The 71,842-nt window shown below is 45.1% G+C and overlaps 1 protein-coding gene across 1 annotated transcript; it reads left to right on the top strand.

The window, feature by feature from the left end:
- Positions 1-34,956: 34,956 nt before the first annotated feature.
- On the top strand, positions 34,957-38,317 carry LOC123452020 (wall-associated receptor kinase 5-like). The gene is made up of 3 exons (XM_045128591.1): positions 34,957-36,031; positions 36,431-36,577; positions 36,988-38,317. The coding sequence occupies exons 1-3, from the start codon at positions 35,038-35,040 to the stop codon at positions 38,208-38,210; spliced, it is 2,364 nt and encodes a 787-aa protein (XP_044984526.1). The 5' UTR covers positions 34,957-35,037; the 3' UTR covers positions 38,211-38,317.
- The last annotated feature ends 33,525 nt before the right edge of the window (positions 38,318-71,842 follow it).

Genomic DNA, 71,842 nt, shown 5'->3' with positions numbered 1-71,842 from the left:
AAACCGACACTCGCCGGTCATCTTTGAGCAACGGAGTTACTCGTAGCGATGAAACCGGTCTCTCGTAAGCGTACGAGTAATGTCGGTCCGAGCCGCTTCGATCCAACAATACCGCGGAATCAAGAAAAGACTAAGGAGGGCAGCAAAACGCACATCACCGCCCACAAAAAACTTTTGTGTTCTACTTGAGAAGACATCTACGCATGAACCTAGCTCTGATACCACTGTTGGGGAACGTCGCATGGGAAACACAAATTTTCCTACGCGCACGAAGACCTATCATGGTGATGTCCATCTACGAGAGGGGCTTTCCGATCTACGTACCCTTGTAGATCGCACAGCAGAAGCATTAAGAAACACGGTTGATGTAGTGGAACGTCCTCACGTCCCTCGATCCGCCCCGCGAACCGTCCCACGAACCGTCCCGCGATCCGTCCCACAATCCGCTCCGATCTAGTGCCGAACAGACGGCACCTCCGCGTTCAGCACACGTACAGTTCGACGATGATCTCGGCCTTCTTGATCCAGCAAGAGAGATGGAGAGGTAGATGAGTTCTCCGGCAGCGTGACGGCGCTCCGGAGGTTGGTGGTGATCTAATCTCAGCAGGGCTTCGCCCGAGCTCCGCAGAAACGCGATCTAGAGGAAAAACCGTGGAGGTATGTGGTCGGGCTGCCGTGGCAAAAGTTGTCTCAAATCAGCCCTAATACCTCAGTATATATAGGAGGGAGGGAGGGGAGGAGGCAGCCTCAAACCCTCAATGTTTGGCCGAAATTTGAGGTGGAGGAGTCCTACTCCAATCCTACTTGGAGTAGGATTCCACCTTCCCACTTGGAAACTCTTTCCAGCTTGTGTTTTTCCCTTCTCAAACCTTATGGGCCTTAGTGGGAACTTATTCCAGCCCACTAGGGGCTGCTTTATCTCTTCCCATAGCCCATGAGACCCCTTGGGGCATGACACCCCTCTCGATGGTCCCCGTCACCCCTCCCGGCACTCCCGGTACACTACCGATGAGCCCGAAACTTTTCCGGTAATGCCCGGAAACTTTCCGGTAACCAAATGAGGTCATCCTATATATCAATCTTCGTCTCCGGACCATTCCGGAAACCCTCGTGATGTCCGTGATCCCATCCGGGACTCCGAACAACATTCGGTAACCAACCATATAACTCAAATACGCATAAAACATCGTCGAACCTTAAGTGTGCAGACCCTGCGGGTTCGAGAACTATGTAGACATGACCTGAGGGACTCCTCGGTCAATATCCAATAACGGGACCTGGATGCCCATATTGGATCCTACATATTCCGAAGATCTTTATCGATTGAACCTCAGTGCCAAGGATTCATATAATCCCGTATGTCATTCCCTTTGTCCTTCGGTATGTTACTTGCCTGAGATTTGATCGTGCAGTATCCGCATACCTATTTCAATCTCGTTTACCATCAAGTCTCTTTACTCGTTCCGTAATACAAGATCCCGCAACTTAGACTAAGTCACATTGCTTGCAAGGCTTGTGTGTGATGTTGTATTACCGAGTGGGCCCCGAGATACATCTTCGTCATACGGAGTGACAAATCCCAGTCTTGATCCATACTAACTCAATGAACACCTTCGGAGATACCTGTAGAGCATCTTTGTAGTCACCCAGTTACGTTGCGACGTTTGATACACACAAAGCATTCCTCCGGTGTCAGTGAGTTATATGATCTCATGGTCATAGGAACAAATACTTGACACGCAGAAAACAGTAGCAACAAAATGACACGATCAACATGCTACGTCTATTAGTTTGGGTCTAGTCCATCACATGATTCTCCTAATGATGTGATCCCATTATCAAGTAACAACACTTGCATATGGCTAGGAAACCTTGACTATCTTTGATCAACTAGCTAGTCAACTAGAGGCTTACTAGGGACAGTGTTTTGTCTATGTATCCACACAAGTATTGTGTTTCCAATCAATACAATTATAGCATGGATAATAAACGATTATCATGAACAAAGAAATATAATAATAACTAATTATTATTGCCTCTAGGGCATATTTCCAACGGCAGATACATTTCGATTCCTCCAACAACGAGGCAGAGTATGAAGCTCTCCTTTATGGATTGCGCATGGCCATCGCACTCGGCGTCCGTCGCCTGATGGTCTATGGCGATTCAGATTTGGTGGTTAATCAAGTGATGAAGGAGTGGGATGTAAGGAACCCCACCATGACTACCTACTGCAACGCGGTGAGGAAGCTCGAGAAAAAGTTTGAAGGTCTGGAACTCCACCATGTTCCGCGACTGAAAAACCAAGCAGCTGATGAATTGGCGAAACTTGGATCCACTCGGAGACCAGTCCCGAGTGATGTCTGCCTCGAGCACCTACACACCTTCCCTAAGTTAAAGATGATCCCTTCACAGAGGAACCAGTACAACCAAAGAGCTCGACAGATCCGACTGAAGTCGAGGTCCCCGCTGTGGTTGATCTGATCATGGAGATTCTTGCTATCATCCCCGATTGGACTGTGCCGTTCATTGCGTACATCCTAAGGCGAGAATTACCAGAAGATGAGGTCCAAGCCAGACAGATCGTCCGCAGGTCGAAGTCGTTCACCGTCATTGATGGCCAGTTGTACAAAAAAAGTGTTTCACGCGTCCTTCAATGATGCATCTCCCCTGAGGAGGGGCAGTTAATCCTAGAAGAAATTCACTCGGGAACCTGTGGTCATCATGCCTCCTCAAGAGCAATCGTCGCCAAAGCATTCAGAGCTGGTTTCTTCTGGTTGCAGGCGAATGAAATGGCGAAGGAAATGGTCGACCGATGCGAAGGCTGTCAATTCTACTCGAACAAGTCTCACAAGCCAACATCCGTGCTGAAGACAATCCCTCTTGTCTGGCCGTTTGCAGTATGGGGATTGGATACAGTCGGTCCATTCAGGACAGGCCAAGGGGGATTCACACATCTGTTGGTGGCAGTCGACAAGTTCACAAAGTGGATTGAAGCCAAGCCCATCAAGAAGCCCGATGCCCTTACGGCCATCAAATTTGTCAGGGACATCATCTCCAGATTCGGAGTACCCCACAACATAATCACTGACAATGGTACAAACTTTGACTCGGACGGATTCAAAGGTTTCCATGCAGGCCAAGGTATCCGAGTGAATTTTGCATCTGTGGCGCATCCTCAAACAAACGGGCAAGCAGAGCGGGTGAATGGACTTATTCTTCAAGGGTTGAAGCCTCGACTCCTGCGAGAAGTGGGACATGCTGCCGGCGCATGGGTCACCGAGCTGCCTTCGGTGCTGTGGGGTCTCCGCACAACCCCAAATAGATCTACAGGGCGATCATCGTTCTTCCTCGTTTACGGAGCACAGGCAGTCCTTCCGAGTGACTTGCTTCACAACGCTCCACGAGTCGAACTCTTTTCCGAAGCCGAAGCAGAGCAAGCCAGGCAAGACGGAGTGGATCTTCTAGAAGAAGAGCGCGAGATGGCACTGACTCGCTCAACCATTTATCAACAAGATCTGTGGCGTTTTCACGCGCGGCACATCAGGAGTCGTACATTCCAAGCAGGCGACCTGGTGCTCCGAGTGGATCAGCAGAGACCTCACAAGTTGGCTCCCGCCTAGGAAGGACCCTTCATCATTTCCAAGGTGCTGAACAACGGTGCATATCGACTCTACAACCTCGACGGGGAAACGGACGAGCCACGAGCATGGAACGGAGATCTCCTGAAGCGCTTCTACACGTGACCGTCGACTGAAGCAATGTAAAGAACAAGTATTGTTGAAGTAATACAAAGCAGATTGAGTTTTTGCAGATTCAAAATTCTTCCACGTTGGCAGACTCCGGTCTCAACAAAAAAAAACTTTCTTCGAGTGTGCACTGAACGTCGCACTCGGGGACTTAGCTGCGATCCAGAATCGCCTAAGTACAAAATTTCTTCGAGTGTGCACTAAACGTCCCACTCGGGGACTTAGCTGCGATCCAGAATCGCCTAAGTACAAAATTTCTTCGAGTGTGCACTAAACGTCACACTCGGGGACTTAGCTGCGATCCAGAATCGCCTAAGTACAAACTTTCTTCGAGTGTGCACTAAACGTCGCACTCGGGGACTTAGCTGCGATCCAGAATCGCCTAAGTACAAACTTTCTTTGAGTGTGCACTAAATGTCGCACTCGGGGACTTAGCTGCGATCCAGAATCGCCTAAGTACAAACTTTCTTTGAGTGTGCACTAACGTCGCACTCAGGACTTAGCCGCGATCCAGAATCGCCTAAGTACAAACTTTCTCCGAGTGTGCACTAAACGTCGCACTCGGGGACTTAGTTGCGATCCAGAATCGCCTAAGTACAATTTTTCTTCGAGTGTGCACTAAACGTCGCACTCGGGGACTTAGCTGCGATCCAGAATCGCCTAAGTACAAACTTTCTCTGAGTGTGCACTAAACGTCGCACTCGGGGACTTAGCTGCGATACAGAATAGCTTAAGTACAAACTTTCTTCGAGTGTGCACTAAACGTCGCACTCGGGGACTTAGGTGCGATCCAGAATCGCCTAAGTATAAAATTTCTTCGAGTGTGCACTAAACGTCGCACTCGGGGACTTAGCTGCGATCCAGAATCGCCTAAGTACAAACTTTCTTCGAGTGTGCACTAAACGTCGCACTCGGGGACTTAGCTGCGATCCAGAATCGCCTAAGTACAAACTTTCTTCGAGTGTGCACTAAACGTCGCACTTGGGGACTTAGCTGCGATCCAGAATCGCCTAAGTACAAACTTTCTTCGAGTGTGCACTAAACGTCGCACTCGGGGACTTAGCTGCGATCCAGAATCGCCTAAGTACAAACTTTCTCCGAGTGTGCACTAAACGTCGCACTCGGGGACTTAGCTGCGATCCAGAATCGCCTAAGTACAAATTTTCTTCGAGTGTGCACTAAACGTCGCACTCGGGGACTTAGTTGCGATCCAGAATCGCCTAAGTACAAACTTTCTCCGAGTGTGCACTAAACGTCGCACTCGGGGACTTAGCTGCGATACAGAATCGCTTAAGTACAAACTTTCTTCGAGTGTGCACTAAACGTCACATTCGGGGACTTAGCTGCGATCCAGAATCACCTAAGTACAAACTCTCTCCAAGTGTGCACTAAAAGTCGCACTCGGAGACTTAGCTGCGATCCATAATCGCCTAACTATCAACTCGCTCCGAGTGCGCACGAGATGCCGCACTCGGGGACTTAGCTAAGATCCAGAATCGCCTAAGTAAAAAGCTTCCTTCGAGTGTCTCCTCGAGATCCACTCGGAGGCTTAGGAGACCCTAATCGATGCTCATGTCGATGTCAAGACAACTGACAACTACATGAGTATCGACTCGCTCCGAGTGCGCACGAGATGTTGCACTCGGAGACTTAGCTGCGATACAGAATCGCCTAAGTAAAAAGCTTCCTTCGAGTGTATCCTCGAGATCCACTCGGAGGCTTAGCAGACCTTCATCGAGGCTCATGTCGATGTCAAGACAACTGACAACTACATGAGTATCAACTCGCTCCGAGTGCGCACGAGATGCTGCACTCGGAGACTCAGCTGCGATCCAGAATCGCCTAAGTAAAAAACTCCCTTCGAGTGTATCCTAGAGATGCACTCGGAGGCTTAGCAGACCCTCATTGAGGCTCATGCAGATGTCAAGACAACTGACAACTACATGCTCCACATGTTTGCCACTGGCTTCACCAAGAAACGCCAAACAAAAACCACGAGCCAAAATCGTGTCAAGAATAAACTTGGCAAAAGAACAGCAAAATATTCGATTCGAATTCAATGTTGGTTCAACGATAGTCGGTTCGGTGTAGATCAAGCTTATCTACACCGAACCACGAATGTGACGGCCAACAGCAGTGGCCAAAGTTTGATACAAATACCACTCGGCATACCGAGGTTAAGTTTTTCAAGCGTCGTCAGGACTGGCACTGGGACTGGCAGGCTCCACGAAAGTGTCGAGGTCGATCCCGTCTGCGATGCGAGTGGCGCTCTCAAGGAAGGTCTCCATGAAATCTTCGAATCGAAGCTTCTTGGTGTTGGCGACCTGCAACGCCTTCAGCTTCTCTTCGCGAGCTTCCTTGCAGTGCACTCGGACCAGCGACAACGCCATGTCCGCACCACAGCGAGCAGCAGACTTCTTCCATGCTTGCACACGGTTCGGGACGTCCTCCAGCCGAGTCATCAACCCTTCTATCTCGCGCCGGGACTCGTCTTCGGGCCACAGCTCCTTGTCGATTCGGCCGACGACCTCTCTCAGGCGACCGATGGAAGGTCCCACTTTGCCAAGGCGAATGTGCGCCCGGAGCATGTCTCGATTGGCGTCGTCGCCGAGTGGAACGTTCGGAATAACCGACCGCTCAACGTCAGCTGCTTCAGCCTCAGCGTCCATACAAAAATCTGCAAAGACAAGACGAGCAGAAAGTAAGCGCAGAATGAAATACAAAGTCAACAAGCACTCGGAATAAACTTACCACCGAGCAGCGCAATCATCTTCCTAGCCCAGTCACTGACGTACTTCTCCTGCGATATGCATCGACTGTTCATCACCTTCATCTGACCCATCAGCTCAGTTCTTTGCTTCCCCATTTTCTCAATTTCGGCCACCAATGTCTTGTTTGCCTCACGGGACTCCTCCAAGGACTTCTCTCGTTCAGCAAGAGCACCCTTCACACCAGCTAAGTCATGCACAACTGCCTCCAGTTCCGCAGCAAGCTGAATCTTTTCAGCCTTCAGAGCATTGTACGCTGATCCCATCTCGCAAGTCTTCTGCAAATCAGCGCGAAGAGAAGATCATACACATTCAACAAGGAAAACAATAAAAGCTCAAAGTTCTTCAGACCCCTGCCGACGCAAGCAGTCGACAGCGGTCTCGGGGACTACACCCAGTGGGTTCACTGAGAGTGACCCCACTGGCATGAAGCTCGAACAGGTCCGCCCTATCGAGCTACATAACAAAAACAATCCTACGAGGCTACTACTACCCGACCTGAGTAAAATTACTCTCGGGGACTACTTCCAAAAGGTGCACTCGGAGTGCTCCCACCGGTACCATTCGGACAGATTAGTTTGGATCCGATCAAGTTAAAGAAAATGTATATAAAGACAACTGCCGGTGCAAGCACTCGACAGAAGTCTCGGGGACTACACCCACTGGGTTCACTCAGAGTGAACCCACTGCAAAATAATCCTACTGTATCCGAGTATATCGCTTAAATGGGTTACAAGAGGAAAGCAAATACTTACTAGCGCACTTACTCGGATATCGTCCCGGAGTTCCAAGCTTCGCTTGTACAAAGATGCGATGGAGTCGTACGCGCTCTTGGCATCACCCGCCATCAACTCCACCTGCACCATGGCCTCCTTGGCAGCTCCCACTTGATCTTCCGGGAGGCGTTGGGCGTCGTACTGGACGATCGACGGACCTGGCGCGACAAGAGACTCCTTGGGCATCCCAAGTCCTGCTCCAGTCGGTTCAGCCGCGATGAGCGCCGTTTCAGTCGACGACATCGTCTCGGTTGGCGGCGCGTCCATGGCGGGAGCGGTAGCAGATGGAGCAACCTCAAGGACAGGCACCGAAGCTTGCTCGAACCTCTTCTGGTCGTCCTCCTCCAGATGAATCACCTCTGAAGGAAGCCCGACTGAACGACGTGAGACCACAGAAAAAAGGGCAAGATCAAAGACTGAATTCGCGAAACAATAATGTAAGCTCTCGGAGTCGTCGCGACGTACCTTGCTGGGATGTGGCAACGTTGTCCGTATCCATGGGATCGTCTTCCTGGCGTGGCGGAGAAGTGGTGGAGGTAGCAGCTCTGTCGAGTAAAATCCACTCGACCAATAAGCATGAGTTCAATCAAATACTGAAAGAGGATAGGAGAACAAGACACTTACGCTGAGGCAACGGGAACGACGATCCTCATCCGAGGCAAATCCTTCCGAGGCTTGGATCCACTCGGTTTAGCCACCTTGGGAGGTTGGCCCGCGGGCTCAGCAGCAGCGTCCCTGGTCCTCTTTGTGCTCCGAGCACTCGGAACCACGGGAGTAGCTGGCAAGGTGCTCGGAATCACAGAAGGAGCTGGCGGGGCACTCGGGGCCGCTGGAGGAGCGGACGGAGTCACATGTTCGTGACGGCGCTTAGTTCAAGGCTCTGGTGGTGGAGGTGGCAAGCTCTGCTCCCCATCTTCCCCGTCCTCGTCTTCGGACTCCTCCTCCGTCTCCCCACTGTCAGAGACGTACTCGACGCTCTCCACGCTGCCCTCCTTGTTGCCTTCCTCTTCCTCAGCCGGATTCCCGTTCGAGACGGGAGAATACCAGTTGGTCCACGCCTGCACGAGATACAGTCGACAACATCATACGTCAGACGGTGATGCAAGAAAAAGCGGCAAATCTAAGGGAATTGTAAGCACTCGGCAAGATATGCTCACCTCATTCGGAGGAGGGTTGTCTGCGCGGAAGGCCATCACAACCTCCCCGGTCACGCATTCGGGATGAGTCCGAGTGGAGTCCCCAGGCCCCGCGTAGTGCCACATGGCGTGGTGTCGAGCTTGCAGAGGCTGGATGCGCTGACCCAGAAAAGTCTCCAGCAGATCCGTGCCGGTGACTCCCTTGCGGACGACATCTATCAGCGCTTCAACCAGAGGTTGGATCTGGATCTTTTCCATCTTCATGAGCGCAAGCTGCCTGGGCGGAGCCGGTCGGTCTAGACTAAAAGGCGGCAACCCAGTCGCAGCATTCGGACAAGCTACGTCCTGGCAGTAGAACCAGGTCGACTGCCAGTTCCTAACTGACTCGGACAACTGGAGAGGGGGGTAGCTACTCTTCGTTTTCTTTTGGAAGCCTAAGCCCCCGCAGAGCTGGAGGAGATGGGTTTTATCATCCGACTGGCTAAGCTTTTTGACAGTCTGGGATCTAGTAGAGAAGATGTACTTAAAGAGCCCCCAATGGGGAGGACAACCGATAAAGCACTCGCAAAGCACTACGAACGCAGAGAGATGAGCTATTGCGTTGGGGAGAAAATGGTGGAGCTGCGCCCCGAAGTGATTCATGATACCTCTGAAGAAGGGATGAGGAGGCAGAGAGAAGCCTCGGTACACGTGACTGAGCAGCAAGACGCGCTCCCCCCTCCTGGGGCGCCGGCTCCATCTCGCCCTCCGCCGGCAGCCTCCACGACTTGTTTTCGATCAAACCTTGCTCCACCAGCTCCAGCAGGTCATCCTTCGTCACAGTGGAGGGGAGGAAATCCCCCTGGATCCAACCCGCCGGCAGAGCACACTGTCGCCGCTGAGCAGGAGCCGCCTTCTTCTTCTTCTTCTTCTGCGACTCGAGCTTGCTCGTATGCCCCCTCATCATGGCGGAGGCTGCAGATCCGCAGGGGAGGAGAGGAAGGAGGAGGCGTGGAGTGCGCAGGGAGCTATGGGAGAAGTGGGGCGAGTGCGAGTAATCAGGAGAGCACAACGAGAAACCCTCGCTGGGGAGGTTTAAATAAGGTTCCGACTGGGTCACTAGCAGGTGGCTCCAAAATCTTATCCCCCGACCGGTTGCTGCGATATTAGTGGAGGAGATGAAGGCGCGATAATTTAGGCGGCATAAACTACTCGATGACGATGTCGTCACCCCCGCTGAGCGCGCGTCAACCGAAATTGGAGGATCCGAGAAAATCCGCCGCTGTCAGTTGACCGGTCACATCAAAAGATTCCGCGGAAGCACTCGGCCTCTGACGGTTCGTTTCACAAACAAATCCACTCGGATCACTGGTCAAGAGGATAAAATGGATCGAGGCAAGCAACGCCAAAGTCGCATCCATACCAGTCGGATCCGTACTCCAAGCATCACCTCGTCGTTCCAACCCCGATCCATTCGGGGACTAATGATGGGGTTTAGTCCCAGGGTAGGGTCATAGGCCTGCCCTATAGGTCCTACCCAAGGACTACCCTTCATAAGGGACAAGGCCCTTAGTCAGTTCCGACTGAATTAAGGACTTCCCATCATCCAGTCGGTGACGATTCCTCCATCATCCAGTCGGAGATGAGCATTCGAAACGTATCAAACTTACCGACTGGATTCCACTCTGTACATTGTAACCCCCTGGAGGGCAACGGTCATACGCTTTCATGTACCATTATTAGCATTTAAGGCATACGTTACGTGTAACGTAGGCATTTATTCGCCACTACGCCACCCCTGTGCACCGAACTGTTGTGAAGGGTAGCGCACTCTATATAAGCCGCCCTTTCCCACTGGTGCAGGGGTTGGCATTCCACTGTAACCCATATTCCACTCGACATCAAGCTCCCAAGAGCACTGAGACATAGGGCTTTTACCTCCATCGTAGAGGGGCCTGAACTCATACAACCTGGCCGTAGCTAAGGCTCTGCCCATCCTTTCGTACCCTACACATCTACTGTCAGACTTATACCCACGACAGGCCCTGACTCTCCATTATGGAGAATGGAGATCATCTTGTCTCCAATTCTTGGCCTACGCACAATGTTTCTTCCAAGTAGCTCTCTACGATTGACCATACATTTTTTCCAATCTTTGATTGTCATGACTTCATCGGTTTTAGAAATCCATTACGGACAGGAGTGATGCAGATACCTAGGCTGACCTGGCCGTGCTGGTCGTAACATCATAACATCAGATGAGGCACACAATCTTGCGGGATTTTCTGTTCAAAAACATAGTATTAGCTTTGTAGCTAGCAATGTAGTTTAGTTTTACAAAAATTTACGCAAAAGATGCATGGATGTCGTAATAGTAGAAAATCTTACCATGCAATCTCCATGCATGTTACCGTAGTTCACCACGTGAACTAGTGGCACATATTGACCATAATGTTGGGGAATTTGCTGATAGGTATTGTAATTCTCGAGATCATTGATAAATGCGACAAGATGATGTTTCTCCTTACAAGTTAATTCTGCTTCATCATTGTAGTAACAGGTTCTGTCTACCATTTTTCGTACATTTTTTGAAAAATGAAAATAAGCTGTCAATGGAAATAAGTCGTCAACTATTTTTAAATAAACAATATAAATTACTTAATAAATGTGGTTGAGAAACTCACATAATGGTAGAACTGGAGGCGTCTGCACATCGACCCAGATGTCGATATTATCTTCAATTTCATCTTCCGGACGAATATCAAAGGTGATAAGCATATTAGGCTCAAATGCATAAGCCCTGCATAATGCTATCCAGGTTTTGCATTTAAAAAAGTAGTAGGTGTCTGCATTGTACAATTTTACGGCAAAAGTATAACCATGCTCGGTCCTCAAGTGAACTATCTTTACCTCCATATTTATTTCAGTACCGAAACCAATCTTATCCAACACATAATGTCTTGCATGGCAGGGGATACACTAGTAGAATAGTAAAAAATAAAAATTGTAAGTTGAAGCAAAAGAAGTCATGCTTAATTGCGAAAAAAGACTTGTCGTTGTGACTTACTGTATCCACTTCGAAGTCCTCATCCAGGATGATGCTGAAGCGCCTATCATCAACTAGGTAACACTAGTGGAAAACGGGCCTTTGGCCTGGACCCTTTTGTCCCGGCCTCCCTCTGAGCCGGGACTAAAGGCCCGGCCACGTCGCCCCAAATCGCAATGCCGCCCACGAGGCTTTGGTCCCGGCCCGTAAGGAGCCTTTAGTCCCGGTTTGTGTCTCAAACCGGGACTAAAGGGCTACGCGGTGTGCAGCCCGCATGTGCGCCTCCTTTAGTCCGGTTTGTGTCTCAAGCCGGGACTAAAGTCCTCTGCCTATATATAGCACAACCCCCCTCTCCCCTCTTCCTTGCATTTTTCTTGGATGGAAGAGTGTGGGTGTGTGCTAGATCTCCATTTTTTATGCACTAGAGGTGTTTGTTGAAATGTGTGTTAGAGCGATGCCGCTTCAGTTCACCGAACACAACTACGATATGAGATGCCCGAGAAACGCTTAAACCTCTTCCTCTTTATTTCTACTTATTCTAAAAGGTTAGCAACTATATTTCCTCGTTTAGACCGTGCGGTACTAATTTTTAGGATCGTGATTGTATTTGATATACTGTCGTATAACGCAGATGAGCCATCCATGGATGTACGGTGATCAACGCACAACCGCTTACAGAGAAGGCGTGCATTCTTTTCGAGATGCAGCCGATGCGAACAAGCATGGTGGTGGCTATATGTTTTGTCCATGTGTTGAATGTCGGAATGAGAAGGATTACACTTCCTCAAGAGTCATTCAGAGCCACCTGCTTCGGTCCGGTTTTATGTCGGGCTATAATGTTTGGACCAAGCACAGAGAAAGAAGGGTTATGATGGAAGACGACGATGAAGAAGAAGAGAACGATGATGACAACTACCGATCTATGTTCCCTGAGTATGCTGATACCGCAATGGAAGACAATGAAGAAGAAGATCAGGATGAAGAACGGGAACCAGATGAGCCCGCTGATGATCTTGGCCGGGTCATTTCTGATGCACGGCGAGGTTGCGACATAGAAAAGGAGAGGTTGCAGTTCGAGCAGATGTTACAGGACCACAACAAATTGTTGTACCCAACTTGTGAAGATGGCCAGAAGAAGCTGGGTAGCACACTGCAATTGCCGAAGTGGAAGGCAGAGACCGGTGTGACTGACTCGTCATTCGAAAAGTTGCTGGTACTGATGAAGAAGATGCTTCCAAGAAAGAACGAATTGCCCACCAGCACGTACGAAGCAAAGGAGCTTGTCTGCCCTCTAGGATTAGACGTGTAGAAGATACATGCATGCCCTAATGATTGCATCCTCTACCGCGGTGAGAAGTACGAGAATATGGATAAATGCCCGGTATGCACTGCATTGCGGTATAAGATCAGAAAAGATGACCCTGGTGATATTGAGGGCGAGCCACCCAGGAAGAGGGTTCCTGCCAAGGTGATGTGGTATGCTCCTATAATACCACAGTTGAAACGTCTGTTCAGAAATAAAGATCATGCGAAGTTGTTGCGATGGCACATGGAAGATCGTATGAAAGACGATAAGTTGAGGCACATCGCTGATGGTCGGCAGTGGAGAAAAATCGAGAGAGAGTTCCCGAGATTTGCAGCTGACGCAAGGAACTTATGGTTAGGTCTGAGTACAGATGGCATGAATCCTTTTGGGCAGCAGAGTTGCAGTCACAGCACCTGGCCCGTTACTCTATGTATCTACAACCTTCCTCCTTGGTTGTGCATGAAGCGGAAGTTCATTATGATGCCAGTGCTTATCCAAGGTCCAAAGCAACCCGGCAACGATATTGATGTGTACCTAAGGCCATTAGTTGATGAACTTTTACAGCTGTGGGCCGAACGAGGTGTACGTGTGTGGGACGAGCACAAACAAGAGGAATTTGACCTTCGAGCGTTGCTTTTCGTAACCATCAATGATTGGCCTGCTCTTAGTAACATTTCAGGACAGTCAAACAAGGGATACAATGCATGCACGCACTATTTGGATCAGACAGAAAGTATATATATGGACAAATGTAGGAAGAATGTGTACCTGTACAATCGTCGTTTTCTTCCGCCCAAGCATCCCTTAAAGAAAAAAGGCAAGCATTTCAGTGGCAAGGCAGAACCCCGGGGGAAGCCTGTCATCCGTACTGGTGCTAAAGTATTTGATATGGTCAAAGATTTAAAAGTAATCTTTGGAAAGGGTCCTGGCAGCCAACCTGTTCCTAACGGCCCTGATAAGCGCGTACCCATGTGGAAGAAGAAATCTATATTTTGGGAGCTACCCTACTAGGAAGTCCATGAGGTCCGCTCGGCAATCGACGTGATGCACCTGACGAAGAATCTCTGCGTGAATATTCTAGGCTTCCTGTGCTTGTATGGGAAGTCAAAAGATACACCGGAAGCACGGGAGGACCAGGAACGTCATAAAGGAAGAGATGGCATGCATCGAGGACAGTTTCAAGGGCATGCCAGCTACGCTCTTACTAAGGAAGAGAAGGAAATCTTCTTTGAAGTCCTTTTCAGTATCAAGGTCCCGACTAGCTTCTCGTCGAATATAAAGGGAATCGTAGATATGAAAGACAAAAAATTCCAAAACCTAAAGTCTCATGACTGCCATGTGCTTATGACGCAATTGCTTCCGGTTGCATTGAGGGGAATTCTACCGGAAAATGTTCGCCTGGCAATTGTGAAGGTATGTGCATTCCTCAATGCAATTTCTCAGAAGGTAATCGATCGAGAAAGTCTATCAGGGTTACAGATTGATGTGGTCCAATGTCTGGTCAGCTTTGAGTTGTTGTTCCCGCCATCCTTCTTTAATATAATGACACACCTCCTAGTTCACCTAGTCGAAGAGATTAGAATTCTCGGTCCTGTGTTTCTACACAATATGTTCCCCTTCGAGAGGTTCATGGGAGTCTTAAAGAAATATGTTCGTAACCGTGCTAGGCCAGAAGGAAGCATCTCCAAGGGCTATGGAACAGAGGAGGTCATTGAGTTTTGTGTGGACTTTCTTCCTGACCTTAAGCCGATTGGTGTTCCTGAATCTCGGTATGAGGGTAGGCTGACAGGAAAAGGCACACTAGGAAGGAAAGCAAAAGTATGTATGGACGGGCATTCTTTCTCTCAAGCACACTACACAGTTCTACACAATTCCACTGTGGTGGCTCCGTATATCGTGAGACACAAGAATATTCTACGCTCCGAAAACCCGGGGAAGGCTGACTCTTGGATTAAAGGGGAACACGAGAAGACTTTCGGCAGTTGGTTGCAGACACATCTCATGAATGACGACACCGTTGGAGATCAGCTGTACTGTTTGGCCAGGCCACCATCTTCGACTATATGTACTTTCCAAGGGTATGAGATAAATGGGAATACATTTTACACGGTTGCCCAAGATAAAAAGAGCACCAACCAAAATAGTGGTGTCCGCTTTGATGCAACAGACGAGAATGGGCACTGTTTGGAAACATATTATGGGTACATAGAGGAGATATGGGAACTTGACTATGGACCTACTTTTAAGATCCCTTTGTTTCGGTGCAAATGGGTAAAGCTGACAGGAGGCGGAGTAGTTGTAGACCAAAAGTATGGCATGACAACAGTGGATCTCAACAATCTTGCGTACATGGACGAACCATTTGTCCTAACCAATGATGCCGCTCAGGTTTTCTATGTGAAGGACATGTCTACAAAAACGAGAAAAAGAAATCAGCAAAAGAAGATATCGTATGATGAGCAAAAACACCACATAGTTCTTTCAGGGAAAAGAAACATCGTGGGAGTAGATGACAAGACAAACATGTCAGTAGATTATAATAAGTTTCATGAAATTCCGCCCTTCAAAGTGAAAACGGACCCAAGCATCCTACTGAATGATGAAGATTCTCCATGGCTATGACCCAGAAGAAAACAGAAATAATAGATAGGAATATTGGTGCAATAATGTAATAATGTATTGAACCTTTTATGTAATGCATGTATGGAATGTACTAAACCTTTTAGTTTTGAATTATTTATTCAATTTCAAACACGAAGTGCATCCAGTTTTTGTCGTAGCCCTCTCAACTTTTTAACACATGCTATGTGGGTGAAATGATGAATCATACAAACTTTCAACATTTTCAGAGTTCATTTGTAGTGCTTTTCAATTTCAGGGTCAACTAGCTCAAAAAAATAAGTAAATACACGAAGAATACCAAATGAAGTCAGAAATTGTTGAAATTTTGTGATGTGCCTTTGAATGGTGCATTTTGAACACACAAAAAGTATGGAGTTCAAATAAGTTCAAAAAAAATGAAATCCCTTTGTAAGAGCTGAGTTCTCGTTCGAAACTCTGATACTTCGAGAGAGATTGTCCGTTTTGTACACGAAGTGCATCCAGTTTTTGTCGTAGCCCTCTCAACTTTTTAACACATGCTATGTGGGTGAAATGATGATAGCATGCCAACTTTCAACATTTTCAGAGTTCATTTGTAGTGCTTTTCAATTTCAGGGTCAACTAGCTCAAAAACAATTAGTAAATGCACGAAGAATACCAAATGAAGTCAGAAATTGTTGAAATTTTGTGATGTGCCTTTGAATGGTGCATTTTGAACACACAAAAAGTATGGAGTTCAAATAAGTTCAAAAAAATGAAATCCCTTTGTAAGAGATGAGTTCTCGTTCGAAACCCTGATACTTCGAGAGAGATTGTCCGTTTTGTACACGAAGTGCATCCAGTTTTTGTCGTAGCCCTCTCAACTTTTTAACACATGCTATGTGGGTGAAATGATGATAGCATGCCAACTTTCAAACACTTTTTATTATCATAGTTTTGTCAAATTCTCAAATATGCAAAAAGAATTTTAATAAACATAGTTTTTAATTGAAAATAACAAAATAGTTAATAGTTTGGATAGTCAAAATAATTAATTTTGAAAATAGAAAATAGTTTTGAATTATTTATTCTATTTCAAACACTTTTCATTATCATAGTTTTGTCAAATTCTCAAATATGCAAAAAGAATTTTAATAAACATAGTTTTAATTGAAAATAACAAAATAGTTAATAGTTTGGATAGTCAAAATAATTAATTTTTAAAATAGAAAATAGTTTTGAATTATTTATTCAATTTCAAACACTTTTCATTATCATAGTTTTGTCAAATTCTCAAATATGCAAAAAGAATTTTAATAAACATAGTTTTTAATTGAAAATAAGAAAATAGTTAATAGTTTGGATAGTCAAAATAATTAATTTTGAAAATAGAAAATAGTTTTGAATTATTTATCCAATTTCAAACACTTTTCATTTTCATAGTTTTGTCAAATTCTCAAATATGCAAAAAGAATTTTTAATAAACATAGTTCTTAATTGAAAATAACAAAATAGTTAATAGTTTGGATAGTCAAAATAATTAATTTTGAAAATAGAAAAAAATTGAAACTATATGAGAATTTATAGAGAAAATTCAACCGAAATTCAAAGTGACCTCAATTTGAATTCAGGTTGAATTTTCTCCATAATTTCGAATATAGTTTCAGTTTTCAAATTTACAGTGAGTTTAGGCCCGTAAGCCTGCTTTAGAGAGGAGCTCGATGGAGATGCTGCGACGGGGCTTACAAACTAGTGTTAGTCCCCCTCGCTGGGCGAGGTGGGACTAAACTTATCATGCAGCCGGCGGAGGGGCTTTAGTCCCGGGTGGAGCCACGACCCGGGACTAAAGCCCCTCGCCTACCGCCTGCCGAGCACGGGCCTTTAGTCCCGGGTCGTGGCTCCACCCATGACTAAAGGGTGTCTTTAGTCCTGGCTCGAGCCCCGACCCACGACTCGAGTCCTCTTGTCAAATTCTCAAATATGCAAAAAGAATTTTAATAAACATAGTTTTTAATTGAAAATAACAAAATATTTAATAGTTTGGATAGTCAAAATAATTAATTTTGAAAATAGAAAATAGTTTTGAATTATTTATTCAATTTCAAACACTTTTCATTATCATAGTTTTGTCAAATTCTCAAATATGCAAAAAGAATTTTAATAAACATAGTTTCTAATTGAAAATAACAAAATAGTTAATAGTTTGGATAGTCAAAATAATTAATTTTGAAAATAGAAAATAGTTTTGAATTATTTATTCAATTTCAAACACTTCTCATTATCATAGTTTTGTGAAATTCTCAAATATGCAAAAGAATTTCAATAAACATAGTTTTTAATTGAAAATAACAAAATAGTTAATAGTTTGGATAGTCAAAATAATTAATTTTGAAAATAGAAAATAGTTTTGAATTATTTATTTAATTTCAAACACTTTTTCATTATCATAGTTTTGTCAAATTCTCAAATATGCAAAAAAGAATTTTAATAAACATAGTTTTTAATTGAAAATAACAAAGTAGTTAATAGTTTGGATAGTCAAAATAATTAATTTTGAAAATAGAAAATAGTTTTGAATTATTTATTCAATTTCAAACACTTTTCATTATCATAGTTTTGTCAAATTCTCAAATATGCAAAAAGAATTTTAATAAACATAGTTTTTAATTGAAAATAACAAAATATTTAATTTTGAAAATAGAAAAAAATTGAAACTATATGAGAATTTATAGAGAAAATTAAACCTAAATTCAATGTGACCTCACTTCGAATTCAGGTTTAATTTTCTCCATAATTTCAAATATAGTTTCAATTTTTAAATTTACAGTCAGTTTAGGCCCGTAAGCCTGCTTTAGAGAGGAGCTCGATAGAGATGCTGCGACGGGGCTTATAAACTAGTGTTAGTCCCCCTCGTTGGGTGATGTAGGACTAAACTTATAGTGCAGCCAGCGGAGGGGCTTTAGTCCCGGGTGGAGCCACGACCCGGGACTAAAGCCCCTCGCCTGCCGCCTGCCGAGCACGGGCCTTTAGTCCCGGGTCGTGGCTCCACCCGGGACTAAAGGGTGTCTTTAGTCCCGGCTCGAGCCCCGACCCGGGACTAAAGGCCCCTGCTTCCCGCCTCTTGGTCTGCCGAAAAAGGGCCTTTAGTCCCGGGTCGTGGCTCCACCCGGGACTAAAGGGTGTCTTTAGTCCCGGTTCGAGCCCCGAACCGGGACTAAAGGTCCACCTATATAAGCGGGAGTTAGAAAATTTCCAACCCAAATCACATTTCGTTCTCTCTTCTTCCTCGTTCTCCTGCTCAGCGCGCACCACGACGAACTCGACGACGCCGTCAGGCTGCCCGCCGTCCTCCTCGCCGCCGCCTGCCATCCTCCTCGCCGTCGCCGTCGTCCTCCTCGCCGCCGCCTGCCATCCTCCTCGCCGTCGCCGTCGTCCTCCTCGCCGCCGCCGTCCTCCTCGCCGCCGCCTGCCGTCCTCCTCGCCGTCGTCGACGCCTTCGGCCGGTAAGCCCCCCGCCCCCTCCTCCCCAACACTCCGGCCGGTAGAAGAAAAGAAGAAAAAGGAGAAGAAAAGAAGAAATAGGAGAAGAAAAGAAGAAAAAGGGAAGAAATGAAGAAAAAGGAGAAGAAAAGAAGAAAAAGGAGAAGAAAAGAAGAAAAAGGAGAAGAAAAGAAGAAAAGTGAGAAGAAAAGAAGAAGAAGCGAAGAAAAGAAGAAAAAGGAGAAGAAAAGAAGAAAAAGGAGAAGAAAAGAAGAAAAGGAGAAGAAAAGAAGAAAAAGGAGAAGAAAAGAAGAAAAAGGAGAAGAAAAGAAGAAAAAGAAGAAGAAAAGATTTTTTTTGTCATTTAATTCCTATTGTTATTAGGTTTGTGCTAGATTATTAGGGTTAGTAATATTTAGAATTAGGTTAGGGTTACAAGAAGAAGAAAGATGATCAAAAATAAGAAAATAAGATTAGGAAAAAGGAAAATAAGAAGAGGAGGAGAAGAAAAGAAGAAAAAGGAGAATAAGAAGAGGAGGAGAGGAGAAGAAGATGAAAAATAGAAGAAGAGGAGAAGTAGAAGAAGAGAAGTAGAAGAAGAGAAGTTGAAGAAGAAGCGGAGAAGAAAATAAGAAAGAAGAAGAAGAAGAAGAAGAAGAAGAAGACATTTCTATGTATATAGATGCTTAATTAGTGTTTCTTTGATTATTGCTTAGTTTTGCTATTGTATATGCTTAAGTGTTAATAGTTTATTTTACTATATATACAATTAGTTTATTTTTAGCAAGAAAATTAATAGAACTATTTTATTTTTTAGTTCATTTTACGATGCCTATCCCGCATCCTCGTTGTCGACTCGACGAAGGACACCTGCTTGATCAGAGGGGCCATGTCCGGGACTGGGCTCCTCCCGGCTGGTATTGGGAGGTGCTACCTTCCGGAGGGCGTAGGTTGGTGAGGAGCCAACCCGTTGTTGACCCGATCCTTGTTTGGTGGCGGTCGCGTGGGCCAGTGACGTTGCCGAGGCTTCCAGACACCGCGGAGGTGGTACGTCACCGTGTCAGCGAGGAGGATGAGCACGTCCGTCGCTACATGGTTGCGTTGGAGGGCAGGTTCGAGCATACCTGGCAGGTTCTTCAGGGATCTCACTAGAGCTATGATCCTGTGATGGTTCCTTCTCTTTGGGTGTCCACCGCCCGTGACGATACCCGTCGGGCGCTACGATTATAGCTGTATCAGTGATGCTATATGTATGATAGTATTCGAGGAGTATTAGTGATAATATTCGACGATGTACGGACAAAAGAGATGATGTAGTTTTGCTTATAATTGAATGCATGCTAATTTGAATACTACTTTATTTTACGATTTGGTTTTGCTTACTGAATGCTCAAATTGGAAAAGTACTCCTACTTTGAATACTATGCAGAAATCTAGGAGTCCCGGGTGGAGCCACGACCCGGGACTAAAGTTGTTTTGGAACGGAGTTCCTGATAGAATAATTCTTGTTTGGTACAAAGTTCAACAAAGTCCTTTGACACTAGACAATGTGGCATATAGAAGGGTATATGAGATCAGGAAAAATAGGATCATTTTCTACACATCTAGAATGTCGCCATTTTGTTAAATCCTTAAAGGTTAAGAGAATCCGTTAGACATATTTTAGAGTTTAGGTTTTAGCCAAGACCCGGGACTAAAGATCCTCCTATATAAAATGACACTTCGAAGTTTGTTAGTTTATTACTTAATCAAATGTCCGTTTTTTGCAGAACTATGGATCCACATATCAGGAACCTCGAAGAGGAAGAACTTCTCGAAGATATAATCAAAGACGGCCCCGACGTTGAACCAGCTGAATCTCCGTCGTCATATCTAAACCCCTCCGGATATGGAATGGAGGTCGACCGACACGAAGATGAAGCTGATGGGGCAGGAGATAGGTCCAATGACGGAGAAGGTGATAGCTCCACTGATGGAGAAGCCGGTGGAGAAGCCGGTGGAGAAATAATAAAGTCCGGCGAGGTATACATATGAAGTTCGACAATCACTTGTAATATGTGAAAAATATTGGAGATAGGTCTATATTGTATACATATACATTCATTTGACGAATGTTTCTCCCTCTTAGGCCTCCACATCGAGCAAAGCTTCGAAACGAGGCCCGACTAGAAAGTTGGATGCACGGACGCATTACACCTTTGAGGTGATATTGCCTACGGGCGAATCCAAGCTTCCTAAGAATGCTGCTGACACATTCAAGAAGCAATGCGGAGTTCTCGTTAGGGATCACGTCCCGATCAGCGTTCGGGAGTGGAACAAGCGCAAAGGGGCAGCCGATAGTGACTATGTCGCTGAAAGGTACAAAGATAATCTTTGGAATGATCTTATGTCACATTTCAACCTGCCAGAATGTGATAATGAAGACGCCGCAAAAAAACTGAGGGCCAAAGTCAAGCAGTGGACTCTAAAGAAGATGGCCGAATTGTTCCGTAGCTGGAAGAAGAAGCTATGGAAAAACTATCTGACGACAAACAAAGTGCCAGTATTCGAGGGTATCTAGCCAAGCAGGCGAACCACTGGAAGGCATTTCAAGAGTACAAGGAGTCAGAAGATGCCCAGGCATTATCAGAAAAGAACAAGAAAAATGCCGACAAGAAGAAATATCACCACAAGCTGGGGCCAGGGGGCTATGAGACTGCCATCCCATAGTGGGATAAGAAAGAGCAAGATCTGCTAGCTAAAGGCATCATACCTGAACCACTCCGTGATGAGTGGGAATTGAGAGCAAGAAATTGGTTCCTAGTGCATGGTGGTTCGTACGACGAAGAAACAGGGGACCTCATCTGCAGTGACGGTCTTAGGATACCCAGGGAGAATTGGAAAAAGATAGTGAAAAAAATTAAGGAGGGAAAAAGACAGTTCACTGCAGATAGAGAGAAAGATTTGCTCACACTGGTCCTCGACAATGACGAACATGGAGGACGAACGCGAGGCTTCGGTCCTTCTTACCCGTGGTGGCTTGGGTATGCCAGAGACCAAGACACTTACAGAAGCCGAGCGAGAGCAAAGAAGCGGTAGCAGGATGAGGAGAATGACAAGTTCAACCAGTTGCTTGCCAGGATTAACGAGCAACAGAAGGAGATTGATGAGCTTAGAGGAGTAGCGCGCCAGGAAGATCCTGCACTCGATATTACCGGCGCCCCATCTAAGCGGAACAGCAGCGTGGCTGAATCTGAGGCCCCGCCCGACGATGCACGAAGAATGATAGAGGGCGGTCCCGGCTACCCCGTGGATGGAATCAAGGAGTCAACATCATGTGAACTCCATCAGAAATTCAAGAACATATCCATGAAGGTGGCCGTCGGACAAGCTTTACCTTCTGGCCCTGATGCACGCTGGCATGGCCGTGAGATTCCAGCTGGCTTTGCTAAAGTCGGGGTGGATGAAATCATGTCGGGGTTTCATGATATGGAGCTCGACATAGCTGGACCCAAAGATGAGAGGACACTCGGAGAAGTACTAGGTGGAGTCATCCTATGGGACAAGAACTACATCAAGCTTCCAGGATCGGCCCCAAGGACAACACCGCCTCCGAGTCGTCGCAGGTCACCTACACCTCCATCACCTCCAAGCCCTCCACATGACGTCGGCCAGCACAACACGAGTCCATCTCAATCACCGCCGCCGGACTTGGGTCGTCCGTATCCGCCGCCGCCCGCTCCGGATACTAAGCGGAAGCGTGCCAGCAAGAACGCTCCGCCGATGATTTCTAAGCGACGGAGCCCCCCAAAGCGCAAACTGTCGCCCCTCCCAAAGGTACCTCATGCTAATCTTCCTATCAGACCTTATGATCGTACCGCCGAGGAAAATGCCAGGATAGCAAAGGAACATCATGATGCGCAGATGAAAAAGAAGGAACCCGAGCCCCGCCCGGAATACAACGAGAAGCAAATAGCATTTGCAAAATATTTCACGAACCTTCCATCACAGTATGACTTACACCATAAGCCTGATGACTATAAACGCACATTGCAGAAGGAAGTGAAAAAGAGCAGATCACGTGCAAGTGCAAGTGGGAGCAAATCAAGTTCAACTACAAGCAAAAAAAGATCAGACGTTCCTCAGCTTGGACAACAGGCCAAACAGTCGATCCCACCCCTCAGGGTGTTACCCGAGAATGTCCCCCCTCTGGTGCAGGGGCAAGATTTGGAATTAGCAAAGAAGTGGGTGGATGAATGGGGTATCCCGGTTGAAGACGTTCTGGCTTCCCAAGACGACAGGTTACCCAAGGCTGTGGTAGCCCCTAAGCCACAGTTTGTCATGGGAGCGCCTTTGGTCAGCAAAGATGATCTCCCAACAAATATGCGTTACTTGCATACATGGTACTTAAGTGAATCAAAGAATGGGAGAACGATGATCGTGGTGAGTGTCCCACGGGAGTACTACGGCCGCCCCGAAGAAATCCATATCGACTTTGATGAACTCTTCCAGATGTACAATGTCGACGCCCTCGACAAATCGCTTATGAGTTGCTATTGTATGTAAGTTTTTTAATTCGTTGTCTACATATAACTTGCTTAGTTATTTCAATTCATTGTCTACATATAACTTGTACTCTATTATGCAGAATGAAGATTGTGGATTGTAAAAATAGGAACATCCTAAATATTGGGTTTATTGACCCAGATAAAATACATATAGCGACGCTAACTGATAAACCCAAGGAGACGGAGGAAAACCTTCTAAGGTTTTTAACAGATCAAAATTTCTGTGACCACATACTGTTTCCATACAACTTCAGGTGAGGGTCTTTACTCTGTTGTGTCCATTCACTTATAAGTGGAATTGATAAGTTACACACACACACACACACACACATATATATATATATACATGTGCAACTTTCATTGGATTCTGTTGGACATTCAAATTGATAAGGGAAGAGTTGATGCCTTCGACCCATCTATGCGGGTACTATGTTTGCGAGACCATTCGCATGTTTACCTTTGAGCACAAGGATCACATATATGACGTAAGCAATGAACATTCACACCTCTATTTTTACCCGTCATTATTTGTTATCATTATTGATATTCATATTCATCTCCTCTTCTTATATAGTACACGGCCATGAGGGAGAAGTCCCTACCAGAGCAACGCGCGATTGCTGTTGCAGAGGAGCTTGCGACCTTTCTGAGGACGGAAGCTATAGATGACAAATGACGATTTAGTGTAGCTAGGGGCCATTACTGATGTTGGTCCATGTAATCGAATAGACGGGCTCTAGTCCCGATAATTCAGATCTCCATATAATTGTATATATATGCTCGCTTGTAAGATAAGTTAATATTATATATATGCATAATTATTTCTATTTAGAATTATATCAAAACTAATTCCCGAACACCAAACGAGGCATCACGTTAATCTCCCGAACACCTAAACCCTAAAACCCTAAAACCCAAAAATAAACAAAATCTGAAACTTTTTAGTCCCGGTCCGTGTTAAGACCCGGGACTAAAGGGCCTGCCCCTGAGGGCGCTCCGAGGCGCCCACGTGGAGCACCTTTGGTCCCGGCTTGGAACAGGGCCGGGACTAAAGGTTATGCCTTTAGTCCCGCCCCTTTAGTCCCGGTTGGTGAACCGGGACTAAAGCCCCTTACGGGCCGGGGCTATAGGCCCTGTCCCCACTAGTGTAAGGCGTGTCGCAAAGGTCGCGCTTGTCTTGGCAGTATTCACACATAACGAATTCCTCTTCGTCGTCAGACATTTCTTAAAACAGAGAAAATTTGGGCATGACATTTACTAAAAAGTGGACATATGGAACGCCTGAAATTTGCCGGAACGAAAATGAATCAACATTCTGACAAAACATAGGCCACTCGTATATAACAACAATGAACAAGTACAAAAGATGGGGTAAAACAGATAATATTATGAACAACCTCTCATGCCTAACCACATTGCAAAATTTCTTATACCAAAACATAGGCCACTTGGATATAGCAACATTATAAGTCTCTTAACCCCTAGATGCATTGGTAGACCCTCATACCAAAATTACTGATAAACACTACTACTATCTCCTATCCACACATATTACTTTAGATGGATTGAATAACCTTTGAACAAACTTTAGGTGAAAATATTACTATCTACTATAGAGATAGTAACTTAGACTAATAATTCTACGTAGTCGCACCATTCATCCATCCATCTAGCAAGCAACTAGCACCACTCATCCATCCATCAAGCAAATCATATAGGGAGTACTACCTAACATCAACATACATCCATCTATCCACCATCCATGTGTAACTAGCAGCATGAATGAGAGAGGAACATGGAACATAGGAATGGACAAGGAACGTAGATATAAGGAAGAGAGGCTCACCCCCAGGCAGAGGTCAACAGAGAGCAGCCGCCGGCCACACGCAGGAAGAGACGGCGGGAGGTGGCGACGAGGAGTCATGACAGCGGCCTTCGTTCACGAGCGGCGGAGGACGGCAGCGACTGGCGGGATGAGAGCGTCGGATCCGCGCTCATCAGGGTCGGAGGAGGCCCTCGCTCGTCGGAGGGAGGAGGCGAGGACTGGGAGGCGGGAGATGAACCCTAGCGCGCTCGGTCAATCGGCGGGGGAGGACCGGGCGGTGGGAGGTGGTTAGGGCCTTCGGGGGAGGAGACAGGGGAGGGAAGAGTCCGTAGGGGTTATAGTGGGGGGAGGGTTAGCAATGGCGCACCCCCTAAGAATGCGCCATTGGTAACCAGGGTTACTAATGGCGCACCTGGTGTGTGGTGCGCCATTACTAGTTTTGAAAAAAAAGAATTGAAAAAAATTGTTAGTAGTGGCGCACCGTGGGCGTGGTGCGCCATTACTAGTTAAAATTAGTAATGACGCACTTTCCCCTGGTGCGCTACTGCTAAGTCTGAGAAGGGTATGGAGCTAGGACAAAAACTAGTAATGGCGCACCGCACACCAGGTGCGTCATTAGTAATATGTCCAATAATGACGCACCTGTATCTGGTGCGCCACTGCTATGTACCACATACATGGTGCGTCATTAATGTCCATATTAGCTATAACCGTTTTTCTAGTAGTGTATTATATATAAATATTCTATGATTGTATCATCACTTAGAATTTTTTTTATATAGATATAAATGAAATTAGAGAAATTAATTCACACACTTTAAGGATGCATGCAACCATCATTAACAGCCAGATGTTGCATAAATTACTACTATTTTATATGCCCGAGTGGCCGAGTCACAAAAAAAGCATTAGCATATATTAACATGTTCTAGGACCTATATTAACATATATTAGCACGCACATTAAATGAAAATAAAATTATAGAACAGCCATAAATTTTGTGTTGATATAGCATGTTTTTGGACAGTTACATGAATAAAAGGTTGGATCCGTTCCAGCAGGCCTCATTCAATAGGAAACCCAAAGTGCCTCTATTTCGCTTTCTAAAAGTACCTATCATTTAATATTGGTCCAGTTGGTCCCATTGACATAAGATATGTCATTATAGTCTATCTCTTTTCATATATTGAGAGCCACTAAATTTCACCTAAACATCGAGGCTACATCATCCTTCCGAAATGACAATAACAAAGTTTTGTTTAGCGAACGTACTCCCACAGTACATTAAAAATAATAATACTTACATTCTCAATTTGTCTTGCATATAGTCAACTTTGCGACAATATACTTTCATAGTAAGTTACCATAAAATACATGAGCTTGGAAGCGCTAGATATGATGATTTCATATGACCTACCAATATACATCCTAATTTATAGCATTCTAGTGTCTCTAAACCTATCTGGATGTAAAGGATTGCCACACATCACAACACAATCAAAAATCAATACATGATCATAATATGGATTGTAAGATAATATTATTTTTAGCCCGTGCGAATGCACGAGTTGACGACTAGTAACCATAAGCACCGTTGCATATCTACTCAGATATGAATCATTAGTGTTCACCTGACGACCATTCAAGAAGATACCAGCACGGAAGCATTCCTAGACACAAAAATATTCGGTATTAATAGTTGATGGACAAAAATAGCAAGAGGCAGAAAAATCAGCTACCCCCTGAAGCACAGACATAACAAACCATCTAAGCAAACTCACAGCACTGCCAACTAAAAAATACTACTACCAGTACCAAACACGGTGCTTTCTAAGGGATGATGTGGATGTTAGTAAACTCTTCGTGTGTCTACAGGGGCGGATCCACGATTTAAGCATGGGGGGGGGGGGGGGGAAGAAGACTATGATGGCAAAGTGGCACTTGAAGGTGCAAGGTAACTGAAACCTATATTATAGGGGGTCCTTTGCATTCCACATCTCGAAATTTGTATTGCAACTATCATATATTGACCGGGGTTTGAATATCAAATGAACTGATTTTGGCTATTATGTCCGATAGTTGTTCCATCTTTTTAATAAAATTTGCATTAAACATGATAGAGTGACCCTTATTTGTATTCATTATTAAAACGTAAACAAAAAATATAAATCTAATTAAACTGAAGTATCGTATGATCTTTTGGTTTTTTCCTTGTGTAATTTTCCATTTATATATGATGATTAATGTGATGGAAGTTCCTAAATACTAATAGAATGTAATTTGTACTTCTGTACTCAATCTAACAAAATTATTAACTTGTAAATCATATAAATCTAAAAATGATGTACCATACCTTAGATCTTGGCGTCATGGCATGGGTTGCTCTGTGATGTCTACCTTCGTGGTTGCATTTGCATTTTCAACTGTAGAGTTAGAGTTTGCAGCAATTGGTTTGACAAAATTACTTATCGGTAAACGTCTTCCTCTTCATGACCTATGCAGTTATAATATTAATAGTAAACAAATACGTAATTTGTAATTGATCTGACAAGTGATAAAATATACTAACAATTAATAGTTGATTAGTTGATTAGTTGAATCAAATTGAAAAGTGACAACTACAATAATATGAACTTGTATAGACAATAATACATTAACACCTCCTTCTTTGATCACGGGATAGGATCAAGTTAAAAATTGGGTTTGGGCTAAAGGCGGTGCCGTCCGGCTGGTCCTGCTCTTGTACTCGAATGATGCGCGGCCGGCGACAGTTTCACGAATCATCAAGCGGCGAAGAAGAAATATTGCGCGACGCCCGACATGGCCGACGATAGTGAAGACCTGGCGTGTCACGGAGAAAAAAAGCCAGGAAGCTAACTGTCTCAACAGCGTGAGTGCAGGTTTGTGTGTTGATCGTAGTGATCTATCCAGCCGATGGTGGATTGCTGAATGCGTACATACAGTGAGAATGTGCAGCCCTGACCCTTGTCGTTTTGGGCTTGATAAAAATTTAATCCATACATATCTTTACTAATGGACTTATGGCCGGATAATTAAGCCTAGTCCCCGATGCACTTAGTTGGGGGTGGCCGAAGCATAGGGGGGTCTGGCCCCCGCTCGCCCTCCACTGCCTCCGCCTCTGTGTGTCTAGTACACACCTTGCCAACCGCGCAGCTTTCCCAAAAGCATGGAATATCTAACCTCTCACGCTACGCATGGAGAAAACATGCATTCATATGTGTTGGCTAACATTCTGTTTCCTTCTTGAAAAGTAAAGCATACAAGCATGCTTAGAGCATCTTCAACAGACGCGCGGTCGTGCTAATTTTATTTTCTCAAAATAGGCTTTTCCCCACTATATATATATGAAATCACTATTGGGGCAAACACCACATCCACGCTTAAAACAAAAGAAAGAGAAAACAATGCCAACACCGACGGCTTAACAAAAACGATAATGACCCGCAACCGTTGTGTCTCCTCCGGAATATTCCCACCACGATCCAAACACCTTGATCCATCGCGTACCAAGCAACACCTTCAAGAAGGATAATGATGATGACGACACTGCTGCCCGGACAGGTCCTAGGGTTTCCCCCGATACGCTCCGGGGCGTGGGGAGGAGGAACACCCGACACCCTTCAGGAAGGAAGGGTGACACTCTCAAGCGTCACCGTGTCAGTGTCAAAAGACAAGGATTTCTCCCGACCCCCAAACCACCACCTCCCGGACAATCAGAGACGCTCCACCAAGCATGCCATCCACCAACAAACGTCACCACGGTCTTGTAATCACCATCGTCGTCTCACCATGGCCAACGTAGCAAGGCCAACTAGTCTGAGGCGAACCACCCGAAGACAAGATCCGACAGGAGGACAACCACGCATGAGGGGACCACCTCCACCATCCAAGACGGTCACCGTCCGGACACGATGACGAGAGCACACCAAACCATTGGGACCAGAGGGCGGCAACAGCACAGCCACCCTGAGAACGTCCTCCACCGCCATCGGCGTGTGTCGACCAGACACAACAACTGGGACACACTAGGCCAGATAGGCCCGGCCGAGCGCCAGCCAAGTCACGGGGCTCGTAAAGTCCCCGCCACCGTGCTGCTGCACGTAGGCCACCATCGCCGCTACCCTCATGCAGCCCAAAAGCTCAGTCGGGCATGGACAAGCCCGTGAAGCTCCCATCATCACATTGCAGCAGCGCGACGTCAACGCTATCATTACCACCGTGAGACACGCCGCAGACCAACCAGAGGCGACGAGGAAGGCCCGACCTGACACAGATCATGCCCGAGGGGCCAGATCTGGGCCAGCAGGGCCAGAGCGCCGCCACCACCGCCAGCCACCAACGACAGTACCACCACCACCGAGACCACCCGCGCCGCACCAAGGGGAGCCCCGTCGCCGCGCCGGACCGTTGCCGCCGAGATGCAACATAGGCCCCGGGCTGCCCCGCGCCAGTCGAGCCAGGAGGGCAAAGACCGGAGGCCTGACGCCATCGGGGCCGCCTGACCAAGGGCCGGCGCGATGCATCGGTGACGACGGGAGGAGGGAAGGAAGGGTGGTAAACCATGTGAAGTTGTACACAACTTCATTTCAGGGAATCACTGTAAGGCAAGGGCCTACTATATAATTTTATTAAAACATATGGAAGTAAATATTCCAATGAAATAGGAAAAATAAATAAAAACAAAATTGGCTGCTAAGTGAGTAACTCAAAGTTGGGACTCCATACATGGCATCAAAATATCATAATTATTGGATCGAAGGAGTTGCATTCCTAAAGATTTTGTAATTCATTCGGATCTAGAGATTCCAACAATAAGTGATTGTAATGTCCATCGAGATACCTTTTCGCACTACATATCAAGTGCATAAACACTCATCATAAAAGGAAATACCCTTGAGTTTCCTAGTGGTAATTTTGTATAAAAAGAATATATTAATATGACGAATATACCAATTACGTCCAGCCTCCTCAACAACGCAATACCCTAACGACATTACGACTACACACAGCCAAAAAAAAAGAAGCTAAAAAAAGCCCCGCTACAGAGTTTTAATCCTTGCAGCAGCAGTACAACCACCGCCAAAACAACACCTAAAATTCAAGTTCTCCAAAATCGATGCCTCAAAGAAGTAAACGGTGCACAAGCACCGTCGTCACCCGATCGTAGATCTTGGTTTTCACCCTGGAGAAAATCTCTGCTCTCAAAACAATGTCTTCAACAAGGCCATTACTAGGCACAACCAATTAACGTCAGACCTTGGATTTTCATCCTGAATTGTAAGACCTTGGACAATCACATATGTTGTCGCCTCAACTTACATGCCACTGCTACGAATCCCGAAACTCCAAGCAAATTCCTTAGTGCCGTAGGCTCCAATCACCATTGCCAGTCCTCAACATCGGCTTCCATGATATTCTCCGCCTTTGATTTCACCATGGAGAAAAACATAACTCCCGAAGGCAACAGATAGCAGAGCTTCGCGCCGCCCCCTCTTAAACAATAACCAATGGACACGACCGAATCCCACCCGATCCAGCAGTCTCGAGGCATAACACGCCCATGGGAGCCTTCTGGAACCCGACACTCCAGCCAGATCACTAGGACATGCGTCAGGAAAATCTTCATCTTGACGTAAGAGTAATCCTAGGACCGTCGCCATTATTCTATAGCCTCGCAGGCCCCGATGCCGCGAAACCACTCGCAGCAGGAACGACAAATCTGTTGCCGTCCGGTGCCATCGACCTATGTCAAAACATGTAGATCGAGCCTTCCTGGCCACGTGTCCAGATCGAGCCAATCTGCCCCATCACCGCTGTCAATTGCCTGCTGCTGGCCGCCTGCCGCCGACGTGCCTCCGATGCCGTCGTCGTGCCTCACCGCGGGTGTAGGTATGTGGGTCGGCACCGCCTGCACATCCATGACTGCAACCACCAGGAACCCCACCTCCGCCATGCCACACGGGCTTTACCCAGCGACGCCTCCGACAACGACGAAAGGAGGGGAGGGGATGTAGGGAGTAGGGCTTGAGGGGCGCGCTGGACTCCTCGGTGCGGCGCGGCGCCGCAACACAGAGGAGGTCGTGGGGTGGGGTGGGTTAGGCGCTGGAGGAGTCTGGATCTGGGAAATATGGCCCAACTCATCAACAACAACAAAAAAGGAGTTTTTCATAGTGGTAATAAGTGTATGCCTGAATCTTGAGGAAACGGACATCCATAATGCAATTGCAGAGACTTATCGTTAAGAAGAAAACCAAACGAAACAATTTGACAATGTTGAACGGGAGTAGAGGATTGGTGGAATAGTTGTTGTACTGCTTAAGCCTCATGGACATATTTATAGGAGTACATGATCAACTTGGAGTACAAGACAAGCCAAAATAATTCCTAGTCTATTTTATCTTTCCTAAATAATCAATATACTCAACATCCCCCCGCAGTCACAACGGTAGCGACACGGACGGTGAGACTGGAGAAGGTAAGCCAACGGTCATCCCCCCACAGTCGTAACGGTCGATGCATCGCAGTAGTTGTGGCTAGAGTGGAAACCTATGAGGTTGCGCGAGATAGGCGGTAGCCCTTTGTGCCAATGTCGAGGTAGCCGAGAGCGTAGGGCCGTGTATCCCTGGTCGAGGTAGCCGTGCAAAGAACGTCGTGGTCGATGTCGAGTCAGGGTAGCCAGTGTCGAGGAAGCCGTCGAGGAGCCGCGGGCGCAAGGAGGCACCGAGTTAGTCATGGGGTGCAGTGGTGTTGAAGAAGTGGTGCGCCGGGAAGAAGACGTAGTTGACGACGCGTCTCGTCGGGTTTGCCAAGCCCGAGGACACATCATGGACGAAGGCACGCATCGGTGTTGCCAGCACCGCGCATACGTAGACGGACGAAGTCGATGTTGACGATGCGTAGCTACAGGCTTGCCAGGCCTGGGAACACACCGGGGACGAAGGCACACGTCGATGTTGCCAGCACGGGGCATGCGGAGATGATGGATCTGCACAAGCTGGACGTCATGTCGAGGAGTCGGGGTAGACGACTTCGACGCTGGCGAGGAGCTGGTGCTGGACGAAGATGAAGGAGGTGAACGGGAGGCGCGGCTCGGTTGAGCGAGTTGCGGCACAAAGGGAGAGCGGCGTCGGCGGCGACGGCGGCCTTAAGAAGGCGGCGGCGACGGCGACGGCTGGGTAGATACGCGACGGCGATTCTCGAAGTAGGCGAGGAAGAACCCGACAACGTGACGAAGACCGGCGCGGATGATGGCGTTCCCGCACCAAAGGAGACGGCGCGACGCATATCACATGAAGTCGACGAGCGGGGACGGCGGAGTGGACCGTGCGCCGCGTGGCCGGTGCAGGACGACGACGGGAAGACATGCGGTTGACGGCCAGAAGGGGCTGCCGCGTCGCCGTAGAGGCAGGATCTCGCCGATGTCGAAGTAGAGGCGCGGTGGACGACGGCGGCGGCAGGCGACGCAAACCGATCTTAGATCGAAAAACCAAAAAGAAAGAGCGCCGATCAAGAGACCGACATGAGAGAGAAAATCCGGATCAAGAGATCGGGAAAAAGACTCTCAAGGGCAGCCGGTTGATACGTCTCAAACGCATCTATAATTTTTGATGGTTTCACGCTGTTACCTTGTCTTGTTTGGTTGTTTTATGTACCTTTTATATCTTTTTGGGGACTAACTTATTAATTCAGTGTCAAGTGCCAGTTCCTGTTTTTTCCGTGTTTTTGACTCTTTTTAGATCTGATTTTGGAACAGAGTCCAAACGGAATAAAAAACCCAAAATGATTTTTTCCCGAACAGAAGAAGACCAGGGGGCTTTTGGGCCAAGCCAGGTGGACTCCAGGGAGCCCACAAGCCCCCACTCCGTCACCAGGGGGGAGGCGGCGGTGGGCAGGCTTGTGGCCTTCCTGGCCGCCCCCTGACCTAGGTCTTTGGCCTATAAATTTCCAAATATTCCGCAAAAAATCAGGAGAGCCTCGAAAATACTTCTCCGCCGCCGCAAGCTTCCGTTTCCGTGAGATCTCATCTTGAGACCCTTCCCGGGGCCATGCCGGAGGGGACTTTGGAGTTGGAGGACTTCTTCATCATCATCATCGCCCCTCCAATGACTCGTGAATAGTTCACTTCAGACCTACGGGTCCGTAGTTAGTAACTAGATGACTTCTTCTCTCTCTTGGATCTTCAATACAAAGTTCTCCATGATCTTCATGGAGATCTATCCGATGTAATCTTCTTTGGCGGTGTGTTTGTCGAGATCCCATGAATTGTGGATTTGTGATCAGATTATCTATGATATATATTTGAGTCTTTGCTGATTTCTTATATGCATGATTTGATATCCTTGTAAGTCTCTCCGAGTCTTGGATTTTGTTTGGCCAACTAGATCTATGATTCTTGCAATGGGAGAAGTGCTTGGTTTTGGGTTCTACCATGTGGTGACCTTTCCCAGTGACAGTAGGGGCAGCAAGGCACACATCAAGTAGTTGCCATCAAGGGTAAAAAGATGAGGGTTTTATCATTGGTTTGAGATTATCCCTCTACATCATGTCGTCTTGCTTAAGGCGTTACTCTGTTCTTATGGACTTAATACACTAGATGCATGCTGGATAGCAGTCGACGTGTGGAGTGATAGTAGTAGATGCAGAAAGTATCGGTCTACTTGTTTTGGACGTGATGCCTATAGACATAATCATTGCATAGATATCGTCACGACTTTGCGTGGTTCTATCAATTGCTCGACAGTAATTTGTTCACCCACCGTCTACTTGCTTTCATGAGAGAAGCCACTAGTAAACACTACGGCCCCTGGGTCTATTCACATCCATCGTTTACAACTTCGCTTTTACTTTGCTTTCTTACTTTGTTGCTTTCAGTTCTCACTTGACAAACAATCTATAAGGGATTGACAACGCCTTCATAGCGTTGGGTGCAAGGTTTTGTGTTTGTGCAGGATCTTGAGATACTCTTCCGCCGAATTGATACCTTGGTTCTCAAACTGAGGGAAATACTTACCGTCGCTGTGCTACATCACCCTTTCCGCTTCAAGGGAACACCAACGCAAGGCTCCAAGGCCACGGGGGAAATCCTTTGCATACTTGCCTAGGAAGTCCCTTAAGGCGTAGCCGTAGCTGAAGGATTCCTGGTGCCGTCTACACAACTATTTCCTGGCACCGTTGCAAGGGATACACAACAAACATCACCGGTCAACAGGAAGGTACGGGCGGCGCGGCCCCTGGGGGCGGTCATGGAGGCCGACCGCCCCGGGGGCGACGCACATGGCGGAAGTGGTGGTGGCGGTTAGGTCAAGAAACTCGCGGCTGATACCATATTGAACGGGAGTAGAGGATTGGTGCAATATTTGTTGTATTGTTTGAGCCTCATGCGCATGTATATAGGAATACATGATCAACTTGAAATGCAAGACAAAACAGAATAATTTCTACTCTATCTTATCTTTCCTAACTAATCAATATACTCAACAGACAATAACGAAGAAGTAGCATGCATCCCAAAGAATAAACGGACGGTGGATTCATGCCCGGGATGTTCCTTTCACACTAGATAAACAACTCTCTGTTACATCAACAACTCTTAATTTCAGGGTGAGCACTCTATGGCAAAGTGAACGACACGAGAAAAGTAAAACCCATCATTCGGCTCATAATTGAGCGCGTGTTTGGTGTGTGCAACTTCTCAACGCGGATCTATATATAAAAAAGAAATGGTCGACGCGGATGGCCTGGAATGCTCAACAGTGTGCGTATATATCTTAGAGTTAACCGTAGCACAACAGTGAAGCTCAAGCAAGAAGAAGCACCAAATATATATGATGCCAAGGAAGTCGGTGCCCATGGTAATCGCAGTAGCGCTGCTGCTCTCCGTGTACATGGGCATGGCGGCCGCGGTTCGCTTGCCGACTGCGGTGGCGCCGGACTGCAACACCACCTGCGGCGACGTCAAGGTGCCATACCCGTTCGGCATGGGGCCGCCTCACTGCTACAGGCAGCCGGAGTTCAAGCTCACCTGCGACCGCAGGAGCACGCCCCCGCGGCTGCTCCTCGGTGACGGCGAATTCGAGGTCGCAGACATCTTCCTGGAGAACAACACGATGCGCGTCCGCAGCAGCCACGCGCTGAACGTGAGCACCAGCACCGGGCGCGGCCGGTGGAGGCTCGGGGCCGACCGCGTTGGCGTGGAACCGCCGCCGTACCCGTACGTGCTGCTGCCGGACTTCAACGAGTTCATCCTCACGGGGTGCAACGTGCAGGCGACGCTGGTCCGGGATGGCAGCATCGTCAGCGGCTGCGCCTCCTTCTGCTCTGCCACCAACGACGGACAGCTGGTCACCGGCGCGTTTGCTCCCGACGGCAAGATCTGCTCCAACATCGGTTGCTGCCAGTCGAGCATCCCCATCGACGACGCCTCCTACGACGTGCGCATCAGGCGGCTGGACCTCGACGATGGCGGCCCAGGGCCGAAGGTGGACGTAGCCGCCGGCGGTGACTTGCCGCTGAACGTGATCATCGCCGAGACGGGCTGGCTGAGCCAAGATATTGCCACGTATCTCAACGACCCAGAGCATTCCCCACGGCCGAAAGCAGGTCTGCGGCGTGTCCCCGTCATTCTCCAGTGGGCCGTGCCGCACGGCGCGGCAACGACTGACTACGACACCCGTGCATGCCCTCTCGACGCTGCCCGGAGCATTTGCAAGAGCACCAACAGTGAGTGCAGAGACGAGGCTTATTATACACTTAGAGGCTACTCATGTCAATGCAAGGAGGGTTACCAGGGCAACCCTTACCTCACCGATGGATGCCAAGGTACCTTGTTTTCTTTAACGGCTTTGCCATCTATTCCCTCCGTTCGTAAATATAAGTCTTTTTGTATATTTTAATACAAACTACATAGAGCAAAGTGAATGAATCCATCCTTTAAATTATGTCTGTATAGATTCGTTTGTACTTTATAGTGAAATAACTAAAAAGAAATTATATGTATTTAAAAACAGAGAGTATCAAGTTAGAAATAAATATTTTAAGCAACCTGTCATGTCAGACTTTAGCATGTGTGCAAATGAAAATGAGTGAGAATCTTGATCTAGGGGCATGTCAGACTTTGTCTTTTACTTGAATTCTGCGTGCCTTGTTTTAAACAAGACATATCTGGTTTCTACCTTTAAAAAATAAATAAAAACATAACATGGATCAATTTATATACAGATATCAAAGAATGTGATAGGAAAGAAGAAAATGGGTGCTTCGGCGATTGTGAAGAACTACCAGGGAAGTTCCATTGTAGGTGCCCGGAAGGAACTTACGGGAACCCCAAAGTACGCAATGGTTGCGTCAAGCCCACGATAAACACAGGTATGAACACCACGTTTGTCGTACATTCTGTTTTTTTATGGGCAGCTGTACATTGTACTCCCTCGGTTCCTAAATATAAGTCTTTCTAGAGGTTTTCATAAGGGATTACATACGGATGTATATAGATATATTTTAAAATATAGATTCATTAATTTTGTTCCGTATGTAGTCCCCTAGTAAAATATTTAAAAAGACTTATATTTAGGAACGGAGGGAGTACTATATTACTCCCTCCGTTCCAAAATTCTTGTCTTAGCTTTGTCTAGAAATAGATGTATCTAAATACTAAAACTTGACTAGATACATTCATATCTAAACAAATCTAAGACAAGAATTTTGGGACGGAGGTAGTATTATGTTACATAGTGCATGCAAACAATGGCCAAAGAAATTGATGTTAATTATTTCAGGTCACAACCCGGGTTTAATCATTGGCTTATCGGTTGCTAGTGGTCCATGCCTTCTAATTTTGGTTTTTGGAGCAATCATATTAATCCGTGATTTCAAGCAACGCAAGGTGAATATGTTGAGGAGGAAATTGTTCAGTCAAAACCGTGGGCAACTGTTGAAGCAATTGGTATCTCATAGGACAGACATTGCAGAGAGGATGATCGTTCCATTAGCGGAGCTAGAGAAGGCCACCAACAATTTTGACCAAGCACGTAAGGTTGGCGGTGGAGGGCATGGCACTGTCTACAAAGGGATTTTGTCGGACTTGCATGTTGTCGCCATCAAGAAATCAAAGATCGTGGTGAAGAGAGAAATAGATGAGTTTATAAATGAAGTTGCCATACTCTCCCAGATCAATCATAAGAATATTGTGAGGCTTCATGGTTGTTGCCTTGAGACAGAAGTTCCTTTATTGGCCTATGAGTTCATTTCCAATGGAACCCTCAACGATCATCTTCACAAAGAATCACTCAAGTCACTGCCTTGGAGAGATAGGTTAAGGATCGCAAGTGAAATAGGCAAAGCTCTTGCTTACCTCCATTCTGGTATTTCAGCCCCCGTAGTACATAGAGATATCAAGCCTTCCAATATACTTCTTAACGATGCCATGACAGCCAAAGTGTCGGATTTTGGAACTTCGAGGTATATTCTTATGGATCAAACAGGGGTAACAACAACTTTAGTGCAAGGAACTAGAGGGTATTTGGACCCTATGTACTATTACACAGGTCGACTGTCAGATAAGAGTGACGTTTATAGTTTTGGAGTCCTTCTTATTGAGTTGCTTACTAGGAAGAAGCCAACTTTGTATGTATCCTCTGAAGGTGATGGTCTTGCTGCACATTTTGCTGCATTACTTGCAGAGGGCAATCTGTACAAAATAGTGGATCCGCAGGTTGTAGAGGAGGGAGGTAGGGAAGTCGAAGAAGCAGCCGCTCTAGCTCTGTCATGCATAAAATTAAGAGGAGAGGAGCGACCAACTATGAGGCAGGTGGAGATGGCATTGGAGGCCCTGCGTGCACCGGAGGAGCATGCTGTTGAAGATTTAGCAGCAAAAACATGTAAGGAGAAACATGTTGCACTGAGTTATCCATCAGCTACCGGAAGAACAAACACAGAGGACGCGAGCAGATGTTACAGCCTAGAAGAAGAGTTCATGTTTTCTGCGAGGTACCCTCGATAGGGTTTTTTTCTTGTGACTAAATCTATGCATGATGCGTTTTTTATCCTTATCTTTGAAATAAGTGTGTTTTTAGTGAAAATATAATTGCAATGCTTGTGTATATTTGTTTTCTGGAGTCAAATGGACGATGTATTACATTCATTTTCTTTCTTTTAGCCTTAATTACATGAAACAGGTCATAAACCAGTACAGACGCACAACGCACCAACACCACGCGCATGCGCGTGCGCGCACGCACACACGCACAACTACACACACCCGTTATGCACACACGCACAACTACACACACACGCACAACTACACACACGCGCACGCACACACGCCAACACTACGTGAACCAGCGGGTTGGGTGGCCACAGCCGCTACCACCCAAGGAGCTACAGGCGTGTAAATAAGCCTTATTTTAATATGAAAAATGTGTAACAAGCCTTATTTCCCGAAAAACAGGCATGCACATCTCTCTCACTGACTGAGGAACCTCAAAATTAGGCTGTTAGCGACAGCTTATAAAGTGTCGGTACTACTTTACATGGAATAGTACAATATTTGCATGTATGGGGCGTGAGAGAATGTTGTTGTTTGGTTCACATCTCACCAACCAAAAGGCCACAAAAAGTACTAAAACTCTAGTCTGATGGTTCATCATTCAAAGATAAACTAAAACTAAACGAAAATGCTAACCTCGAGTTGGCAGGAATTTAGAAACAGATTCGGACGATCTGTAACCCATCCATTCTAGGACGAACGGCCACATGAACTCAACACTAGTTTCTGGGCTTGAAAGAAGAAAAGGAAGAAAAGGGACAAGGATGGGAATCGAACAACAAACCTTCGGGAGGAACACCACTACACTAACCACTCCATCTAAACGTTGTTGTTGGAATAATTACCCATGCTTTGAATTTAATGTGTAACGGCTCTTTGTTTAAGACCAAAAATCTAAAAGAGCTGCTCATTTGATGGTGCATTTAGTTGTAAGATTTTCAGAGATGTTGACGTTAACTACCGTGATTTTTCCTAGATTATATCCACCACTATATTTTTTGTACACACCACAGACCTGATGAGTTCTATCTAAATAACATAATAATATACACACCACACACATGATAACTTAGATACAAACATCGTGATTACTTTGACCCATAAAAAAGTTTTTGAAGACACACCCGTGATAACTTTTATGTAAATAGCGTGGTGATATACGCGTCAAAAATATTATAGCTACCACACAAACACCATTATAACTTTTTCACCGGGAGAAAAAGATGTTGAAACAAATCTTGATGCTAGCAGTTTCCATACTTGTAGGTTTTAGTCTAAAAAATCAAGCTAAAGCTGAGAATTGAACTCAAAGACTTCAATATTGAGATTGAGATCTTAACACACTAGCCAATTCACCCACTACTGGCTCCTCACAAGTTTAAATAAAATACCACATTTTTGACCATCCGAGGTGAAAAAGTTTTTGAAATATACCCCTGATAACTTCTGTGTAAATAAGATAATAACTTACATCCAACTAACCTGATAACTTATATATAAACACACTGATAACTTTACACCTTGGGCGAAAAGTTCTAGAAATATCCCGTGATAACATAGTGCAAATAGCAAGGTAATTTACGCACAAGACACCCGATAACTTACATACAATACAATGATAACTTTTTACCAATTAAAAATACATTAATGAAACATGCCCATGTAACTTCTGTGTAAATTAAATAGCATGGTCATTTATGCACCAAGGACCTCATAACTTACGTTCAACCACCATGTTAACTTTGAATTTAAGGAAAAAATATTGAAACATAACTCTTTCGATTACTTTCATGTAAATTTATGATAATTTTATGCATGGCAATTTATCCTGTCAAGTAGTCTAATCATCCCCCTCTAGACATACTTTCGATCCTACAATAAGCGATGACGTACAGTTCAAAACTGCCTCGATAGTAGCCCTTAGATATGAGGACGGAAAGCCTCTCATCAAACCTGAGCAGTTGACGGAACTATCAACGATGATGCGAAGACTACATGATTGATACTTGAAAGCCTGGAAGGATGGGACCAACATTATCTATGTGGGAATTAAAGATGGGCACTTTTACAATGGAAACGGGTCGTTGTTTGTTGAATTTGACGAATTATTTCAGTTATAGAATCAAGACGCCCTCGACAACACGATTGTGAGTTCCTATTGTCTATAAGTATTATATGTGTAATTAAGTCTCTAGCTCAGCTCCTTCATTATTGCATGTGCAATTATCCATACTATATTATGCAGATTGAAGATCCTTGAATATGCAAAAGAGGACAAATATATGACATTGGGTTCATTAACCCAAATACCGTAAATGCACATAACCCATGTAAGAATACCATGGATACAGAGAACAACTTGCTAACTGCGTTACTTCGACAACATGACAGAAGCGATAAATACTATTTCCTTACAACTTCGGGTGACTGTTACTAGTTGTCTTCTGCACATTCTGTTTCGCTTACTCGAGGTTAAGTGTAATTGATGAGTTATGCGTACGCAGGTTTCACTTTGTTCTGCTAATCATTAGGGTTGACGAGGGATTAATACTTGTTTTGGACTTGCTACGTAAAGACCCTATAGAGTTGGCGTCGATTACTGAAATGCTTCAGAAGTAAGTTCAATCATTATCGCACCATATCAACAACTTTCTTTTATTTATCAAGTAATCATTTTCTATGCCGTACAGGGTTTGGAAAAAGTTCAACAAGAAAGCTAAAGGTGAATGGAATAAGGAGCTGCGATTTTCCTTCTCCAAAGTAAGTAGTACAAACTAGTTTCGTGCATCTTAATTTTCATTCATTCTAGTTTCAATATCATAATAATGCTTGATTATTATTTTGTTTAAACTCTATTCTCGTAAAGTACTGTTTGAGGCAGGAATCCGAGAATAATTTATGTGAATACTACATTTGTAAGTGGATTCACCATACGAGTGTGAGAACGGCAGATCTTTTAAAGAACTTGATGTACGTAAATAATATTCACATTTTTATTTTATTACCATCAACTGTGTTGAGTTTCATTCATATATATATATATATATACAAAAATGAAGATATAAAGTTTTGCTGGAGCGACTGCAATCAGTGTTGCACGTTATGTGTTGGGATCTGGTCCCTTCTCTTTCCTCTTTTTCATTTTCTATATATTCGGTGGTTGATTGTTATTTCCTCATTTAGATGAATTGGACCATACTTCACTGTTCATTTGTCAGATACGCGCATGTGTGTGTGTGTGTGAGAGAGAGAGGTTGTTAACTATACAACAAAACTTATATCATATGTTTACCAAAACGGTCCATGATCAAAGACCAATGCTAGAAAGGGGCATGTGTGCATTCTCTGAATACTCCTGCAATCACATATCATAGGCTGATGTTTTGGTCCGCTGCTTTGTAAAGGACCCTTACATGGCTTCCTCTTTGGTAATTGACATCATCCAAAATTCAAGAAATAGGAACCTTATCTACAAGAAAGTTCGAGTCTCGATGCAAACAAAGGGTTCAGATAGGAACCACCCTAGCTAGTGTTGATAGCAAATCCATACTATATATTTCGTAATCTTACCTCACTTAGTTTTCTTTCTTATCTTTGACCGTGTCCTCATCCAGAGTTACAAATAGCGTGACCCTATAGAAAGTCTATTCGTCATCCAGGGTGCATAATAAGTTATTCTTTACCCAGGTAATCTTACGACAATTTTATAAATAAATTACATTTGGAATAACAATAGTTACATTAATATTGATTCATTACGTAAAATTTGATGTAAAAAAATAAAAAATATAGGTCATCAGACCAGAAAAATTGCATTTCATGTACATTTTACATTATGTTTTTATGTTTGTAATTTTAGGTGACATAAAATATTTTTTATGATGACTATATATTTTCTTACGATCTCTTTTTACGTATGAAATAAGAAAAAAAATTGAAACATAAAATTACGGTGCATTGATGCAAAAATAGAGGGGTGTGAAGAATAACTATTCTTCACCCAGGGTGCCCAGGTGCCCAGGCGAGTTGAATATGCACTCATGAATATATTGGCTACTTTCAAATTTCACGTCAGGGTATATACATTTACGAAGATATGTACACATAAATTTTATGTCAAGGCATATACATTTATGGGTATGTACACATAAACTTCACATGGGGGAATATACATTTATGGGTATGTACATATAAATTTTACGTCGATGTATGCATTTTTTGTGTATACATTTTTTTGGCGACTTGCATATGCATTCACGAATATATTGGCTACTCTCATTTTTGGCATATCTCTAATTTATTTTTCATGGGGACTTGAGTATGTCACATGCAAGGCTATAGTTTTTGGAGGGACTTGAGTATGCACATGAATGATATAACATGCATCTTCTTTTGAAAATGAATCAATTGATAATGAGCAAATGGTATGTGACCTTTTTGGCAAGAAATCAATTATCGTGAAGGTCTAGTGCATGCATTGAAAATTTGGAAAGTGATCCAATTAATGTGGATGGAAAAGAAAAATCCTACCATTATGATCAAGGTGCCCAGGCACCTAGGTGCCCCAAGCATTTTACATATAGGAAAAATACATCCTACTACCCAAGGGTAGTTACCCCACATGTTCCATATACTACCACGCGGGAGTATATATATTAATTTATCATTTTCATTCTGTTCATATACTATATATAAGATTTTTCAAAATGAGTTACATGAAAAAATTACAAGTTGGCACATAGTTTTAATTATATTTGTGAAATACATATATTTTTGTACGTAAAAAACATACACAAAATATGATACATACTACCAAAATAGTAATATATATACTAACTAAATAGTATTATATACCACATACTACTCGTACATACTCTCCGATTTGATAGATATTACATACAACATACAAAATGCAAGTGGTGGTAACTACCACCGGTGATAGATAAAATTTGTCATATATATATATATATATTGACCCCCTTCTTTAAATTCGATCGAGCGGAAGCGGGAAGAACTCCTATCAACTGATCACATACGAGCAATTGAAGAGGAATTGATGGGATTCTTTGTTGAGCATGTCATACCCACAGAAGGGGAATATCATCAGGATTTCCTTATCGATGTTGGTAGCTACAAATAGATATTAGCTAGTTAGAGATCGCCAGAGATGTTATATATCGTATATATGCATGATCGTGTACTATATGTAGTAGTGTCCAAGCACGGAGAAAGAGAGGTCACTTCTCTCTATATATGTTCATGACGATGTTGTGTAACTAATGGTTCCTTCATTTGCTTACTAGCTAGCATGGAGTTCTCTCTATATGTAGTAGCTGCCGTCGAGCAAGCATGGAGAAAGAGAGGTCACTTCTCTCTATATGTAGTAGCTAGCAAACACAATTTGAATCCCCTAAAACCCTCCAAAACCTCTAAACCCCTCCCTTAAAAAAACCAACGCTTGTGAGCTGCTGACGCGTGGCTGCCTTTTAGTCCCGATTGGTGTTACCAACCGGGGACTAAAGGTCCTCCTACCGGGGCGCCCTGCAACGGCCACGTGAAGCTCCTTTGGGCCCGGTTCGTAAGCCAACCGGGACTAAAGGTTTGAGCCTTTAGTCCCGATGGTTTTGTCCCGGTTGAAGAACCGGGACTAAAGACCCTCTGAAACCGGTACGAATGGCACTTTTCCTACTAGTGTAGTACATCTTGCTAATATGTATGTTGCTGACTTCTCTACATACGAAGTTACTTTTTTCCTTAGGAACCAACTAGACTCATTCGTTCGGGAAGCAAGAGCTGATTCACATTTGATGAATTACAGTGAACTTGGTCATCTTGCCATTAATATGGTTAAAACTGATATGAACACAACTTTTCCCTTGGTTTATCGTCTTGTTGAGTTAGCAATGATTTTACTTGCAGCCACAACATTTGAAAGAGCATTCTCAACAATGAGCATGATCAAGACTGGATTGAGGAACAAAATAGGTGATGGTTGGATTGAGGAACAATGAGCATGATCAATGAGCCCGAAACTTTTCCGGTAATGCCCGGAAACTTTCCGGTAACCAAATGAGGTCATCCTATATATCAATCTTCGTCTTCGGACCATTCCGGAAACCCTCGTGATGTCCGTGATCCCATCCGGGACTCCGAACAACATTCGGTAACCAACCATATAACTCAAATACGCATAAAACATCGTCGAACCTTAAGTGTGCAGACCCTGCGGGTTCGAGAACTATGTAGACATGACCCGAGGGACTCCTCGGTCAATATCCAATAGCGGGACCTGGATGCCCATATTGGATCCTACATATTCCGAAGATCTTTATCGGTTGAACCTCAGTGCCAAGGATTCATATAATCCCGTATGTCATTCCCTTTGTCCTTCGGTATGTTACTTGCGTGAGATTCGATCGTGCAGTATCCGCATAACTATTTCAATCTCGTTTACCATCAAGTCTCTTTACTCGTTCCGTAATACAAGATCCCGCAACTTACACTAAGTCACATTGCTTGCAAGGCTTGTGTGTGATGTTGTATTACCGAGTGGGCCCCGAGATACATCTTCGTCATACGGAGTGACAAATCCCAGTCTTGATCCATACTAACTCAATGAACACCTTCGGAGATACCTGTAGAGCATCTTTATAGTCACCCAGTTACGTTGCGACGTTTGATACACACAAAGCATTCCTCCGGTGTCAGTGAGTTATATGATCTCATGGTCATAGGAACAAATACTTGACACGCAGAAAACAATAGCAACAAAATGACACGATCAACATGCTACGTCTATTAGTTTGGGTCTAGTCCATCACATGATTCTCCTAATGATGTGATCCCGTTATCAAGTAACAACACTTGCATATGGCCAGGAAACCTTGACCATCTTTGATCAACTAGCTAGTCAACTAGAGGCTTACTAGGGACAGTGTTTTGTCTATGTATCCACACAAGTATTGTGTTTCCAATCAATACAGTTATAGCATGGATAATAAACGATTATCATGAACAAAGAAATATAATAATAACTAATTATTATTGCCTCTAGGGCATATTTCCAACAGTCTCCCACTTGCACTAGAGTCAATAATCTAGTTCACATCACCATGTGATTTCAACGAATCCAACACCCATATAGTTCTGGGGTCTGATCACGTCTTGCTCGTGAGAGAGGTTTTAGTCAACGGTTCTGAAACTTTCAGATCCGTGCATTCTTTACAAATCTTTATGTCATCTTATAGATGCTGCTACTACGTGCTATTTGGAAATGCTCCAAATATCTACTCTACTATACGAATCCGTTTCACTACTCATAGTTATTCGGATTAGTGTCAAAGCTTGCATCGACGTAACCCTTTACGACAAACTCTTTAACCACCTCCATAATCGAGAAAAATTCCTTAGTCTATTTAGTTACTAAGGATAACTTTGACCGCTGATCAGTGATTCAATCCTGGATCACTCTGTGTACCTCTTAACAGACTTGCTGCAAGGCACACATCAGGTGCGGTACTCAGCATGGCATACTTTAGAGTCTACGGCTAAGGCATAGAAGACGACCTTCGTCTATTCTCTTTATTCTGCCTTGGTCGTGTTTTGAGTCTTACTCAAATTCACACCTTACAACACAGTCAAGAACTCCTTCTTTGCTGATCTATTTCGAATTCCTTCAAAAACTTGTCAAGGCATGCATCTTGTTGAAACTTCTATTAAGCGTTTTGATCTATCTCCATAGATCTTGATGCTCAACGTTCAAGTAGCTCAATCCAGGTATTCCTTTGAAAAACTCCTTTCAAACAACCTTTTATGCTTCACATAAATTCTACATTACTTCTGATCAACAATATGTCAACCACATATACTTATCAGAAATTCTATAGTGCTCCCACTCACTTCTTTGGAAATACAAGTTTCTCATAAACCTTGTACAAACCCAAAATCTTTGATCATCTCATCAAAGTGTATATTCCAACTCCGAGATGCTTGCACCAGTCCATTGAAGGATCGCTGGAGCTTGCATACTTGTTAGTATCTTTAGGATCGACAAAACCTTCTGGTTGTATCACATACAATGTTTGCTCAAGGAAACCGTCGAGGAAACAATGTTTTGACATCCTATGTGCAATATTTCAAAAATAATGCAACAACTACTAACATAATTCTAACAGACTTTTAGCATTGCTACGAGTGAGAAAGTCTCACCATAGTCAACTGTTTGATCATGTCGGAAACATCTTTGCGACAAGTCGAGCTTTTCTTAATAGTGACTTATCACCATCGTCGTCTGTCTTCTTTTTAAAGATCCATCTTTACTCAATAGTCCTATGACCATCAAGTAGTTCTTCCAAAGTCTACACTTTGTTTTCATACATGGATCCTCTCTCGAATTTCATGGCCTCCAGCCATTTGTCAGAATCCGGGCCCACCATTGCTTTCTCCATAACTCGTAGGTTCACTGTTGCTCAACAACATGACCTCCAAGACAGGGTTACCGTACCACTCTGCAGTAGTACGCGACCTTGTCAACCTACGAGGTTTGTAGTAACTTGATCCGATGCTTGATGATCACCATCATCAGCTTTCACTTCAATTGGTGTAGGCGCCACAGGAACAACTTCCTGCGCCCTGCTACACACTGGTTGAAGTGATGGTTCAGTAACCTCATCAAGTTCTACCACCCTCCCACTCAATTCTTTCGAGAGAAACCTTTCCTCGAGAAAGGATCTGTTTCTAGAAACAAACACTTTGCTTTCGGATCTGAGATAGGAGATGTACCCAACTGTTTTGGATATCCTATGAAGATGCATTTATCCGCTTTGGGTTCGAGCTTATCATACTGAAACTTTTTCACATAAGTGTCGAAGCCCCAAACTTTCAAGAAATGATAGTTTAGATTTCCCTAAACCTCAGTCTATACTGTGTCATCTCAACGGAAACACGCGGTGCCCTATTTAAAGTGAATGCGGTTGTCTCTAATGCATAACCCATAAACGATAGTGGTAATTCGATAAGAGACATCATAGAATGCACCATACCAAATAGTGCGTGGCTATGACGTTCAGACACATCATCACACTATGATGTTCCAGGTGGCATGAACTGCGAAACAATTTCCACATTGTCTTAACTGCGTACCAAAACTCGTAACTCAGATATTCATCTCTATGATCATATCGTAGACTGTTTATCCTCTTGTCACGACGATCTTCACTCTAAAATAGCTTTGAAATTTTCAACATTTCAGACTTGTGATTCATCAAGTAAATACTCTTGTATCTACTCAAATCGTCAGTGAAGTAAGAACATAATGATATCCACTGCGTGCCTTAGCACTTATTGGACTGCACACATCAAAAATGCATTACTCCCAACAAGTTACTCTACTTGTTTCATGTGGCATGTTTTGCATGTCTCAAGTGATTCAAAATCAAGTGAGTCCAAACGATCCATCAGCATGGAGCTTCTTCATGCATTTTACACCAACATGACTCAAGTGGCAGTGCCACAACTAAGTGGTACTATCATTATTACTTTTTATCTTTTGGCACTAATATTATGAACATGTGTAACACTACGATCGAGATTCAATAAACCATTGAGGGTAATTATTCAAGCAAATAGAATAACTATTATTCTTTCAAATGAATAATTGTATTGCAACAAACACGATCCAATCATGTTCATGCTCAACGCAAACACCAAATAACAATTATTTAGGTTTAACACCAATACCGATGGTAGAGGGAGCGTGCGACGTTTGATCATATCAACCTTGGAAACACTTCCAACACGTATCATCACCTCGCCTTTAGCTAGTCTCCGTTTATGCCGTAGCTTTCATTTCGTGTTACTAATCACTTAGGAACCGAACCGGTATCCAATACCCTCGTGCTACTAGGAGTACTAGTAAAGTACACATCAACATCATGTATATCAAATATACTTCTTTCGACTTTTGCCAACCTTCTTATCTACCAAGTATCTAGAGTTGCTCCGCCTCAGTGACCGTTCCCCTCATAACAGAAGCACTTAGTCCCGGGCTTGGGTTTAATCTGGGGTCTCTTCATTAGTGCAACAACTGCTTTGCCATTTCACGAAGTATCTCTTCTAGCCCTTGCCTTTCTCGAAACTTAGTGGTTTTACTAACCATCAACTATTGATGCTCCTTCTTGATTTCTACTTTCGCAGTGTCAAACATCGCGAATCGCTCAAGGATCATTGTATCTATCCTTGATATGTTATAGTTCATCACGAAGCTCTCACAGCTTAGTGGCAGTGACTTTGGAGAACCATCACTATCTTATCTGGAAGATCAACTCCCACTTGATTCAAGCGATTGTCGTACTCAGATAATCTGAGCACACGCTCAACGATTGAGCTTTTTTCCTTTACTTCATGGACAAAGAATCTTGTCGGAGGTCTCATACCTCTTAACAAGGGCACAAGCATGAAATCACAATTTCATCTCTTTAGAACATCTCTTATGTTCCGTGACGTTTCAAAACGTCTTCGGCGCCTTGCTTCTAAGCCATTAAGTATTTTGTACTGAATTATCGTGTAGTCATCAGAAACGTGTATGTCGGATGTTCACAACATCTACAGACGACGCTCGAGGTACAGCACACCGAGTGGTGCATTAAGGACATAAGCCTTCTGCGCAGCAATGAGGACAATCCTCAGTTCTACAGACTCAGTCTGCAAAGTTTGCTACTATCAACTTTCAACTAAATTTTCTCTAGGAGCATATAAAAACAGTAGAGCTATAGCGCAAGCTACATCGTAATTCGCAAAGACCATTAGACTATGTTCATGACAATTAGTTCAATTAATCATATTACTTAAGAACTCCCACTCGAAAAGTACATCTCTCTAGTCATTTAAGTGGTACATGATCCAATTCCACTATCTCAAGTCCGATCATCACGTGAGCCGAGAATAGTTTCAGTGGTAAGCATCTCTATGCTAATCATATCAACTATACGATTCATGCTCGACCTTTCGGTCTCATGTGTTCCGAGGCCATGTTTGCACATGCTAGGCTCGTCAAGCTTAACCCGAGTGTTCCGCGTGTGCAACTGTTTTGCACCCGTTGTATGTGAACGTTGAGTCTATCACACCCGATCATCACGTGGTGTCTCGAAACGAAGAACTGTCGCAACGGTGCACAGTCGGGGAGAACACAATTTCGTCTTGAAATTTTAGTGAGAGATTACCTCATAATGCTACCGTCGTTCTAAGCAAGATAAGGTGCATAAAGGATTAACATCACATGCAATTCATAAGTGACATGATATGGCCATCATCATGTGCTTCTTGATCTCCATCACCAAAGCACCGGCACGATCTTCTTGTCACCGGCGTCACACCATGATCTCCATCATCATGATCTCCATCAACGTGTCGCCATCGGGGTTGTCGTGCTACTCATGCTATTACTACTAAAGCTACGTCCTAGCAATATAGTAAACGCATCTGCAAGCACAAACGTTAGTTTAAAGACAACCCTATGGCTCCTGCCGGTTGTCGTACCATCGATGTGCAAGTCGATATTAACTATTACAACATGATCATCTCATACATCCAATATATCACATCACATCTTTGGCCATATCACATCACAAGCATACCCTGCAAAAACAAGTTAGACGTCCTCTAATTGTTGTTGCATGTTTTACGTGGTGACCATGGGTATCTAGTAGGATCGCATCTTACTTACGCAAACACCACAACGGAGATATATGAATTGCTATTTAACCTCATCCAAGGACCTCCTCGGTCAAATCCGATTCAACTAAAGTTGGAGAAACCGACACTCGCCGGTCATCTTTGAGCAACGGAGTTACTCGTAGCGATGAAACCGGTCTCTCGTAAGCGTACGAGTAATGTCGGTCCGAGCCGCTTCGATCCAACAATACCGCGGAATCAAGAAAAGACTAAGGAGGGCAGCAAAACGCACATCACCGCCCACAAAAAACTTTTGTGTTCTACTTGAGAAGACATCTACGCATGAACCTAGCTCTGATACCACTGTTGGGGAACGTCGCATGGGAAACACAAATTTTCCTACGCGCACGAAGACCTATCATGGTGATGTCCATCTACGAGAGGGGCTTTCCGATCTACGTACCCTTGTAGATCGCACAGCAGAAGCATTAAGAAACACGGTTGATGTAGTGGAACGTCCTCACGTCCCTCGATCCGCCCCGCGAACCGTCCCACGAACCGTCCCGCGATCCGTCCCACAATCCGCTCCGATCTAGTGCCGAACAGACGGCACCTCCGCGTTCAGCACACGTACAGTTCGACGATGATCTCGGCCTTCTTGATCCAGCAAGAGAGATGGAGAGGTAGATGAGTTCTCCGGCAGCGTGACGGCGCTCCGGAGGTTGGTGGTGATCTAATCTCAGCAGGGCTTCGCCCGAGCTCCGCAGAAACGCGATCTAGAGGAAAAACCGTGGAGGTATGTGGTCGGGCTGCCGTGGCAAAAGTTGTCTCAAATCAGCCCTAATACCTCAGTATATATAGGAGGGAGGGAGGGGAGGAGGCAGCCTCAAACCCTCAATGTTTGGCCGAAATTTGAGGTGGAGGAGTCCTACTCCAATCCTACTTGGAGTAGGATTCCACCTTCCCACTTGGAAACTCTTTCCAGCTTGTGTTTTTCCCTTCTCAAACCTTATGGGCCTTAGTGGGAACTTATTCCAGCCCACTAGGGGCTGCTTTATCTCTTCCCATAGCCCATGAGACCCCTTGGGGCATGACACCCCTCTCGATGGTCCCCGTCACCCCTCCCGGCACTCCCGGTACACTACCGATGAGCCCGAAACTTTTCCGGTAATGCCCGGAAACTTTCCGGTAACCAAATGAGGTCATCCTATATATCAATCTTCGTCTCCGGACCATTCCGGAAACCCTCGTGATGTCCGTGATCCCATCCGGGACTCCGAACAACATTCGGTAACCAACCATATAACTCAAATACGCATAAAACATCGTCGAACCTTAAGTGTGCAGACCCTGCGGGTTCGAGAACTATGTAGACATGACCTGAGGGACTCCTCGGTCAATATCCAATAACGGGACCTGGATGCCCATATTGGATCCTACATATTCCGAAGATCTTTATCGATTGAACCTCAGTGCCAAGGATTCATATAATCCCGTATGTCATTCCCTTTGTCCTTCGGTATGTTACTTGCCTGAGATTTGATCGTGCAGTATCCGCATACCTATTTCAATCTCGTTTACCATCAAGTCTCTTTACTCGTTCCGTAATACAAGATCCCGCAACTTAGACTAAGTCACATTGCTTGCAAGGCTTGTGTGTGATGTTGTATTACCGAGTGGGCCCCGAGATACATCTTCGTCATACGGAGTGACAAATCCCAGTCTTGATCCATACTAACTCAATGAACACCTTCGGAGATACCTGTAGAGCATCTTTGTAGTCACCCAGTTACGTTGCGACGTTTGATACACACAAAGCATTCCTCCGGTGTCAGTGAGTTATATGATCTCATGGTCATAGGAACAAATACTTGACACGCAGAAAACAGTAGCAACAAAATGACACGATCAACATGCTACGTCTATTAGTTTGGGTCTAGTCCATCACATGATTCTCCTAATGATGTGATCCCATTATCAAGTAACAACACTTGCATATGGCTAGGAAACCTTGACTATCTTTGATCAACTAGCTAGTCAACTAGAGGCTTACTAGGGACAGTGTTTTGTCTATGTATCCACACAAGTATTGTGTTTCCAATCAATACAATTATAGCATGGATAATAAACGATTATCATGAACAAAGAAATATAATAATAACTAATTATTATTGCCTCTAGGGCATATTTCCAACGGCAGATACATTTCGATTCCTCCAACAACGAGGCAGAGTATGAAGCTCTCCTTTATGGATTGCGCATGGCCATCGCACTCGGCGTCCGTCGCCTGATGGTCTATGGCGATTCAGATTTGGTGGTTAATCAAGTGATGAAGGAGTGGGATGTAAGGAACCCCACCATGACTACCTACTGCAACGCGGTGAGGAAGCTCGAGAAAAAGTTTGAAGGTCTGGAACTCCACCATGTTCCGCGACTGAAAAACCAAGCAGCTGATGAATTGGCGAAACTTGGATCCACTCGGAGACCAGTCCCGAGTGATGTCTGCCTCGAGCACCTACACACCTTCCCTAAGTTAAAGATGATCCCTTCACAGAGGAACCAGTACAACCAAAGAGCTCGACAGATCCGACTGAAGTCGAGGTCCCCGCTGTGGTTGATCTGATCATGGAGATTCTTGCTATCATCCCCGATTGGACTGTGCCGTTCATTGCGTACATCCTAAGGCGAGAATTACCAGAAGATGAGGTCCAAGCCAGACAGATCGTCCGCAGGTCGAAGTCGTTCACCGTCATTGATGGCCAGTTGTACAAAAAAAGTGTTTCACGCGTCCTTCAATGATGCATCTCCCCTGAGGAGGGGCAGTTAATCCTAGAAGAAATTCACTCGGGAACCTGTGGTCATCATGCCTCCTCAAGAGCAATCGTCGCCAAAGCATTCAGAGCTGGTTTCTTCTGGTTGCAGGCGAATGAAATGGCGAAGGAAATGGTCGACCGATGCGAAGGCTGTCAATTCTACTCGAACAAGTCTCACAAGCCAACATCCGTGCTGAAGACAATCCCTCTTGTCTGGCCGTTTGCAGTATGGGGATTGGATACAGTCGGTCCATTCAGGACAGGCCAAGGGGGATTCACACATCTGTTGGTGGCAGTCGACAAGTTCACAAAGTGGATTGAAGCCAAGCCCATCAAGAAGCCCGATGCCCTTACGGCCATCAAATTTGTCAGGGACATCATCTCCAGATTCGGAGTACCCCACAACATAATCACTGACAATGGTACAAACTTTGACTCGGACGGATTCAAAGGTTTCCATGCAGGCCAAGGTATCCGAGTGAATTTTGCATCTGTGGCGCATCCTCAAACAAACGGGCAAGCAGAGCGGGTGAATGGACTTATTCTTCAAGGGTTGAAGCCTCGACTCCTGCGAGAAGTGGGACATGCTGCCGGCGCATGGGTCACCGAGCTGCCTTCGGTGCTGTGGGGTCTCCGCACAACCCCAAATAGATCTACAGGGCGATCATCGTTCTTCCTCGTTTACGGAGCACAGGCAGTCCTTCCGAGTGACTTGCTTCACAACGCTCCACGAGTCGAACTCTTTTCCGAAGCCGAAGCAGAGCAAGCCAGGCAAGACGGAGTGGATCTTCTAGAAGAAGAGCGCGAGATGGCACTGACTCGCTCAACCATTTATCAACAAGATCTGTGGCGTTTTCACGCGCGGCACATCAGGAGTCGTACATTCCAAGCAGGCGACCTGGTGCTCCGAGTGGATCAGCAGAGACCTCACAAGTTGGCTCCCGCCTAGGAAGGACCCTTCATCATTTCCAAGGTGCTGAACAACGGTGCATATCGACTCTACAACCTCGACGGGGAAACGGACGAGCCACGAGCATGGAACGGAGATCTCCTGAAGCGCTTCTACACGTGACCGTCGACTGAAGCAATGTAAAGAACAAGTATTGTTGAAGTAATACAAAGCAGATTGAGTTTTTGCAGATTCAAAATTCTTCCACGTTGGCAGACTCCGGTCTCAACAAAAAAAAACTTTCTTCGAGTGTGCACTGAACGTCGCACTCGGGGACTTAGCTGCGATCCAGAATCGCCTAAGTACAAAATTTCTTCGAGTGTGCACTAAACGTCCCACTCGGGGACTTAGCTGCGATCCAGAATCGCCTAAGTACAAAATTTCTTCGAGTGTGCACTAAACGTCACACTCGGGGACTTAGCTGCGATCCAGAATCGCCTAAGTACAAACTTTCTTCGAGTGTGCACTAAACGTCGCACTCGGGGACTTAGCTGCGATCCAGAATCGCCTAAGTACAAACTTTCTTTGAGTGTGCACTAAATGTCGCACTCGGGGACTTAGCTGCGATCCAGAATCGCCTAAGTACAAACTTTCTTTGAGTGTGCACTAACGTCGCACTCAGGACTTAGCCGCGATCCAGAATCGCCTAAGTACAAACTTTCTCCGAGTGTGCACTAAACGTCGCACTCGGGGACTTAGTTGCGATCCAGAATCGCCTAAGTACAATTTTTCTTCGAGTGTGCACTAAACGTCGCACTCGGGGACTTAGCTGCGATCCAGAATCGCCTAAGTACAAACTTTCTCTGAGTGTGCACTAAACGTCGCACTCGGGGACTTAGCTGCGATACAGAATAGCTTAAGTACAAACTTTCTTCGAGTGTGCACTAAACGTCGCACTCGGGGACTTAGGTGCGATCCAGAATCGCCTAAGTATAAAATTTCTTCGAGTGTGCACTAAACGTCGCACTCGGGGACTTAGCTGCGATCCAGAATCGCCTAAGTACAAACTTTCTTCGAGTGTGCACTAAACGTCGCACTCGGGGACTTAGCTGCGATCCAGAATCGCCTAAGTACAAACTTTCTTCGAGTGTGCACTAAACGTCGCACTTGGGGACTTAGCTGCGATCCAGAATCGCCTAAGTACAAACTTTCTTCGAGTGTGCACTAAACGTCGCACTCGGGGACTTAGCTGCGATCCAGAATCGCCTAAGTACAAACTTTCTCCGAGTGTGCACTAAACGTCGCACTCGGGGACTTAGCTGCGATCCAGAATCGCCTAAGTACAAATTTTCTTCGAGTGTGCACTAAACGTCGCACTCGGGGACTTAGTTGCGATCCAGAATCGCCTAAGTACAAACTTTCTCCGAGTGTGCACTAAACGTCGCACTCGGGGACTTAGCTGCGATACAGAATCGCTTAAGTACAAACTTTCTTCGAGTGTGCACTAAACGTCACATTCGGGGACTTAGCTGCGATCCAGAATCACCTAAGTACAAACTCTCTCCAAGTGTGCACTAAAAGTCGCACTCGGAGACTTAGCTGCGATCCATAATCGCCTAACTATCAACTCGCTCCGAGTGCGCACGAGATGCCGCACTCGGGGACTTAGCTAAGATCCAGAATCGCCTAAGTAAAAAGCTTCCTTCGAGTGTCTCCTCGAGATCCACTCGGAGGCTTAGGAGACCCTAATCGATGCTCATGTCGATGTCAAGACAACTGACAACTACATGAGTATCGACTCGCTCCGAGTGCGCACGAGATGTTGCACTCGGAGACTTAGCTGCGATACAGAATCGCCTAAGTAAAAAGCTTCCTTCGAGTGTATCCTCGAGATCCACTCGGAGGCTTAGCAGACCTTCATCGAGGCTCATGTCGATGTCAAGACAACTGACAACTACATGAGTATCAACTCGCTCCGAGTGCGCACGAGATGCTGCACTCGGAGACTCAGCTGCGATCCAGAATCGCCTAAGTAAAAAACTCCCTTCGAGTGTATCCTAGAGATGCACTCGGAGGCTTAGCAGACCCTCATTGAGGCTCATGCAGATGTCAAGACAACTGACAACTACATGCTCCACATGTTTGCCACTGGCTTCACCAAGAAACGCCAAACAAAAACCACGAGCCAAAATCGTGTCAAGAATAAACTTGGCAAAAGAACAGCAAAATATTCGATTCGAATTCAATGTTGGTTCAACGATAGTCGGTTCGGTGTAGATCAAGCTTATCTACACCGAACCACGAATGTGACGGCCAACAGCAGTGGCCAAAGTTTGATACAAATACCACTCGGCATACCGAGGTTAAGTTTTTCAAGCGTCGTCAGGACTGGCACTGGGACTGGCAGGCTCCACGAAAGTGTCGAGGTCGATCCCGTCTGCGATGCGAGTGGCGCTCTCAAGGAAGGTCTCCATGAAATCTTCGAATCGAAGCTTCTTGGTGTTGGCGACCTGCAACGCCTTCAGCTTCTCTTCGCGAGCTTCCTTGCAGTGCACTCGGACCAGCGACAACGCCATGTCCGCACCACAGCGAGCAGCAGACTTCTTCCATGCTTGCACACGGTTCGGGACGTCCTCCAGCCGAGTCATCAACCCTTCTATCTCGCGCCGGGACTCGTCTTCGGGCCACAGCTCCTTGTCGATTCGGCCGACGACCTCTCTCAGGCGACCGATGGAAGGTCCCACTTTGCCAAGGCGAATGTGCGCCCGGAGCATGTCTCGATTGGCGTCGTCGCCGAGTGGAACGTTCGGAATAACCGACCGCTCAACGTCAGCTGCTTCAGCCTCAGCGTCCATACAAAAATCTGCAAAGACAAGACGAGCAGAAAGTAAGCGCAGAATGAAATACAAAGTCAACAAGCACTCGGAATAAACTTACCACCGAGCAGCGCAATCATCTTCCTAGCCCAGTCACTGACGTACTTCTCCTGCGATATGCATCGACTGTTCATCACCTTCATCTGACCCATCAGCTCAGTTCTTTGCTTCCCCATTTTCTCAATTTCGGCCACCAATGTCTTGTTTGCCTCACGGGACTCCTCCAAGGACTTCTCTCGTTCAGCAAGAGCACCCTTCACACCAGCTAAGTCATGCACAACTGCCTCCAGTTCCGCAGCAAGCTGAATCTTTTCAGCCTTCAGAGCATTGTACGCTGATCCCATCTCGCAAGTCTTCTGCAAATCAGCGCGAAGAGAAGATCATACACATTCAACAAGGAAAACAATAAAAGCTCAAAGTTCTTCAGACCCCTGCCGACGCAAGCAGTCGACAGCGGTCTCGGGGACTACACCCAGTGGGTTCACTGAGAGTGACCCCACTGGCATGAAGCTCGAACAGGTCCGCCCTATCGAGCTACATAACAAAAACAATCCTACGAGGCTACTACTACCCGACCTGAGTAAAATTACTCTCGGGGACTACTTCCAAAAGGTGCACTCGGAGTGCTCCCACCGGTACCATTCGGACAGATTAGTTTGGATCCGATCAAGTTAAAGAAAATGTATATAAAGACAACTGCCGGTGCAAGCACTCGACAGAAGTCTCGGGGACTACACCCACTGGGTTCACTCAGAGTGAACCCACTGCAAAATAATCCTACTGTATCCGAGTATATCGCTTAAATGGGTTACAAGAGGAAAGCAAATACTTACTAGCGCACTTACTCGGATATCGTCCCGGAGTTCCAAGCTTCGCTTGTACAAAGATGCGATGGAGTCGTACGCGCTCTTGGCATCACCCGCCATCAACTCCACCTGCACCATGGCCTCCTTGGCAGCTCCCACTTGATCTTCCGGGAGGCGTTGGGCGTCGTACTGGACGATCGACGGACCTGGCGCGACAAGAGACTCCTTGGGCATCCCAAGTCCTGCTCCAGTCGGTTCAGCCGCGATGAGCGCCGTTTCAGTCGACGACATCGTCTCGGTTGGCGGCGCGTCCATGGCGGGAGCGGTAGCAGATGGAGCAACCTCAAGGACAGGCACCGAAGCTTGCTCGAACCTCTTCTGGTCGTCCTCCTCCAGATGAATCACCTCTGAAGGAAGCCCGACTGAACGACGTGAGACCACAGAAAAAAGGGCAAGATCAAAGACTGAATTCGCGAAACAATAATGTAAGCTCTCGGAGTCGTCGCGACGTACCTTGCTGGGATGTGGCAACGTTGTCCGTATCCATGGGATCGTCTTCCTGGCGTGGCGGAGAAGTGGTGGAGGTAGCAGCTCTGTCGAGTAAAATCCACTCGACCAATAAGCATGAGTTCAATCAAATACTGAAAGAGGATAGGAGAACAAGACACTTACGCTGAGGCAACGGGAACGACGATCCTCATCCGAGGCAAATCCTTCCGAGGCTTGGATCCACTCGGTTTAGCCACCTTGGGAGGTTGGCCCGCGGGCTCAGCAGCAGCGTCCCTGGTCCTCTTTGTGCTCCGAGCACTCGGAACCACGGGAGTAGCTGGCAAGGTGCTCGGAATCACAGAAGGAGCTGGCGGGGCACTCGGGGCCGCTGGAGGAGCGGACGGAGTCACATGTTCGTGACGGCGCTTAGTTCAAGGCTCTGGTGGTGGAGGTGGCAAGCTCTGCTCCCCATCTTCCCCGTCCTCGTCTTCGGACTCCTCCTCCGTCTCCCCACTGTCAGAGACGTACTCGACGCTCTCCACGCTGCCCTCCTTGTTGCCTTCCTCTTCCTCAGCCGGATTCCCGTTCGAGACGGGAGAATACCAGTTGGTCCACGCCTGCACGAGATACAGTCGACAACATCATACGTCAGACGGTGATGCAAGAAAAAGCGGCAAATCTAAGGGAATTGTAAGCACTCGGCAAGATATGCTCACCTCATTCGGAGGAGGGTTGTCTGCGCGGAAGGCCATCACAACCTCCCCGGTCACGCATTCGGGATGAGTCCGAGTGGAGTCCCCAGGCCCCGCGTAGTGCCACATGGCGTGGTGTCGAGCTTGCAGAGGCTGGATGCGCTGACCCAGAAAAGTCTCCAGCAGATCCGTGCCGGTGACTCCCTTGCGGACGACATCTATCAGCGCTTCAACCAGAGGTTGGATCTGGATCTTTTCCATCTTCATGAGCGCAAGCTGCCTGGGCGGAGCCGGTCGGTCTAGACTAAAAGGCGGCAACCCAGTCGCAGCATTCGGACAAGCTACGTCCTGGCAGTAGAACCAGGTCGACTGCCAGTTCCTAACTGACTCGGACAACTGGAGAGGGGGGTAGCTACTCTTCGTTTTCTTTTGGAAGCCTAAGCCCCCGCAGAGCTGGAGGAGATGGGTTTTATCATCCGACTGGCTAAGCTTTTTGACAGTCTGGGATCTAGTAGAGAAGATGTACTTAAAGAGCCCCCAATGGGGAGGACAACCGATAAAGCACTCGCAAAGCACTACGAACGCAGAGAGATGAGCTATTGCGTTGGGGAGAAAATGGTGGAGCTGCGCCCCGAAGTGATTCATGATACCTCTGAAGAAGGGATGAGGAGGCAGAGAGAAGCCTCGGTACACGTGACTGAGCAGCAAGACGCGCTCCCCCCTCCTGGGGCGCCGGCTCCATCTCGCCCTCCGCCGGCAGCCTCCACGACTTGTTTTCGATCAAACCTTGCTCCACCAGCTCCAGCAGGTCATCCTTCGTCACAGTGGAGGGGAGGAAATCCCCCTGGATCCAACCCGCCGGCAGAGCACACTGTCGCCGCTGAGCAGGAGCCGCCTTCTTCTTCTTCTTCTTCTGCGACTCGAGCTTGCTCGTATGCCCCCTCATCATGGCGGAGGCTGCAGATCCGCAGGGGAGGAGAGGAAGGAGGAGGCGTGGAGTGCGCAGGGAGCTATGGGAGAAGTGGGGCGAGTGCGAGTAATCAGGAGAGCACAACGAGAAACCCTCGCTGGGGAGGTTTAAATAAGGTTCCGACTGGGTCACTAGCAGGTGGCTCCAAAATCTTATCCCCCGACCGGTTGCTGCGATATTAGTGGAGGAGATGAAGGCGCGATAATTTAGGCGGCATAAACTACTCGATGACGATGTCGTCACCCCCGCTGAGCGCGCGTCAACCGAAATTGGAGGATCCGAGAAAATCCGCCGCTGTCAGTTGACCGGTCACATCAAAAGATTCCGCGGAAGCACTCGGCCTCTGACGGTTCGTTTCACAAACAAATCCACTCGGATCACTGGTCAAGAGGATAAAATGGATCGAGGCAAGCAACGCCAAAGTCGCATCCATACCAGTCGGATCCGTACTCCAAGCATCACCTCGTCGTTCCAACCCCGATCCATTCGGGGACTAATGATGGGGTTTAGTCCCAGGGTAGGGTCATAGGCCTGCCCTATAGGTCCTACCCAAGGACTACCCTTCATAAGGGACAAGGCCCTTAGTCAGTTCCGACTGAATTAAGGACTTCCCATCATCCAGTCGGTGACGATTCCTCCATCATCCAGTCGGAGATGAGCATTCGAAACGTATCAAACTTACCGACTGGATTCCACTCTGTACATTGTAACCCCCTGGAGGGCAACGGTCATACGCTTTCATGTACCATTATTAGCATTTAAGGCATACGTTACGTGTAACGTAGGCATTTATTCGCCACTACGCCACCCCTGTGCACCGAACTGTTGTGAAGGGTAGCGCACTCTATATAAGCCGCCCTTTCCCACTGGTGCAGGGGTTGGCATTCCACTGTAACCCATATTCCACTCGACATCAAGCTCCCAAGAGCACTGAGACATAGGGCTTTTACCTCCATCGTAGAGGGGCCTGAACTCATACAACCTGGCCGTAGCTAAGGCTCTGCCCATCCTTTCGTACCCTACACATCTACTGTCAGACTTATACCCACGACAGGCCCTGACTCTCCATTATGGAGAATGGAGATCATCTTGTCTCCAATTCTTGGCCTACGCACAATGTTTCTTCCAAGTAGCTCTCTACGATTGACCATACATTTTTTCCAATCTTTGATTGTCATGACTTCATCGGTTTTAGAAATCCATTACGGACAGGAGTGATGCAGATACCTAGGCTGACCTGGCCGTGCTGGTCGTAACATCATAACATCAGATGAGGCACACAATCTTGCGGGATTTTCTGTTCAAAAACATAGTATTAGCTTTGTAGCTAGCAATGTAGTTTAGTTTTACAAAAATTTACGCAAAAGATGCATGGATGTCGTAATAGTAGAAAATCTTACCATGCAATCTCCATGCATGTTACCGTAGTTCACCACGTGAACTAGTGGCACATATTGACCATAATGTTGGGGAATTTGCTGATAGGTATTGTAATTCTCGAGATCATTGATAAATGCGACAAGATGATGTTTCTCCTTACAAGTTAATTCTGCTTCATCATTGTAGTAACAGGTTCTGTCTACCATTTTTCGTACATTTTTTGAAAAATGAAAATAAGCTGTCAATGGAAATAAGTCGTCAACTATTTTTAAATAAACAATATAAATTACTTAATAAATGTGGTTGAGAAACTCACATAATGGTAGAACTGGAGGCGTCTGCACATCGACCCAGATGTCGATATTATCTTCAATTTCATCTTCCGGACGAATATCAAAGGTGATAAGCATATTAGGCTCAAATGCATAAGCCCTGCATAATGCTATCCAGGTTTTGCATTTAAAAAAGTAGTAGGTGTCTGCATTGTACAATTTTACGGCAAAAGTATAACCATGCTCGGTCCTCAAGTGAACTATCTTTACCTCCATATTTATTTCAGTACCGAAACCAATCTTATCCAACACATAATGTCTTGCATGGCAGGGGATACACTAGTAGAATAGTAAAAAATAAAAATTGTAAGTTGAAGCAAAAGAAGTCATGCTTAATTGCGAAAAAAGACTTGTCGTTGTGACTTACTGTATCCACTTCGAAGTCCTCATCCAGGATGATGCTGAAGCGCCTATCATCAACTAGGTAACACTAGTGGAAAACGGGCCTTTGGCCTGGACCCTTTTGTCCCGGCCTCCCTCTGAGCCGGGACTAAAGGCCCGGCCACGTCGCCCCAAATCGCAATGCCGCCCACGAGGCTTTGGTCCCGGCCCGTAAGGAGCCTTTAGTCCCGGTTTGTGTCTCAAACCGGGACTAAAGGGCTACGCGGTGTGCAGCCCGCATGTGCGCCTCCTTTAGTCCGGTTTGTGTCTCAAGCCGGGACTAAAGTCCTCTGCCTATATATAGCACAACCCCCCTCTCCCCTCTTCCTTGCATTTTTCTTGGATGGAAGAGTGTGGGTGTGTGCTAGATCTCCATTTTTTATGCACTAGAGGTGTTTGTTGAAATGTGTGTTAGAGCGATGCCGCTTCAGTTCACCGAACACAACTACGATATGAGATGCCCGAGAAACGCTTAAACCTCTTCCTCTTTATTTCTACTTATTCTAAAAGGTTAGCAACTATATTTCCTCGTTTAGACCGTGCGGTACTAATTTTTAGGATCGTGATTGTATTTGATATACTGTCGTATAACGCAGATGAGCCATCCATGGATGTACGGTGATCAACGCACAACCGCTTACAGAGAAGGCGTGCATTCTTTTCGAGATGCAGCCGATGCGAACAAGCATGGTGGTGGCTATATGTTTTGTCCATGTGTTGAATGTCGGAATGAGAAGGATTACACTTCCTCAAGAGTCATTCAGAGCCACCTGCTTCGGTCCGGTTTTATGTCGGGCTATAATGTTTGGACCAAGCACGGAGAAAGAAGGGTTATGATGGAAGACGACGATGAAGAAGAAGAGAACGATGATGACAACTACCGATCTATGTTCCCTGAGTATGCTGATACCGCAATGGAAGACAATGAAGAAGAAGATCAGGATGAAGAACGGGAACCAGATGAGCCCGCTGATGATCTTGGCCGGGTCATTTCTGATGCACGGCGAGGTTGCGACATAGAAAAGGAGAGGTTGCAGTTCGAGCAGATGTTACAGGACCACAACAAATTGTTGTACCCAACTTGTGAAGATGGCCAGAAGAAGCTGGGTAGCACACTGCAATTGCCGAAGTGGAAGGCAGAGACCGGTGTGACTGACTCGTCATTCGAAAAGTTGCTGGTACTGATGAAGAAGATGCTTCCAAGAAAGAACGAATTGCCCACCAGCACGTACGAAGCAAAGGAGCTTGTCTGCCCTCTAGGATTAGACGTGTAGAAGATACATGCATGCCCTAATGATTGCATCCTCTACCGCGGTGAGAAGTACGAGAATATGGATAAATGCCCGGTATGCACTGCATTGCGGTATAAGATCAGAAAAGATGACCCTGGTGATATTGAGGGCGAGCCACCCAGGAAGAGGGTTCCTGCCAAGGTGATGTGGTATGCTCCTATAATACCACAGTTGAAACGTCTGTTCAGAAATAAAGATCATGCGAAGTTGTTGCGATGGCACATGGAAGATCGTATGAAAGACGATAAGTTGAGGCACATCGCTGATGGTCGGCAGTGGAGAAAAATCGAGAGAGAGTTCCCGAGATTTGCAGCTGACGCAAGGAACTTATGGTTAGGTCTGAGTACAGATGGCATGAATCCTTTTGGGCAGCAGAGTTGCAGTCACAGCACCTGGCCCGTTACTCTATGTATCTACAACCTTCCTCCTTGGTTGTGCATGAAGCGGAAGTTCATTATGATGCCAGTGCTTATCCAAGGTCCAAAGCAACCCGGCAACGATATTGATGTGTACCTAAGGCCATTAGTTGATGAACTTTTACAGCTGTGGGCCGAACGAGGTGTACGTGTGTGGGACGAGCACAAACAAGAGGAATTTGACCTTCGAGCGTTGCTTTTCGTAACCATCAATGATTGGCCTGCTCTTAGTAACATTTCAGGACAGTCAAACAAGGGATACAATGCATGCACGCACTATTTGGATCAGACAGAAAGTATATATATGGACAAATGTAGGAAGAATGTGTACCTGTACAATCGTCGTTTTCTTCCGCCCAAGCATCCCTTAAAGAAAAAAGGCAAGCATTTCAGTGGCAAGGCAGAACCCCGGGGGAAGCCTGTCATCCGTACTGGTGCTAAAGTATTTGATATGGTCAAAGATTTAAAAGTAATCTTTGGAAAGGGTCCTGGCAGCCAACCTGTTCCTAACGGCCCTGATAAGCGCGTACCCATGTGGAAGAAGAAATCTATATTTTGGGAGCTACCCTACTAGGAAGTCCATGAGGTCCGCTCGGCAATCGACGTGATGCACCTGACGAAGAATCTCTGCGTGAATATTCTAGGCTTCCTGTGCTTGTATGGGAAGTCAAAAGATACACCGGAAGCACGGGAGGACCAGGAACGTCATAAAGGAAGAGATGGCATGCATCGAGGACAGTTTCAAGGGCATGCCAGCTACGCTCTTACTAAGGAAGAGAAGGAAATCTTCTTTGAAGTCCTTTTCAGTATCAAGGTCCCGACTAGCTTCTCGTCGAATATAAAGGGAATCGTAGATATGAAAGACAAAAAATTCCAAAACCTAAAGTCTCATGACTGCCATGTGCTTATGACGCAATTGCTTCCGGTTGCATTGAGGGGAATTCTACCGGAAAATGTTCGCCTGGCAATTGTGAAGGTATGTGCATTCCTCAATGCAATTTCTCAGAAGGTAATCGATCGAGAAAGTCTATCAGGGTTACAGATTGATGTGGTCCAATGTCTGGTCAGCTTTGAGTTGTTGTTCCCGCCATCCTTCTTTAATATAATGACACACCTCCTAGTTCACCTAGTCGAAGAGATTAGAATTCTCGGTCCTGTGTTTCTACACAATATGTTCCCCTTCGAGAGGTTCATGGGAGTCTTAAAGAAATATGTTCGTAACCGTGCTAGGCCAGAAGGAAGCATCTCCAAGGGCTATGGAACAGAGGAGGTCATTGAGTTTTGTGTGGACTTTCTTCCTGACCTTAAGCCGATTGGTGTTCCTGAATCTCGGTATGAGGGTAGGCTGACAGGAAAAGGCACACTAGGAAGGAAAGCAAAAGTATGTATGGACGGGCATTCTTTCTCTCAAGCACACTACACAGTTCTACACAATTCCACTGTGGTGGCTCCGTATATCGTGAGACACAAGAATATTCTACGCTCCGAAAACCCGGGGAAGGCTGACTCTTGGATTAAAGGGGAACACGAGAAGACTTTCGGCAGTTGGTTGCAGACACATCTCATGAATGACGACACCGTTGGAGATCAGCTGTACTGTTTGGCCAGGCCACCATCTTCGACTATATGTACTTTCCAAGGGTATGAGATAAATGGGAATACATTTTACACGGTTGCCCAAGATAAAAAGAGCACCAACCAAAATAGTGGTGTCCGCTTTGATGCAACAGACGAGAATGGGCACTGTTTGGAAACATATTATGGGTACATAGAGGAGATATGGGAACTTGACTATGGACCTACTTTTAAGATCCCTTTGTTTCGGTGCAAATGGGTAAAGCTGACAGGAGGCGGAGTAGTTGTAGACCAAAAGTATGGCATGACAACAGTGGATCTCAACAATCTTGCGTACATGGACGAACCATTTGTCCTAACCAATGATGCCGCTCAGGTTTTCTATGTGAAGGACATGTCTACAAAAACGAGAAAAAGAAATCAGCAAAAGAAGATATCGTATGATGAGCAAAAACACCACATAGTTCTTTCAGGGAAAAGAAACATCGTGGGAGTAGATGACAAGACAAACATGTCAGTAGATTATAATAAGTTTCATGAAATTCCGCCCTTCAAAGTGAAAACGGACCCAAGCATCCTACTGAATGATGAAGATTCTCCATGGCTATGACCCAGAAGAAAACAGAAATAATAGATAGGAATATTGGTGCAATAATGTAATAATGTATTGAACCTTTTATGTAATGCATGTATGGAATGTACTAAACCTTTTAGTTTTGAATTATTTATTCAATTTCAAACACGAAGTGCATCCAGTTTTTGTCGTAGCCCTCTCAACTTTTTAACACATGCTATGTGGGTGAAATGATGAATCATACAAACTTTCAACATTTTCAGAGTTCATTTGTAGTGCTTTTCAATTTCAGGGTCAACTAGCTCAAAAAAATAAGTAAATACACGAAGAATACCAAATGAAGTCAGAAATTGTTGAAATTTTGTGATGTGCCTTTGAATGGTGCATTTTGAACACACAAAAAGTATGGAGTTCAAATAAGTTCAAAAAAAATGAAATCCCTTTGTAAGAGCTGAGTTCTCGTTCGAAACTCTGATACTTCGAGAGAGATTGTCCGTTTTGTACACGAAGTGCATCCAGTTTTTGTCGTAGCCCTCTCAACTTTTTAACACATGCTATGTGGGTGAAATGATGATAGCATGCCAACTTTCAACATTTTCAGAGTTCATTTGTAGTGCTTTTCAATTTCAGGGTCAACTAGCTCAAAAACAATTAGTAAATGCACGAAGAATACCAAATGAAGTCAGAAATTGTTGAAATTTTGTGATGTGCCTTTGAATGGTGCATTTTGAACACACAAAAAGTATGGAGTTCAAATAAGTTCAAAAAAATGAAATCCCTTTGTAAGAGATGAGTTCTCGTTCGAAACCCTGATACTTCGAGAGAGATTGTCCGTTTTGTACACGAAGTGCATCCAGTTTTTGTCGTAGCCCTCTCAACTTTTTAACACATGCTATGTGGGTGAAATGATGATAGCATGCCAACTTTCAAACACTTTTTATTATCATAGTTTTGTCAAATTCTCAAATATGCAAAAAGAATTTTAATAAACATAGTTTTTAATTGAAAATAACAAAATAGTTAATAGTTTGGATAGTCAAAATAATTAATTTTGAAAATAGAAAATAGTTTTGAATTATTTATTCTATTTCAAACACTTTTCATTATCATAGTTTTGTCAAATTCTCAAATATGCAAAAAGAATTTTAATAAACATAGTTTTAATTGAAAATAACAAAATAGTTAATAGTTTGGATAGTCAAAATAATTAATTTTTAAAATAGAAAATAGTTTTGAATTATTTATTCAATTTCAAACACTTTTCATTATCATAGTTTTGTCAAATTCTCAAATATGCAAAAAGAATTTTAATAAACATAGTTTTTAATTGAAAATAAGAAAATAGTTAATAGTTTGGATAGTCAAAATAATTAATTTTGAAAATAGAAAATAGTTTTGAATTATTTATCCAATTTCAAACACTTTTCATTTTCATAGTTTTGTCAAATTCTCAAATATGCAAAAAGAATTTTTAATAAACATAGTTCTTAATTGAAAATAACAAAATAGTTAATAGTTTGGATAGTCAAAATAATTAATTTTGAAAATAGAAAAAAATTGAAACTATATGAGAATTTATAGAGAAAATTCAACCGAAATTCAAAGTGACCTCAATTTGAATTCAGGTTGAATTTTCTCCATAATTTCGAATATAGTTTCAGTTTTCAAATTTACAGTGAGTTTAGGCCCGTAAGCCTGCTTTAGAGAGGAGCTCGATGGAGATGCTGCGACGGGGCTTACAAACTAGTGTTAGTCCCCCTCGCTGGGCGAGGTGGGACTAAACTTATCATGCAGCCGGCGGAGGGGCTTTAGTCCCGGGTGGAGCCACGACCCGGGACTAAAGCCCCTCGCCTACCGCCTGCCGAGCACGGGCCTTTAGTCCCGGGTCGTGGCTCCACCCATGACTAAAGGGTGTCTTTAGTCCTGGCTCGAGCCCCGACCCACGACTCGAGTCCTCTTGTCAAATTCTCAAATATGCAAAAAGAATTTTAATAAACATAGTTTTTAATTGAAAATAACAAAATATTTAATAGTTTGGATAGTCAAAATAATTAATTTTGAAAATAGAAAATAGTTTTGAATTATTTATTCAATTTCAAACACTTTTCATTATCATAGTTTTGTCAAATTCTCAAATATGCAAAAAGAATTTTAATAAACATAGTTTCTAATTGAAAATAACAAAATAGTTAATAGTTTGGATAGTCAAAATAATTAATTTTGAAAATAGAAAATAGTTTTGAATTATTTATTCAATTTCAAACACTTCTCATTATCATAGTTTTGTGAAATTCTCAAATATGCAAAAGAATTTCAATAAACATAGTTTTTAATTGAAAATAACAAAATAGTTAATAGTTTGGATAGTCAAAATAATTAATTTTGAAAATAGAAAATAGTTTTGAATTATTTATTTAATTTCAAACACTTTTTCATTATCATAGTTTTGTCAAATTCTCAAATATGCAAAAAAGAATTTTAATAAACATAGTTTTTAATTGAAAATAACAAAGTAGTTAATAGTTTGGATAGTCAAAATAATTAATTTTGAAAATAGAAAATAGTTTTGAATTATTTATTCAATTTCAAACACTTTTCATTATCATAGTTTTGTCAAATTCTCAAATATGCAAAAAGAATTTTAATAAACATAGTTTTTAATTGAAAATAACAAAATATTTAATTTTGAAAATAGAAAAAAATTGAAACTATATGAGAATTTATAGAGAAAATTAAACCTAAATTCAATGTGACCTCACTTCGAATTCAGGTTTAATTTTCTCCATAATTTCAAATATAGTTTCAATTTTTAAATTTACAGTCAGTTTAGGCCCGTAAGCCTGCTTTAGAGAGGAGCTCGATAGAGATGCTGCGACGGGGCTTATAAACTAGTGTTAGTCCCCCTCGTTGGGTGATGTAGGACTAAACTTATAGTGCAGCCAGCGGAGGGGCTTTAGTCCCGGGTGGAGCCACGACCCGGGACTAAAGCCCCTCGCCTGCCGCCTGCCGAGCACGGGCCTTTAGTCCCGGGTCGTGGCTCCACCCGGGACTAAAGGGTGTCTTTAGTCCCGGCTCGAGCCCCGACCCGGGACTAAAGGCCCCTGCTTCCCGCCTCTTGGTCTGCCGAAAAAGGGCCTTTAGTCCCGGGTCGTGGCTCCACCCGGGACTAAAGGGTGTCTTTAGTCCCGGTTCGAGCCCCGAACCGGGACTAAAGGTCCACCTATATAAGCGGGAGTTAGAAAATTTCCAACCCAAATCACATTTCGTTCTCTCTTCTTCCTCGTTCTCCTGCTCAGCGCGCACCACGACGAACTCGACGACGCCGTCAGGCTGCCCGCCGTCCTCCTCGCCGCCGCCTGCCATCCTCCTCGCCGTCGCCGTCGTCCTCCTCGCCGCCGCCTGCCATCCTCCTCGCCGTCGCCGTCGTCCTCCTCGCCGCCGCCGTCCTCCTCGCCGCCGCCTGCCGTCCTCCTCGCCGTCGTCGACGCCTTCGGCCGGTAAGCCCCCCGCCCCCTCCTCCCCAACACTCCGGCCGGTAGAAGAAAAGAAGAAAAAGGAGAAGAAAAGAAGAAATAGGAGAAGAAAAGAAGAAAAAGGGAAGAAATGAAGAAAAAGGAGAAGAAAAGAAGAAAAAGGAGAAGAAAAGAAGAAAAAGGAGAAGAAAAGAAGAAAAGTGAGAAGAAAAGAAGAAGAAGCGAAGAAAAGAAGAAAAAGGAGAAGAAAAGAAGAAAAAGGAGAAGAAAAGAAGAAAAGGAGAAGAAAAGAAGAAAAAGGAGAAGAAAAGAAGAAAAAGGAGAAGAAAAGAAGAAAAAGAAGAAGAAAAGATTTTTTTTGTCATTTAATTCCTATTGTTATTAGGTTTGTGCTAGATTATTAGGGTTAGTAATATTTAGAATTAGGTTAGGGTTACAAGAAGAAGAAAGATGAACAAAAATAAGAAAATAAGATTAGGAAAAAGGAAAATAAGAAGAGGAGGAGAAGAAAAGAAGAAAAAGGAGAATAAGAAGAGGAGGAGAGGAGAAGAAGATGAAAAATAGAAGAAGAGGAGAAGTAGAAGAAGAGAAGTAGAAGAAGAGAAGTTGAAGAAGAAGCGGAGAAGAAAATAAGAAAGAAGAAGAAGAAGAAGAAGAAGAAGAAGACATTTCTATGTATATAGATGCTTAATTAGTGTTTCTTTGATTATTGCTTAGTTTTGCTATTGTATATGCTTAAGTGTTAATAGTTTATTTTACTATATATACAATTAGTTTATTTTTAGCAAGAAAATTAATAGAACTATTTTATTTTTTAGTTCATTTTACGATGCCTATCCCGCATCCTCGTTGTCGACTCGACGGAGGACACCTGCTTGATCAGAGGGGCCATGTCCGGGACTGGGCTCCTCCCGGCTGGTATTGGGAGGTGCTACCTTCCGGAGGGCGTAGGTTGGTGAGGAGCCAACCCGTTGTTGACCCGATCCTTGTTTGGTGGCGGTCGCGTGGGCCAGTGACGTTGCCGAGGCTTCCAGACACCGCGGAGGTGGTACGTCACCGTGTCAGCGAGGAGGATGAGCACGTCCGTCGCTACATGGTTGCGTTGGAGGGCAGGTTCGAGCATACCTGGCAGGTTCTTCAGGGATCTCACTAGAGCTATGATCCTGTGATGGTTCCTTCTCTTTGGGTGTCCACCGCCCGTGACGATACCCGTCGGGCGCTACGATTATAGCTGTATCAGTGATGCTATATGTATGATAGTATTCGAGGAGTATTAGTGATAATATTCGACGATGTACGGACAAAAGAGATGATGTAGTTTTGCTTATAATTGAATGCATGCTAATTTGAATACTACTTTATTTTACGATTTGGTTTTGCTTACTGAATGCTCAAATTGGAAAAGTACTCCTACTTTGAATACTATGCAGAAATCTAGGAGTCCCGGGTGGAGCCACGACCCGGGACTAAAGTTGTTTTGGAACGGAGTTCCTGATAGAATAATTCTTGTTTGGTACAAAGTTCAACAAAGTCCTTTGACACTAGACAATGTGGCATATAGAAGGGTATATGAGATCAGGAAAAATAGGATCATTTTCTACACATCTAGAATGTCGCCATTTTGTTAAATCCTTAAAGGTTAAGAGAATCCGTTAGACATATTTTAGAGTTTAGGTTTTAGCCAAGACCCGGGACTAAAGATCCTCCTATATAAAATGACACTTCGAAGTTTGTTAGTTTATTACTTAATCAAATGTCCGTTTTTTGCAGAACTATGGATCCACATATCAGGAACCTCGAAGAGGAAGAACTTCTCGAAGATATAATCAAAGACGGCCCCGACGTTGAACCAGCTGAATCTCCGTCGTCATATCTAAACCCCTCCGGATATGGAATGGAGGTCGACCGACACGAAGATGAAGCTGATGGGGCAGGAGATAGGTCCAATGACGGAGAAGGTGATAGCTCCACTGATGGAGAAGCCGGTGGAGAAGCCGGTGGAGAAATAATAAAGTCCGGCGAGGTATACATATGAAGTTCGACAATCACTTGTAATATGTGAAAAATATTGGAGATAGGTCTATATTGTATACATATACATTCATTTGACGAATGTTTCTCCCTCTTAGGCCTCCACATCGAGCAAAGCTTCGAAACGAGGCCCGACTAGAAAGTTGGATGCACGGACGCATTACACCTTTGAGGTGATATTGCCTACGGGCGAATCCAAGCTTCCTAAGAATGCTGCTGACACATTCAAGAAGCAATGCGGAGTTCTCGTTAGGGATCACGTCCCGATCAGCGTTCGGGAGTGGAACAAGCGCAAAGGGGCAGCCGATAGTGACTATGTCGCTGAAAGGTACAAAGATAATCTTTGGAATGATCTTATGTCACATTTCAACCTGCCAGAATGTGATAATGAAGACGCCGCAAAAAAACTGAGGGCCAAAGTCAAGCAGTGGACTCTAAAGAAGATGGCCGAATTGTTCCGTAGCTGGAAGAAGAAGCTATGGAAAAACTATCTGACGACAAACAAAGTGCCAGTATTCGAGGGTATCTAGCCAAGCAGGCGAACCACTGGAAGGCATTTCAAGAGTACAAGGAGTCAGAAGATGCCCAGGCATTATCAGAAAAGAACAAGAAAAATGCCGACAAGAAGAAATATCACCACAAGCTGGGGCCAGGGGGCTATGAGACTGCCATCCCATAGTGGGATAAGAAAGAGCAAGATCTGCTAGCTAAAGGCATCATACCTGAACCACTCCGTGATGAGTGGGAATTGAGAGCAAGAAATTGGTTCCTAGTGCATGGTGGTTCGTACGACGAAGAAACAGGGGACCTCATCTGCAGTGACGGTCTTAGGATACCCAGGGAGAATTGGAAAAAGATAGTGAAAAAAATTAAGGAGGGAAAAAGACAGTTCACTGCAGATAGAGAGAAAGATTTGCTCACACTGGTC

The sequence above is a fragment of the Hordeum vulgare genome, chromosome 5H (genome assembly GCF_904849725.1).
Source record: "Hordeum vulgare subsp. vulgare chromosome 5H, MorexV3_pseudomolecules_assembly, whole genome shotgun sequence".
Lineage (NCBI taxonomy): Eukaryota > Viridiplantae > Streptophyta > Magnoliopsida > Poales > Poaceae > Hordeum > Hordeum vulgare.
This window is presented reverse-complemented; position numbering and strand designations above follow the sequence as displayed.

Excerpts from the sequence above, each read along its gene's own strand:
- LOC123452020 (XM_045128591.1), top strand. The coding sequence starts at position 35,038 with ATGATGCCAAGGAAGTCGGTGCCCATGGTAATCGCAGTAGCGCTGCTG. Across the intron at positions 36,032-36,430 it reads CCTCACCGATGGATGCCAAG|ATATCAAAGAATGTGATAGG; the intron begins GTACCTTGTTTT and ends ATTTATATACAG. Across the intron at positions 36,578-36,987 it reads CAAGCCCACGATAAACACAG|GTCACAACCCGGGTTTAATC; the intron begins GTATGAACACCA and ends TAATTATTTCAG.